Source organism: Schistocerca serialis, chromosome 5, assembly GCF_023864345.2.
Source record: "Schistocerca serialis cubense isolate TAMUIC-IGC-003099 chromosome 5, iqSchSeri2.2, whole genome shotgun sequence".
Taxonomy (NCBI): domain Eukaryota; kingdom Metazoa; phylum Arthropoda; class Insecta; order Orthoptera; family Acrididae; genus Schistocerca; species Schistocerca serialis.
The window spans coordinates 222,113,034-222,185,122 of record NC_064642.1 but is presented as its reverse complement, the minus strand read 5'-3'; positions in this window follow the sequence as shown (position 1 = coordinate 222,185,122).

Here is a 72,089-nt window from a genome sequence, read left to right as displayed (position 1 = left end):
CCGCGATGTACAGATTGAAGAGTAGGGGCGAAAGGCTACAGCCTTGTCTTACACCCTTGTTAATACGAGCACTTCGTTCTTGATCGTCCACTCTTATTATTCCCTCTTGGTTGTTGTACATTTAGTATATGACCCGTCTCTCCCTATAGAGCTTACCGCTACTTTTTTCAGAATCTCGAACAGCTTGCACCATTTTATATTGTCAAACGCTTTTTCCAGGTCGACAAATCCTATGAAAGTGCCTTCATTTTTCTTTAGCCTTGCTTCCACTATTAGCCGTAACGTCAGAATTGCATCTCTCGTCCCTTTACTTTTCCTAATGCCAAACTGATCGTTACCTAGCGCATTCTCAATTTTCTTTTCCATTCTTCTGTATATTATTCTTGTAAGTAGCTTCGATGCATGAGCTGTTAAACTGATTGTGCGATAATTCTCGCACTTGTCAGCTCTTGCCGTCTTCGGAATTGTGTGGATGATGCTTTTCCGAAAGTCAGATGGTATATCGCCAGACTCATATATTCTACACACCAACGTGAATAGTCGTTTTGTTGACACTTCCCCCAATGATTTTAGAAATTCTGATGGAATGTTATATATCCCGTCTGCCTTATTTGACCGTAAGTCCTCCAAAGCTCTTTTAAATTCCGATTCTAATACTGGATCCCCTATCTCTTCTAAATCGACTCCTGTTTCTTCTTCTATCACATCAGACAAATCTTCACCCTCATAGAAGCTTTCAATGTATTATTTCCACCTATCTGCTCTCTCATTTGCATTTAACAGTGGAATTCCCGTTGCACTCTTATTGTTACCACCGTTGCTTGTAATGTCACCAAAGGTTGTTTTACTTTCCTGTATGCTGAGTCTGTCCTTCCGACAATCATATCTTTTTCGATGTCTTCACATTTTTCCTGCAGCCATTTCGTCTTAGCTTCCCTGCACATCCTATTTATTTCATTCCTCAGCGACTTCTATTTCTGTATTCCTGATATTCCCGGAACATGTTTGTACTTCCTCGTTTCATCAATCAACTGAAGTATTTCTTCTGTTACCCATGGTTTCTTCGCAGCTACCTTCTTTGTACCTATGTTTTCCTTCCCAACTTCTGTGATGGCTCTTTTTAGAGATGTCCATTCCTCTTCAACTGTACTGCCTACTGCGCTATTCCTTATTGCTGTATCTATAGCGTTAGAGAACTTCAAACGTATCTCGTCATTCCTTAGTACGTCCGTATCCCACTTCTTTGCGTATTGATTCTTCCTGACTAATGTCTTGAACTTCAGCCTACTCTTCATCACTACTATATTGTGACCTGAGTCTATATCTGCTCCTGGGTACGCCTTACAATCCAGTATCTGATTTCGGAATCTCTGTCTGACCATGATGTAATCTAATAGAAATCTTCCCGTATCTCCCGGCCTTTTCCAAGTATACCTCCTCCTCTTGTGATTCTTGAACAGGGTATTCGTTATTACTAGCTGAAACTTGTTACAGAACTCAGTCTTTCCCCTCTTTCATTCCTTGTCCCAAGCCCATATTCTCCTGTAACCTTTTCTTCTACTCCTTCCCCTACAACTGCATTCCAGTCGCCCATGACTATTAGATTTTCGTCCCCGTTTACATGCTGCATTACCCTTTCAATATCCTCATACACTTTCTCTATCTGTTCAGCTTCAGCTTGCGACGTCAGCATGTATACCTGAACTATCTTTGTCGGTGTTGGTCTGCTGTCGATTCTGATTAGAACAACCCGGTCACTGATCTGTTCACAATAACACACGCTCTGCCATACCTTCCTACTCATAACGAATCCTACACCTGTTATACCATTTTCTGCTGCTGTTGATATTACCCGATACTCATCTGACAAGAAATCCTTGTATTCCTTCCACTTCACTTCAGTGACCCCTACTATATCTAGATTGAGCCTTTGCATTTCCCTTTTCAGATTTTCTAGTTTCGCTACCACGTTCAAGCTTTTGACATTCCACGCCCCGACTCGTAGAACGTTATCCTTTCGTTGATTATTGGGTTCAAAAACTGACAATTGTGGGGAGGTCCATGTCAAACAGTTTAAATTTTTTCCATGTTTTCATCTTGATAAGACATGTAAAAAATTTAAACTGTTTGCCATGGACCTTCCCACAATTGTCAGTTTTTGAACCCAAGAATTTGCTGATTTTTGTCGGAAACAGCCCATGAAAAATTGATTAATTTGTAAGCCGCCTAAGACCCATCCTAGACGATACCTGCTGAAACAGAACCGATTTGTTCATTTTACCTCAGCTGGTGGAAGTGTGATATACACTCCTGGAAATTTAAATAAGAACACCGTGAATTCATTGTCCCAGGAAGGGGAAACTTTATTGACACATTCCTGGGGTCTGAATCATCACATGATCACACTGACAGAACCACAGGCACATAGACACAGGCAACAGAGCATGCACAATGTCGGCACTAGTACAGTGTATTTCCAGCTTTCGCAGCAATGCAGGCTGCTATTCTCCCATGGAGACGATCGTAGAGATGCTGGATGTAGTCCTGTGGAACGGCTTGCCATGCCATTTCCACCTGGCGCCTCAGTTGGACCAGCGTTCGTGCTGGACGTGCAGACCGCGTGAGACGACGCTTCATCCAGTCCCAAACATGCTCAATGGGGGACAGATCCGGAGATCTCGCTGGCCAGGGTGGTTAACTTACACCTTCTAGAGCACGTTGGGTGGCACGGGATACATGCGGACGTGCATTGTCCTGTTGGAAAAGCAAGTTCCCTTGCCGGTCTAGGAATGGTAGAACGATGGGTTCGATGACGGTTTGGATGTACCGTGCACTATTCAGTGTCCCCTCGACGATCACCAGTGGTGTACGGCCAGTGTAGGAGATCGCTCCCCACACCATGATGCCGGGTGTTGGCCCTGTGTGCCTCGGTCGTATGCAGTCCTGATTGTGGCGCTCACCTGCACGGCGCCAAACACGCATACGACCATCATTGGCACCAAGGCAGAAGCGACTCTCATCGCTGAAGACGACACGTCTCCATTCGTCCCTCCATTCACGCCTGTCGCGACACCACTGGAGGCGGGCTGCACGATGTTGGAGCGTGAGTGGAAGACGGCCTAACGGTGTGCGGGACCGTAGCCCAGCTTCATGGAGACGGTTGCGAATGGTCCTCGCCGATACCCCAGGAGCAACAGTGTCCCTAATTTGCTGGGAAGTGGCGGTGCGGTCCCCTACGGCACTGCGTAGGATCCTACGGTCTTGGCGTGCATCCGTGCGTCGCTGCGGTCCGGTCCCAGGTCGACGGGCACGTGCACCTTCCGCCGACCACTGGCGACAACATCGATGTACTGTGGAGACCTCACGCCCCACGTGTTGAGCAATTCGGCGGTACGTCCACCCGGCCTCCCGCATGCCCACTATACGCCCTCGCTCAAAGTCCGTCAACTGCACATACGGTTCACGTCCACGCTGTCGCGGCATGCTACCAGTGTTAAAGACTGCGATGGAGCTCCGTATACCACGGCAAACTGGCTGACACTGACGGCGGCGGTGCACAAATGCTGCGCAGCTAGCGCCACTCGACGGCCAACACCGCGGTTCCTGGTGTGTCCGCTGTGCCGTGCGTGTGATCATTGCTTGTACAGCCCTCTCGCAGTGTCCGGAGCAAGTATGGTGGGTCTGACACACCGGTGTCAATGTGTTCTTTTTTCCATTTCCAGGAGTGTATTCAAAACTTGTTATTGTGCTATGACCCCCCAAGCAATTGAACCGAAGACAAGAGGCCCCGAAAAATTGACATATTGGTGCGCGACTTATTGGAGCACGATGACACAATGTACTATCGCGCACGGTCTGAAAATGAGCTCATCTTTCAGAAGAAGTCAGTCAGAATTTTCGAACAACTGCTTATGAATCAGTATCACACAGGCCGATGGAGGAAGGTAGTGGAAGATAAAGAGATTATAATACCCAGTTATCGCTCTGTATGTGCACTAATTCCCCAGAGAAAATACCCCATACCAAAGTATAAATTTTATTTGTTATTCCAACTGCGAGAAAGCAAACTCGTTTTTTTTGTATTTGTGTATACAGGGTGGTCCATTGCTAGTGACCGGGCCTAATATCTCACGAAATAAGCATCAAACGAAAAAGCTACAAAGAACGAAACTCGCTTAGCTTGAAGGGGGAAATCAGATGGCGCTATGGTTGGCCCGGTAGATGGCGCTTCCATAGGTCAAACGGTTATCAACTGTGTTTTGTACAATAGGAACCGCCATTTTTATTACATATCCATGTAGTACGTAAAGAAATATGAATGTTTTAGTTGGACCACTTTTTTCTCTCTGTGATGGATGGCGCTGTAATAGTCACAAACATATGGCTCACAATTTTAGACAAACAGCTGGTAACAGGTAGGTTTTTTAAATTAAAATACGAAACGTAGCCACGTTTGAACATTTTATTTCGGTTGTTCCAATGTAATACACGTACCTTCGTGAACTTATCATTTCTGATAACGCATGCTGTTACAGCGTGATTACCTGTAAATACCACATTAATGCAATAAATGCTCAAAATGATGTTGAAAGGTGTCTGTTGGATTATTTTCACGTTAATTTCTTAAAACTGTTGTCATTTATGGCATACATTCCACTTCTTAATTTACTGTGGTGTTTCTGACTATCTTGGAGTAGACTGAGCAGTGTAACGTGTTACTTTTACACATAATCAAGAACGATCTGTCAAACTACTACACTTTAAAACATGGCTTATATGTAATTCATGTCACACAGTCTCATACGGAACCTACATCCGCTTTCTTTTATATACTATATATGATAAGATACTGTCATCCCCCTTCCCTTCTGTGTGAAAGGAAGAATGAGCGAATGTATTTCTAGTTGCATGCTTGATGGTAGCAGACAAGCCTGTCTGCTAGAGAACAGTACGACCAACGTTGAAACAGGTAGATACGCTTTCTAAAAGCAAAGAGGTCTCTATTCTTGGTATGGTCTTGTCGGTCCTTTGTCATGTTGGTATAGCAAGCTGCCTCTCTGGTCACTTCCGTTTGTATCTGTGAAGTACCCTCGGTAGGGGTCCAGGCCAGTCTGTCCCCGGCGAGCGTCTGAAGTGGTAAGATCTCGGGCTAAGCGCGTCCCTGCTAAGTCTGCAGGACAATGGATTTCTTAAGTTCAGCCTAACTGAAAATTTAATAGAAAACAAACAATTTTTTTCAGCCTTCAGTTGCAAGGTAATTGTTACTCGTTTACCTAGGTTTCGATTCCAGTAATGGAATCTTCTTCAGAACAAAAAATTAAATTAATTTGAGAGCCAAACACTGGCCGGCGTAGCTCTGTCTACGTTCGCCTTAATTGTTTTAATCTTGACAGACATAATCTTATGATTATTCGTCTTTATTGTTTTAATTTTTAATCTGTGACATGGCCAGTGTTTGGCTCTCAAAATAATTTAGTTTTTTGTTCTGAAGAAGATTTCATTACTGGAATCGAAACCATAGGTAAACGAGTAAAAATTACCTTGCAACTGAAGGCTGAAAAAAATAGTTTATTTTCTATACATATACGGTTGCTGACGCGCTGCATTATGTTAAAGATTTGTGAAAATTTAATCACCTTTATTTCAGGTTTAGATCTGAAATATGTAATGTTGTCTTAAATTGCAACGCAGTGTAATTCGAGTGTGAAGTTCAGTGTATCTTCCGGTAGTTGCTTTGTCACTACTTTGTGAGTAAAGTGGAACCACGTGTTAATCAGTAACTCTAACTGGCTTCCATTAGTCTGATAATCATATAATCATGGAGCGAAAGAAGTATTTCCTGAAATGCGATCATACCATAGTTTATAGTCGACTATGTGGCGCAACGTCAAGTACATTTCACCAGGTGTACGATGGTGGCGCTACAACGGTCGCACAATAGGAATACGGAATCCACTTGTTCACCTACTTAACTTGTTTGCAAAATGCTGTGTACGACTAACATAAGCTGCGTTTGACTCGAGCTGCTTTTCGTATATCAGTGTTAATTCTTTGATTGCAGTTTGTCTTCCTCTGCTAACGTCATAATAACTGAGCTGAGAATATGTTCTAGGCCAGTGCAACAGACGTACGTCAGCACCGTTGATCTGTAAATCTGTGTATCTGATCCATTATACACTTTTTGTGCAGGAGAGACGGGTGCTCGTCCCCAGACACCCGTCACTACCCGCTGCGCAGTTCATTCTCGATAAATGTGTTCTAGGAAAGGGGCTATTTCCGTTGAGTATTCATTTCAAGATACAAGTGGAAGTCCTTCAGGGAATGGCCGTGTATTCTCTTTGAAGAGTTAATTGTGTCTGATTATCAGGACAGTTATGTCGATATCTCTCGTTTGTGAACTTGTGCCACGGTACGCCTATTAGGTTACACTGACAGGCGCAGCAGCGGAGGTGTCGGAATCACCGCAGGTAGAGACAGTGGTGTGGGAGGCCCTGCCGGCTGCTCTCTCCGCTTTACGAGCAGAGCGGCGCAGAGGCAGCTGTTTTTATAGCGGCAGCCGGCAGACACTTTACTTTACGGGGACAAAGCGGGCACCCGGTGCAAGTGGCCGGCACATTCTGCCGTCTCCCACCCCGCCTGCCGTCACCCCTCTAACCCTCTGGTCTCCACGGAGCGCTGTCTGAAAGGTGACTCCCACACCGCCTGCTCGACATTCCGCCACGCCTGCACAAGCACGCGGTTGTTGAACCAGTTCATGAGACACCAAAGTTGCGGTGGACTTACTGCATTAGAGAAGTTAAGAGACATTTTGTATACCTAAAATCGAGATTAATAGTTGTCCTTTTAGTTTCAGAGTTGTCTTACTGGTGCAGACATACACTATGTGATCAAAGGTATGCGTACACCTGGCTAAAAAAGACTTACAAGTTCGCGGCACCCTCCATCGGCAATGCCAGAATTAATATGGTGTTGGGACACCCTTAGACTTGAAGACAGCTTCCAATCCCTGAGGCATACTTTTAGACAGGTGCTGGAAGGTTTCCTGGGGAATGGCAGCCCATTCTTCACGGAGTGCTGCACTGAGAAGAGGTATCGTTGCCAGTCGGTGAGGCCTGGCACGACGTCGGTGTCCCAAAATATTCCAAAGGTGCAGGACTCAGGTCAGGACTCTGTGCAGGGCAGTCCATTACAGGGATGTTATTGTAGTGTAACCACTCCGCCACAGGCCTGCATTATGAACAGGTGCTCGACCGTGATGCAATCGCCATCCCTGAATTGCTCTTCAACAGTTGGAAAACAAGGTGCTTAAAACATCAATGTAGGCCAGTGCTGTGATAGTACCACGAAAAGCAACAAGGGGTGCAAGCCCCCTCCATGAAAAGCACGACCTCACCGTAACACCACGGTACACTCGCTGGCAGATCACGATCACCGGGCGTTCGCCATACCCACACCCTGCCATCGGATCGCCTCATTGTGTACCGTGATTTGTCACTCCACACAACTTTTTTCCACTGTTCAATCGTCCAGTATTTACGCTCCTTGCACGAAGCAAGGCGTCGTTCGGTATTTACCAGCGTGATGTGTGGCTCATAAGCAGTGGCTCGACCATGGAATCCAAGTTTCCTCACCTCCCGCCTAACTATCATAGTACTTGCAGTGGATCCTGAGCAGTTTGGAATTCCTGTGTGATCTGGATAGATATCTGCCAATTACAGATTACGATCCTCTTCAACTGTCGGCGGTCTCTGTCAGTCAACAAACGACGTCGATTTTGTGCTGTATGTGTCCCTTCACATTTCCACTTCAAAATAACATCAGAAACAGTTAACCTAGGGATGTTTAGGAGTGTGGAAATCTCGCGTACAGACGCATTACAAAAGTGACACCCAATCACCTGATTATGTTCGAAGTTCGCGAGTTCCACGGAGCGCCACTTCTGTTGTCTCACGATGTCCAATAACTACTGAGGTCGCTGATATGGAGTACTTGGCCGTAGGTGGCAGCACAATGCACCTAATATGATAAACGTATGTTTTTGGGGGTGTCCGGATACTTTTGATCATATAGTGTACAAGTACATTTATTGTAATATGTATACCGCGTTTTGCGATCCTAATGAAGCTCTTGTTCATTGTTCTATCTTAAGACACCTTCTGCGGTTCGTTTTCTTTTCCCATCTACTTCATTCCTACCAAAGGTCTACTACAGACAAGTATTTGATTTTTGTGCAGTGCACACTATATGAAAATGAAAATACAGTGTGTTTTAACTCGAGACAACTAAATATATCGAAAACGATGCACCTTTTACGCCCTAGGATAGTATCCCCAGCAGATACTAAAACTTCGTGCGGATTCTACCGTGGCAACTTACGGAAACCGAACTGCCTGTGTCAGTCAACAGTAGACGGCCAGCTAGGGAAAATGCTGAGCGAGTTACAGCAAACATGGAAGGCATCACAACATAGGGCAATGACTGATCGTGAAGTCAGCGGGAAATGCATAATGACATCACGGAACCCGACAGATACTGTTATACCAGTTACAAAGCAGAGCTTCCTACGGAAGGCTAGGTACAAAGCAACTTTCAGTATTCACGTGTCGAACCAGAAGGAAAGAGCCTCCGGAATGTGAGGCCGCGAAAGTCTGAAGTCACTAGGAGAGCTGACAGCGAGGAAACATGTCATTGCCATCCCCATCGCTGCTGAGCAAATGGGAAGCAACAAAGTAAATACCCCACCTTTCGTACAAATGTCTGATGCCGAGAGCGGATTGGTGACTGCCAATTGCATAATCTTACCCCTTGTGTCAGCTGCAGCTATCCAGCAGGAGGGGAGGCTATGGAGGTCGACCCTCAATACGCATAGCACTGTCCGATTGGCTATGGAACCACGAGTCCGGCTGGAAGGACGTTGCCCCTGCCAGCTGTGCTGTCACCTTCCGAGGCCACAATGATAGGGTGCAGAGACCATCATCACATTGTGGGTCTACAGGAGGCTTGACCTGAGTAACCTATATGCAGTCCATCATCTACCTTGGAGTGTGTGCACACTGTAGTTGTTCATTCCATTCCTGTGGTAGACACCACTGGTGCTGGCTCCTGTCTCCTACACGGAGCTGAGAGAGCGGCCTCCAGCGAGCCAGCTAATACTTTAGTTACACCTGCGGTGAGACTCATGAGTGGAAATCTTCCACGTCCATGAGAGCACTATGGAGATCGATATGCAGAGCTGGGGGCTGCTAGGTTCTGCGGTCGACGACCACCCGTGATGCAGACCCCACCAGGTGCTTCTCTGCGCCGGCAATACTGCAAGACAAGCGCAAGCCGATCTCCCGCCGCTAACGAGGTGCTATGCAGCCAGCCCAGCTGAGATACAGCGCTTTGAAAGACAATCGTGTATTACTGCCTAATAAATGTGTTCTTGAAATTATGTTTTCTTGATACTCTCGAGCGTAACTAGGACCTCACCACCGCATGCTGTCCGTCTCTCTCCTGACGACAGTTGGTCTGGGACCGGACCCCCGTATCTGGTGTCAGCAAGTGGTTGAGAGTGGTAGAGATGTCTACACCTCGTGCCCCACACACTAGCAGGACAGCAGCAGCTGACTGTCTACACAACTCAAGGCCGACAGCTATGAGATGAAATGTGTAACAATTCAGCATGGTGAGTGACTAATATTTGTATGCTTTCTTGTTCTGTAGTTTTATAGGACCATGTTGAGTCACAGGGATCTTCATAGTATGTTAAAATGTCGTTTTTTCGACCGCAGAAACCTACAGCCTTGTCTCAGTTCCGTGGGAACACTACAGAAGTTTACGTGCAGCCGGTGAGGTGTTTTACTGTAATTTATCTGTGCAGTACTTGCCATATGTTTAAGCTGTGTAGGTTACCAGTAGTACACGTGTTGATCACGAAGTGCAGCAGTGCACAGAATCTCGTTGGGCTATGATACGGCGTAAAGATTAAGTATACATTAATTTCTATCTTTTGCCTATTGTGTGTGTAATTTCATTCTTTCCTGGTATAACAGCAGATGGAATTTACAGAAACGCCAGAAACATTAGCTTCAACAATGGACATTGCATAGGAGAACAGAGCAATGGGAAGCCGATGAGGACAAGGACTCCTTGGTCCAGGAGAAAGAAAACTGTATTGATTGCACCTGCCCATTCTATCGACCCCGCAGCAGCTAACCTCATAGCGCAGTTTTCCGGGAAAGCAACCGACGATGTGTATATTTTTATTAGTGACATAAAGGGTCCATCCAAATTGGGAAAACTGTCGGAAGAAACGTCCTTGAAAATGGTTCCATTAAGGTTAGTGGGTGACGTGAAAACGTGCGTTATTTTCCACGAGCCCCTCAGTAAGGCCCAAACGTTTACTGAACTGGTTACGCCGGCCGAAGTGGCCGTGCGGTTAAAGGCGCTGCAGTCTGGAACCGCAAGACCGCTACGGTCGCAGGTTCGAATCCTGCCTCGGGCATGGATGTTTGTGATGTCCTTAGGTTAGTTAGGTTTAACTAGTTCTAAGTTCTAGGGGACTAATGACCTCAGCAGTTGAGTCCCATAGTGCTCAGAGCCATTTTTTGAACTGGTTACGGGTCCAACACAGCGCTATCGGAAGCAGACCAGCGCGAGATATTTTAGAGAGAAACTCAATGGAGTATCGCAAAATCACAGCGAATCAGTGGAAACCTCCTCTGACAGGATTAGGAAACTCGACGGGCAAACACATGAACTAACACAGTCTGAGAACGCCGATGGAGTGATTCTGTCCGATGCAGATAAGGGCTCTGGATGTGATTCTGATAGGTTTTTTTTTTCTTTTTTTGCTGATATTTCAAGGATGGTCAGGATGCAAGTGACATACCCTTTGCATTTAGGATTGCCTCGCAATTGGCACACGAAGACAGAGTGATCGCAGTGTTTATTTCTTCTGAAGCTGTTTTAGATGTGGTTGCCTGGGCCACATTAGGAAACAATGATGTCAGTCTAAATGTTATGTACGTAGAGAGGTGGGCCATAAAGCCCCCGATTGTCGGTAGAAAGCATGGGATAAGCAGCGACCTAATAATCGGTCGTTAAACTGGAACGGAGGTGCCTCATCCGTAGGACGACATTCCATTAGAACATGATACTGAAGAAAAATATGCAGAGACGGAGTGTTGTTTGCTTGGCAAAGTAACTGGCACGGAACATAAATTACGTGGTCGACACAGAGGCTCATTTGTCAACAGTCCGTATGGATCTCTTGGACAGAAAGAGACTGCGTTCTCGTCGGTATAGTTTACGTGGAGTATGTGATAATAGTGTGAGGTCATTGAGAACATCGCTGTTCAGTTTTAACGTGGGCAATAAGTGTCTTCAATAGCATGTAGAAGTATTGCTACGTGTCAATGAGGGATATTGAAGTAACCTGGGACTCGACTTTCTTGCTAAACATCATACAAAAGGTAACCTTTTGGAGCGTATGACTGAACTTCCGTGAGAAAGTGAAACATTTACAGTGAAAGACACGGAAGCAATGGAAGCTTTGTTACTGCAGTTCATGGATTTGTTTAATCCGAGTGGTCCGTTACCAGCAACCCCACTCAAGCAACACAGAATACCAACAGGTAACAATGCTCCAACGTACTGGAACGTAACTCGAGTTCTGAAGTGTATGCACTTGATAATGGAAGAACGAAATTTCTCTCAGCAGCGAACTGGACGGAGACTCGAACTCAGTAAATTTGCCTTTTGTGGGAAAGTACTCTACAAACTGAGCTACCCGGAAATGACTCACGATCAATCCTCACAGCTTTACTTCAGACAGTACCTCGTCTTGTACCTTCCTAACTTCACAGAAGTTCTCCTGAGAAACTTGGATGACTAGTAGTCCTGGAAGAAAGGATTTAGCAGAGACATGGCTTGGCCACAGCTGGGGTAATGTTTCTGGAATGAATTTTCAGTCTACAGCAAAGAGTGTGCTAATATGAAACATTCTGGCAGATTAAAACTGTGTGCCGCAGCGAAACTGGAGATCGGTAACTTTGCCTTTCGTGGGCAAGTGCTCTACTCACTGAGGTACCCAAACACAACTCATGACAGGTCGTGAATCGTGCTTGGGTAGCATAGTTCGTAGAGCACTTGCCTGTGGAAGGCAAAGGCCCAGATTTCGAGTCTCGGTCTGACACAGTTTGAATGTGCCAGGAGGTTTTATAAAACAAGAATTTATCTACTAGCAGGTAGCTGGGAGTTTTGTTGTTCCTGTGGGGGGAGGGAGGACCTGTAACTTTGGCCCAAAAAATGGCAGCAAACGGTTCTAAAATTAAAGATTTTCTGTGTCTACCAATATGTCAATGCATGAAAGAACACTGATGTATATCCAGCGCTAAACATCACATAGGCTCTTGACAACTTAGATCGTTGTTGTTGTTGTTGTTGTGGTATTCAGTCCTGAGACTGGTCTGATGCAGCTCTCCATGCTACAGTAAAGCTGCATGCCCTCGGGAAAAATTACGGCTGTAGTTTCCCCTTGCTTTCAGCCGTTCGCAAAACCAGCACAGGAAGGCCGTTTTGGTTAGTGTTACAGGGCCAGATCAGCCAATCATCCAGACTGTTGCCCCTGCAACTATTGAAAAGGCTGTTGCCCCTCTTCAGGAACCCCACGTTTGTCTGGCCTCTCAACAGATACCCCTCCGTTGTGGTTGCACCTGCGGTACGGCCATCTGTATCGTTGAGGCACGCAAGCCTCCCCACCAACGGCAAGGTCCAAGGTACCTTAGATCAGTGTAACTATTTCTCCACAATGGATTTAGAGAAAAATTAACATCAAATAGGAGCAGCGACAGAGGCTCGACCAAAGACAGCGTTTTTCGATCCGGGAGGTCATTTCCGATAACGTCGAATGCCACTCAGACTCAGGAATGCATCCGCCACCTTTCAGAAACAATTAGATGGTATACTTGGAGGATTGAAACCAAAACAATATCAATCTATATGTTTTCAGAAGACATGGAGGAGCATGCAAGGCAGTTGCCAAATGTGTTCGAAAGACTGAGAACAGCATGATTAACACTAAGCATCCGTAATTGTCACATGGCAGCAACGGAAATAAATTATCTTGAGCATAAAAGTAGCAAGGAAGGTAACAGAACAGATCCACATTTGGTCTCAGCAGTTCAGAATTTTCCACTGTCGAAGACAGTTAAACGGTTGCAACTGCAATTATTATCATCATTTAATAAAGGACTTTGCTGACCTTGAATCCATTTGTTATGGAAAGGAAATAAATTTGAATGGTTTATCGAATGTCACACAGTGTTCGATGCCTTAAAATGAGCATTGACATCAAATTCATTTTTACATTCACAGATTTTGTAAAAGAATTTACCCTGTTTTGTGATGCAAGTTACATTACTCTTGGATGTTTCAGGACAGAATGTAGATGTTACAAAGTGTCCTGTAGTGTATGCATCCCAACTATTGAACAAAGTAGAGAAAAATTATACTATGACTGAAAAGGAGAAGCTAGCAGTAAACTATGGTTCATATACTTCCTCTGTTATTTAAATGGCACCGAGCGGAGTGGCCGCGCTGTTTGTGGTGTCATGTTGCGGATTGCGCGGCCACTCTCGGCGGAGGTTCGAGTGCTGCCTCTGGCATGGCTGTGTGTGTTGTTCTTAGCATAAATTAGTTTAAGTAGAGTGTAAGTCTAGGGACCGATGACCTAAGCCGTTTGGTCCCTTAGGAATTCACACACATTTGAACATTTTTATTCAAATGGCCAAGAGTTTAAGGTAGTGACAGATCACGTTGCTCTTAAATTGTAATAGGATTGAAGAAACCTTGCAGCAGATTAATGGGGTGGCACTCCGTTTGTGTGCATTTGATCAAGAAGTGACACACGAACAACGAAAAAGCTATGCTGTCTCCGACAGTTTAAGCAGAAAAGTTGCACTTCTGCGAATATTGGGCCTGAGCGTTGCAGAATGACGATAGGCTCAAACTACTGATGCTGTCAAGAATTCTAGGCACCACCTCAGTTCGTGATGCACGATAAACTGCTGTGCAGAACAATAAAGTGCGCCTGACGAGTGGTAGTGCTTGCAGCTATCCAGAATAAAGTCTCGGCACAAGCACGTGATCATATGTTTTCAGGCGATTATAGGCAAAGAGCAGCTGATAGATAAACTGTCAATTTTAGGTGGAGAACGAGAAACGAAATGTTGAGCAGTATATCAGGAAGTGTGTACCTTGTGCGTTTTGAGCTGATCTTAAACACCAAACGATTGCAATACAACGTTTCCTGGAAGCATCTAAATTTTTTGAAACGCTTGGATTGGAATTTTAGGCACATTTCATAAAACACCATCAGGAAATAAACATAGATTAACCATTTCTCGTGATACATCTACATCTACATCTACATGACTACTCAGCAATTCACATTTAAGTGCTTGGCAGAGGGTTCATCGAACCACAATCATACTATCTCTCTACCATTCCACTCTCGAACAGCACGTGGGAAAAACGAACACCTAAACCTTTCTGTTCGAGCTCTGATTTCTCTTATTTTATTTTGATGATCATTCCTACCTATGTAGGTTGGGCTCAACAACATATTTACGCATTCGGAAGAGAAAGTTGGTGACTGAAATTTCGTAAATAGATCTCGCTGCGACGATAAACGTCTTCGCTTTAATGACCTCCATCCCAACTCGCGTATCATATCTGCCACACTCTCTCCCCTATTACGTGATAATACAAAACGAGCTGCCCTTTCTTGCTCCCTTTCGATGTCCTCCGTCAATCCCATCTGGTAAGGATCCCACACCGCGCAGCAATATTCTAACAGAGGATGAACGAGTGTAGTGTAAGCTGTCTCTTTAGTGGACTTGTTGCATTGTCTAAGTGTCCTGCCAATGAAACGCAACCTTTGGCTCGCCTTTCCCACAAGATTATCTATGTGGTCTTTCCAACTGAAATTGTTCGTAATTTTAACACCCAGGTACTTAGTTGAATTGACAGCCTTGAGAATTGTACTATTTATCGAGTAATCGAATTCCAACAGATTTCTTTTGTATCTCATGTGGATCACCTCACACTTTTCGTTATTTAGAGTCAATTGCCACCTGCCACACCATACAGCGATCTTTTCTAAATAGCTTTGCAACTGTTACTGGTCTTCGGATGACCTTACTAGACAGTAAATTACAGCATTATCTGCGAACAACCTAAGAGAACTGCTCAGGCTGTCACAGATTGTGTCAGATTGTACACAGTAACGGTTGCAATTCCTCAACAAAAATTGAGAAGATTACACGTATCATTTCTCTGGCACACTCATATTTCTCCCTCATCACTCAAAGTACTTCTAGTCACTACTGTGGTAACATGCCAACAGAAGGCTATTGCATTCTCTGTTGAATCACATGCAATTCAGCTATGAGTACAATCATGCAGCGTGATTTTCTTCGACAGATCTTTTGTTGCATCATTGTCCACCAAAGTAGCCTGAGCTCTGGGTACATGAGTTTTTCGAAAATGTCCGTGTGTGTGGCTTCATTCCCAGCTGTGGTATCGACAGCAACGAAGCCACGGAATAGTTTCTTCTCCGCGACTGCTTCAGCCCATTTCATCAGGTGCAGCCAGCCAGGACACTTCGCTTCAGCATTGCACCACCTTGCAAGTTATGTAATATGTTTGCATATGTTTATCCACTAGTAAAGGTGCCTTAACTGTATCTGCAGTATCAAGAGATTAGTACCTTTTCCTGTTCCTGTTTCTTACCCACGCGCCGCCTCTCAGGCGGGATACAAAACCAGCAACTGTATGAACTGCAACACTGCATGGAAATAGAGTGAATGCAGTAACTCCAGACACAATCACAAAAGTATTATAGTGGTCCCACATTTAACTTACAATCAAACCCGCATTTCTATCTGCATTCACGTATAAAATAGCTTGTAAAATCGGTTCAGCCTTTCAAAGGGACCGATATTTCAACATCTGGAAGTTGACATTAATCACTTTTTTCATATTTTGAGGTGTTTTCGTAATATTAAAAACTTCGAAGTAATAACTTGATTATTCTTTGTTCGTTTTTTCCTAGAAGGCCATAAAAATCGATAAAATACCAGGAGACTCAATATTGCAATTTAATAATAATATTAGACCAAGTGAATACAGAGACATAAGACACATAATACGCATCGCATGTGGACCTGATGTCTACTCTCTCTGTCACTTGAAGCTCCCTTTACAGTTGAGACAGTAACTTAAAGCACAGTGGCTAGTGACTTTATTGTAAGAGTGTCAACTATGCGAATTGAAAGCCGGCTCCGTTTACTGATAATTCATCCTAAAGGCGAAAGAGTATTAACGGTAAAATTATATTATTTTTCCTGAGGAGGTGACTATAACATGTCTGTTAAATGGCATGAACATTCCACTGAACACAAAGTACCTGTTGAGATTAAACCGAAGAACTATGGAAATAAGGAGCATGAGCAGATATTATCGAAAGACTTGACACTGAAATCTGGTAACTGCAGAAACATCGAAACGAATTACTTCTGCTCCCTTGTAAGCAAAATATAGTTTGAGGACCATGCAATGAGTCTAAATGCAAATTAGCATCGCCAAAGACTATACTTCTTGCGAGAAAGATATCTGTTGCGGTCCAACATAAGAGTTCATTTAAGAAGGAAATTTCTTAGGTGACCCATGTAGAGCATTACATCATATGGATGTGAATCGTCTCGTGTACAGCACTGCTTGGATGTGTATCACTGAGTATGCGAAGATCGGACTTGTAGAAAATCTAAGCGGTCGACATGTGGTACATAAGAATGATTAAAGCTAAGTGCAGTGATAAGACAGCAAAAAAAAGAGGTATTCTGTAGAATCAGTGAGTAAAGGGATATTTGCAAATCACTGAGTAGAAGAAGGTATAGGATGTTAGGATATTATGGAACAATTTATACAATACTACAGGTAGCAATAACGACCATTAATTGTTGCGAAAGACAGAAATTCGAAGATATACAACAAATTGTTACGTGTTTGTGATAACTGGAGATAAAGAATTGGCACTAGAAATGAAATTAGAGGAAATCACAATGTGTCAGAATGAATAGTGTTGGCAATAGAGAGAGAAAACAAAAGAGCTGAAGGCCATTTTGCTACATGGTTCAGCGCACCGGCTTTGGTGCATACAAATTAATATGGTTATGCAACTTGGTTGATTTGAGAATAAACGCACTACAAAAGTAATGAAACCTTGGAGTACCATAATATTAGTAAAGAGAATATTGAATTTAATATACTCTCAGCCATTTCAGTCAATAATAGCTGGTCTTTGAATCAATGAGCTGGGCCCAGATATCGAGTAGGCGTCATACGTGGAGAGTGGGTGATAATTCAATAGAGAAGTTTTAATGATTTCGCGTAAGGAAAGATAGTGTTGTGTGTTAGATATTAGTTGTCTGTATTAACGTATTTTAACTTCTGACTTCACGTAAGATGCCAACGGCCTTGCCGCAGTGATAACACCGGTTACCGTCACATCACCAAAGTTAGTCTGCCGAGCGCTGTTGGTAAGCGGGATGCACTCAGCCCTTGTGAGGCAAACTGAGGAGCTACTTGACTGAGAAGTAGCGGCTCCTATCTCGGAAGCTGACATACGGCCGGGAGAGCGGTATGCTGACCACATGCCCCTCCATATCCACATCCAGCAGTGTGAGGATAACACGGCGGCCGGTCGGTACCGTTGTGCCTTCATGGACTCTTTGGAAGGAGTTCCGTTACTTCGTGTAAGATAACTCAAATGTTTCAAAAGCCGTTTGACAAAACGTCAAAACAAATGTCTCACCGCTCGCATGCTGACAGTAGAGCGTCATGGAAACTGCACTCTGCGAAACCTGTTATTTTGCAGTGAATAAAGCGTGTATCTGACTGCCACTGAATCTTCATAACATTAGACGTAACTGTCGTACAAGAAACTCGGAACCTTTTGAATTTGTGCGTGCTCCATCCCTGTGAAGCCCTTGAAAGATTTGTGGCTTTGCTTCGTCACCACTCGCGACCTGTTTAATAAATGAAAAAGTGGGGTACGATCGTTACATAAAATTATTGAAGTTGATATAGCAATTTTACGGTTCATTACTGACGATGATAAGAAGCGTACTTGAAGCTCTATCACACCTTTCCAAAATTTTACAGATCCGCCACCTTGACAGCATAGCATCGGGGCTCGCAACCTGCAACACGTGTTTCAGAGATAGGGGGAAGGGCTAAAAATGAGTAACATAGATCCTGCAACTGTATCCAAACTCCTTTTACTGACCTGAAACGCATCGAAAATATCGAGGCAGCTTTGGTAATGTGACAACAGCCATGAAGCTGAAATTTAGACTGCTCTACATAGGATAAGAATACATAGGACTCACAAAGAAATTTATGGTGGGAGTTCATTCCGGTCCTTAGGGAATATCATTAAATATATCGGTAGAAAACTGATCGGAGGGAAACAAGAAAACATCTACTGAGCCATAAGAATAACAGATATGAGAACAAGCGTGCGATTGTGTATGCAAGTTGCTGCCTGATGTCTGTGTAACATAGAATAATAACACGGTCGTGCATTAGTTTAATTCGTAACTGTGCATTTCAAACCCACGGAAGAAAACTTTAATTAATTTGATGATCTTATTGAATAATTATTTTAGATTAGTGTGTTGCAGGGGAGGTTGTGCTGGGAAACAACTGACAAGAAAAAATTAGATACGTGGCGCCCTTTCCATGTTATTTAGCATTGAATCGTATGGAGTCGCTGACGGTCTGCAATCATTTACGAAACCAGTAATATGTAGCTCTATATTTACATTACATAAATGTCACGTTATATGACAACATTGCACCCGCAAAAATGCGGTAATGCGCAGGCATCTGTGGGTACGTGAGCTATCACTTGTTTAAATGCACATTACCCACTACAAAATTAAGATTTGCGAGGAAAACCTACGTTTGTACGGGTTTGAGGAGAAAAAACGAAGAACAGTTTTCATCTACATCTACATAGATATTCCGCAAGCCACCTTACGAAGGATCCCTGTCCACTGCTATTCATTTCCTTTCCTGTTCGACTCGCAAACAGAGTGAGGGAAAAACGATTATCTATATGCCTCCGTATGATCGCTAATTTCTCGTATCTAATCTCCGTAGTCCTTATGTGCTGTGTAATTGGCGGCAGTAGAATCGTTCTGCAGTCATTGTCAAATGCCAGTTCTCTACATTTTCTCAAAAGTTTTTCTTGAAAAGAACTTGGCTTCATTTTAAGGGATTCCCACTTAAGTTCCCGAAGCATCTGTGTAACACTCACGTATTGTTAGACCCACTCGTAACAAATCTAGCACCCAGCCTCTGAATTCCTTCGAAGTCTTCCTTCAGTATAGCCTGGTACTGATCCAAAACCCTCGAGCATTACTAAAGAACCGGTCGCACCGGCGTCCTACCTGCGGCCTCCATTACAGGTAAGCCACTATTCTCCCAATAAATTGAAGTTGGCCATTCGCCTTCCCTACTACAGCTCTCACATACTCGTTCCATTTAATATCGATTTCCAACGTTACGCCCAGATTTTTAAACGGCGTGAGTGTGTCAAACAGGATACTAGTAACACTGATCCGAACATTACAGGTTTGGTCTTCCCACTCATTCTCATTAACTTACATATTTCCACATTTAGAGCTAGCTGCCGCTCTTCACACTCTTCGTAACTGCACGACACAAAGCTTTACGCCTCGCCTGGGCCCATCAACACCGACATTGGATTGTTGATAGCTGCAAGCATGTTGCGTGGTCGGGCGAGTCGCGTCTAAACTTGTATCCAGCCGATGGTCCCTGCATGTCACCATCGGACTGCACAAGCTGGTGGAGACTCTGTAATGGTGTGGAGCATGTGCAGTTGGAGTGATACGGGTGGGACCCCTGATACGTCTAGATACGACTCTGACAGGAGACACGTACGTAAGCGTCCTGTCTGATCAGCTGCATCCATTCATGTCCATTGTGCATTCCGACGGACTTGGTCAATTCCGGCAGGACAATGTGACATCCGAAACGTCCAGAATAGCTACAGATTTGCTCCAGGAACACTCTTCTGAGTTTAAACACTTCCGCTCGCCACCAAACTTCACAGACATAAACATTACTGAGCATATCTGGGATGCCTTGCAATTTGCTGTTCAGAAGAGATCTCCACCCTTTCGTACTCTTACGGATTTATGGAAAGCCCTGCAGGATCCATGGTGTCAGTTCCTTCCAGCACTACTTGAGACCTTATTCGAGTCCATGACACATCGTGTCGCGGTACCCTGCGTGCTCGCGTGGGCCTACACGTTATTAGACATGTGTATCAGTTTCTTTGACCCTTCAGTGTACTTCTAAATGTAGAAAAATGTAGGTTAGTATGGATGACACAGTCAGATTGATTAAATATCAAGACATACTGTTATGAAGCCCGGTGAAAGGCAACTAGAATTTAACGGTTGCAGTGCGTGAGGCGAGTGGTGAACTTCGGTTCATTGGGAGAGTTTTAGAAAAGCGTCGTTGATCTGTTAAGGAGACAGCATGTAGAACACTAGTGCGAGCCATTTTGAGTAATCTTTCGAATCCCCGTCAGGTCAGATTTGAAGATATCGAAACAATTCAGGTGCGGACAGCTAGATTAGTTATCGATTCGCTCGATCAAGATGCAAGGATTTCGTAAATTCTTCGGGAATTCAAATTGGAGGGCATAGAAGGGGCATTTCTTTTCGAGGGACGTTGCTGGAAAAATCTGGAGCACTGGAATTGGGAGCTGAAGGTACATTTTGCATCAGTACAACGAACATAAGAGGTGTTAGACCTCGTATGGAGACTTGTAGACAATCGTTTTCCCCTGCTCTATTTACGAGTGGAACAGGAAGGTAAATAGTGGTGCAACATACACTCTGCCTCGCACCATATGTTGGTTCAAAAATGGCTCTGAGCACTATGGGACTTAACATCTGAGGTCATCAGTCCCCTAGAACTTAGAACTAGTTAAACCTAACTAACCTAAGGACATCACAAACATCCATGCCCGAGGCAGGATTCGAACCTGCGACCGTAGCGGTCGCGCGGTTCCAGACTGAAGCGCCTTTAACCGCGTGGCCACACTGGCCGGCCCATATGTTGGCTTCCGAAGTATGTATGTAGATATAATCGTAGGTGTACAGTACGTAAAATCTAAAACAGCGTCTAATAGAAGATAGAAAAGCCTACTGACATTTTTACAGTGTTTATAAAATCATTGTTAATGAGTTTGTTAACATTTGAAACCAAAGTTGTTATGAGATCCATGACTAATGATGCAGATGCACAATTTATGCATGTGAAATTCCGTTGTGACGCTCCTGGTGCCGGATATGAAGTGAGCAAGTCTCTATTATGATAATCAAATAAACAATTAGTTACAAATCATTCAGAGAATATCACGAGAAAAGGGTGCCTAAACCAAGATTTCTTCACATGTACACAACTTTAGAATCCCATCCTATAATCTCATCATTCCATACGTCTATTTTATGATTTATCCGCTACTCTTATCTACAAAATATTGTCATTTCACTGGGAATGCAGCGCTGTTGTGTGTAAAGATGTTTTGACCACCTTTAGCTACAGCTCCGGATATGGCGAAAAAGTAAATAAAGCAGATTTGACTTCTCAGTTCCAACCATTTAGTCGGCACTTGCTACTGTCAGCGAATATTCTGCTTGCACTGCAAATAAATTATTCTGTAGTCTCTTGCATCAGTATTGTGACGAGCTAACAACCAATATACGGCCACTAATCACCGACAAATTTGTGTATGGTTATTTGAATAAACGTATAGTACGTGTGGGGTGCACATGGGACATTTTTAAGTTGGAGAAAAACGATTTGCAACAAAGACGACTTGCCTGATATATTAGTCACCATGTCCCAGAGAATGTTCGTCCTCGCAGATCAGAGATCGAAAAGTTTAATATGGTTTTAGTGAACTGTAGGATATTGAAGGAAAGGTGCCAGAATTAGTATCGCTCACTGAAGTTTGTTATGCACAGATAGTGTTAGGAACAGGGAGTAGATTGAAACCTGACGTTAATAACAAGGAATTCCTAATTTCAGATTGGAATATTTATCTTAAGTATAGGTATTTCGCCAGTGCTGGCGGCGTGTTTATTGCAGCAAGGAATTCGATAAAATCTAGGAAGGTTATCACGAAATCCGATTGTGAATTAATCTGGGTGAAGTTAAGTATCAGAGATCGGTCAAAAGTGGTAATCGGACGCTTTCATAGACCGCCTCGGTCAGGAGCTCTAGTGATACAACACTTCACACACAATTTGCAGAATATAGTTAATAATTTTCCTGATCATGCCACTGTAGTAGGGTATGACTCCAACTTGCCAGGTATAGATTGGGAGTGTCATACCATCAAAACTGGTACCAGAGACAGGAAACCATGTGACATTGTTCTCTATGTCTTGTCCGAGAATTACTTTGAGCAGTTAATTAGAGAACCGACTCTTGAGGGTAACGCCTTGGACCTCCTGGTAACCAACAGACGTGAACCTATCAATCAGTTAGCGTAAAGGAAGGTATCAGTGATCAAAGGGCTCTGACAGCATCATTGACAAGGAATCTTAGAAAGAATGTAAAGGAAGGTATGAAGATATTTTTGCTTGATAAGAGAGACAGGATACAAATTTCAGAGTATCTGAACAGTCACCATAAAATATTCAGTGATGAGGACGAAGAAGTGAAGAACAATTGGAGAAAATTAAAAGCCATCGTGCAATATGCCATAGACAAGTATGTCCCTCGTAAGGTCTTCAGGGATGGGAAAGAGATATTACGGTTTAACATCCATGTTAGAAAACTGCTGCGTAAACTGCTATTTAAACAGAGAACTTCATCGCAGATTCAAGAGAAGTAAAAACCTAGCTGACAAACAAAAGCTGGACGAAGCGAAAATGAGAATAAGGAGAGCAATGGGAGAAGAGTTCAGTGACGTTGAAAGCAAAACTTTGTCAACCGATCTATGTCAAAACCCTAATACGTAGTGGTCGTCTGTAAAATCGGTAAGTGAATGAAAACCATCTATTCATTCACTCAGTGACCATACTGGTACCGAAACTGTTTCACCACGAATCGTAGTAACGGAATCCCTCCTTTCAATCGTCGCAGGAATCTCGAAACGGCGGATATTGAGATTCGCGGATTAGGAAAACGACTTGTGTCGCATAGTCGTGGGAAGGCGTAAGGAAAATGTGAGATACCTACAAGATTCTGCAAATATTATACGAAAGAACTTGCTCCCGTTCTAGCAATAACTTACCGTAGATCGCTTGAGAAACGAAGGGCACCTAGCACCTAGAAGAAAGCGAAATGGCATTGCCGTTTTTAAGAAAGGACGTAGGATATATGCACACAATTGTAGACCCATAAAGTTGAGTTAAATCTGTTGCAGAACTGTGGAACATATTCTACGCCCAAGAATTACGACGTTTTTGGAGAATAAAGATCTCCTCTATAAAAATGAAAGTGAATTCGGCAAAGAGAGACCCTTCGAAACACAGCTCGCTCTGTTCCTCCACGAGATCCACAGCGCCGTAGGCAACGGAGCTCAGGTTCATGCCGTGTTCCTTGACTTCAGGAAGTCATTTGACAACGTCCCTCACCACCGTTTAGGGAAAAAACCACGAGCTTGTTGAGTATCGGAGCAGATTTGCAACTGGGCTCCGGAATTCCTTGAAGACAGAACTCAACACATGGCTCTTAACGGAGCAAGATTGACAGATGTAAAGAAAATTTCCGGAGTACCACGAGGCACTGTGATAGGACTGTTGCTGTTTATAATATGTATAAATGACCTAATAGAAAGGTTGTGGGCTTGTGATGCGGTTGTCTAGAGCAAAGTAGCAACGCCAGAAGATAGTAACCACTTGCAGAACGACCTCCAAAGAATTGATGAATAGTACATTGTCTGGTAGTTGACGCTGAATGTAAATAAATGTAACATAATCCGCATTCGTAGGAAAGGATATGCACTACTTTACAGCTACACTATTGACGAGAAACTGCTGGAAACAGTATACACCGTAAACCATCTAGGCGTAACTATTCAGACAACCTTAAGAGGAATGACGATATAAAACAAACAGTGGGAAAAGCAGATGCCAGACTCAGATTCATGGACAGAATCTCATGGAAATATAATTCATCCATGAAAAAAGCGGCTTACAAAGCACTTTTTCTACCGATTCTTGAGGTTGTTCATCTATCTGGGATCCCTATCAGATAAGAATGATAGAAGAGATAGGGAAGATCCAACGAAGAGCGGCACGTTTCCTCACGGGACCCTTTAGGTGGCGGTAGAGCTTTACAGAGATGATGAACAAACTCCATTGGCAAACGATGAAACAGAGGCATTGTGTCAAGGGGAGATTTACTACTGAAATTTCGAGAGAGCCCTTTCCGCGAAGAATCGGACATCATATTTCTGACCTCCCCTACCCCGCACCCACCCCACATACGTCTCGTGTAATGATCACGAGGAGGAAATTCGAAAAGTTAGAGCCAATACAGAGGCTTACCAACAATCATTCTTTCCACAAGCTATTCGCGAGTGGAACAGGGTTGGAGGGCTCAGTTACAGTACACAAGATATCTTCTGATATCTTGCGTCGAGTTATAAAAGTATCAACATCGTACTGAACAGTTGAGAAACGTGTAGCATATTGTTACAGCAGCTGGTACTGGTAAACACTAGAAGAAATTCCTATACACATCTTCTAGGATAAAAAGCTTGTTGCCTTGCGAGCATTTCTTTTTTATGATAATCGTATCTGCATCTACAATGCATGACTACTCTGCAAATCACACTGAAGTGCCCGGTAGTGGGTTCATCGAACACCTTCACAATATTCCTGTATTGCTCCAGTCTCGAACAGCGCGCGCGGAAACGAACAGCTACATCTCTCCATGTGTGCTCTGATTTCCCTTATTTTATTATGCGTATTGTTTCTCCATGTGTAGGTCGGCTCAACAAAATATTTTCACATTTGGAGAAGAAAGTTGGTGACTGAAATTCCTTGAGAAGATCCCGCTGCAGCGAGAAACACCTTTGTTTTAATGATGTCCACCCCAAATCCTGTATTATGTCCGTGACATTTTCTCCCGTATTTCTTGATAAAACAAAACGTGCTCCACTTCTGTGAACTTTCTCGATGCACTCCGTTAAACCTGTCTGGTAAGGATCCGACACCACGCACCAATACTCCAAAACATAACGGAAAAGCGTAGTGTAGCCAGTTTTAGTAGACCTCTTGCATCTTCTAAAAGTTCTGCTGCTAAAACGTTTTGTTTGGTTGGCATTCCCCTCAAAATTTTCTAAGTGTTCTTTTCAATTTCAGTTGTTAGTGATTGTAGTTCCTAGGTATTTAGTTGAATTTACGGCTTTCAGATTTGACTGATATAACTGAAATTCACGGGTTCCTCTTACAGGAGCATTCATGTGGATGATATCACACTTTTCATTATTTAGGGTCTTTGTCAATTTTTGCACCATATAGATAGATTATGTGAATCGTTCTGCAGTCGGTTTTTATCTTCTCATAACTCTGCTAGACGGTAAACAACAGAATCGTCTCCAACAACCAAAGACGACTGCTGAGATTGTATCCTAAATCGTTTATATCATGAGCAGCAGAGGGCCTACAACACTGAGACGATATTCCACAAGCACACAACTTAATTACAAGCCGCTTGTGAGGTACGGTGACAAAATCCTTCTGTAAGTCTAGAAAGACGGAACCAATTTTAAATCCTTTGCCGATAACACTCAGCACTTCGTGTGATTAAAGAGCTAGTTGTGTTCCACAGGATCTAGGTTTTCTAAATCTGCGTTGACTTTATGTCAGCAGAACGTTGTCTTTGAGGTAATTCATAATTTTCGAATACAATAATGTTACTGAATCCTGTTGCATTTAACATTAATGACCTGGGCGTTTAATTTAGTTAGTTACAGCTGTCGCCTTTCTTGAAGATTTGTGTGACCTGTACAACTCTATAGTCTTTAGGTACGGATATTTCACCGAGCTAGCGGTTGTATATGATTTTTAAGTATGGAGCTATTGCATCAGCTGACTCTGAAAGGAACATAATTGTCGTACAGTCTGGACCAGAAGACTTGTCTTTATTCAGTGATTTAAGTTTCTTCACTACTCCCAGAATATCAGCTCCTAAGTTACTCTTGCTGACAGCTGTACCTTATTCAAATTCTAGAATATTTTCTTAGATTTCTTTGGTGGAGGAGTCAGGGAAGGTTGTGTTTAGTAACTCTGCTTTAGCTGCACTGTCGTCGACAGTAATTGCGTTGAAATAGTACAGAGAAACCACTGACTGTGTCTGTTGATACTACAGGAGGTTCTTCTCTATGTGGTTGCCATTCACTCTTACATATTCTCTGGTCTTACTTTCAAGGAAATTAGTATGAAAAAACCTGGCTGCACTTTAAATTGCTCACATATGAGGAGCACAAAATTCTGTAAGGTGCGCAAGTTGTCAGTACGTACGGAATACAACGATGACGTTAAATATCCCCATTGAAAAATGAAAGTCTCGTAAACGAGGAGGCCAAGCCTGTAGACCACCTGTACCAATCCATCGCTCATTATAAGTTTGTACTACGTACTATGCAACGTGTCACAGAGAATGGGATAGTCCCCATCTCACATACACCACAAGCGTAGTCTTTCTGTCTCGGTAACAATATTCGATAGTGCAAGTAATCTGCGTGCGGGAAATTTGTCTGGTAAAGTGTCTTGCCATGATACGAGTCTGTTACGTACAATTTATATGCACATATTTATACTACAAGACATGTGGAAGTTTTCCACCTCTGCTGTTGTTGACAAGAGTAAAATTTAGGCTATTCTGCACTATTGGCGAATTTCGTCTTCACAGGCCACGTTCATGCGCAGCCTACAGAGAAACAGATCGAACCTAGGAGAGTTATAAATTTGGCTTACTGACACACAAAAACAATATCTTACATTGAACTGTACTTACAGCTTTCAATAAGTTCTGCAATTACCCTACTTTCAAGAGGCGGCTGTAGCCTGTCGGAAAGCTAGCACATAACGGGAAAATGTCAAAATCAAAACCAGAAAGCTTACTGCCTGCACCTGATAGTTATCATAATAATTAATGCTATGTCGTAGTACTGCATGTGCTCGTTTTCGTTGTTGGAAACCAGTTGTCACTTCTGTCCAGGCAGGAAACAATTACAGCAAAGGTACAGCACTTTTAATGAGTGTGTCCATTAAGCCAATGAGGTAACTTGCATGTGCTGTTACAAGTATCAGATAAACGTCGAAATTGCAAAAGACCTAATCCAGAAGGAAGAGGTCGCCAAGGCATTAAAAGAGTCTGCATAATGCAGCGAAATGCTGGAAAAAGGCGGAGGGAAGTCTTCAGTGCAAATTGCATATCAAACGTTACTCTGCCAGACCGCAACCGTTAGAAATATACCCGCCCTGTAAGAGCATATCTACATATACCTGACAAATAATGCTTAATTTAGCTAGGAAGCGAACAGCGACCCTGATGACTAACGGTAGCTTATATTCAGAGACTGAATGCCTGCGGTAATCCACTACTTAAGAATTAGAAAGTGACTTTCGACCAACTTTTCACATAATATCAAATCCATACTAAACTTCTCACTGACAGTCGGCACAATATGTTCAAAGGACGAAAACTTTATTGCTCACTACATTTCCGCTTCATGTTTTACTTGTTTTTGGTATGTATGGGCACCCAATAACGAGATCATCAGTTTCCACATTTTCTTACGGTAAAATTGTCGCACAAGACACAACGTTTCATGTATTCCTTTTCTGCTGCTAACTGTACTCGCGACGCATTTGGCAGACAGTATTCATCTGCAATACTGAATGGACCTTCAAAATTACATTATTGTACAAAATGTGATTGAAGACATGTGGCGTTGTAAACATTGAACAGACAAACAAAAGACTAAGGGTTCAGAAAAATTCGGTAATTTGTTCGAGAGAAAGAAGGTCACAAATTAAACAAGTCAGTGACGTGATGGTCCACCTCTTGCCCTTACGCAAGCAGCTGTTAAGCTTGGAACTGATTCACAGAGTTGTTGGATGTCCTACAGAGTGATATAACGACAAATTCTATTCAGTTTGAGTGTTAGATCGTCGAAATTCCGAGTTGGATGGAGGGTCCTGCTCTTACTGTTCCAAAAGTTCGCAATTTGAGAAAGATATTGCGACCTTGCTGGCCAATGTAGGGTTCACCAAGCATGACGACAAGCAATAGAAACTCTTGCCACACGCGGGCGAGCATTACCTTGCTGAAATCTAAGTCCAGGATGGCTTGCCACGAAGAGCAACAAAACGGGGTGTATGATACGTCAACGCACTGCTGTTATACGAGAGTGTTGCGGGTCACTAACAAAGGGGTCCGGCATTTTTTTTTTTTGGGTAATCAGGCTTCTGAATGGTTTGATGCGGTCCGCCACGAACTCGTCTCCTGTGCCAACCTCTCCATCTCGAAGTAGTACTTGCTACTTGCAACATACGTCCTCAGCTATTTGCTCGATTTATTCCTATCTCTGGTTTCCTCTACAGTCTTTGCCCTCTACATCTCCATTTAGTGCAATGGAAGTCATTCCCTGATGTCTTACCAGAGTCCTATCATCCTGTCCCTTCTACATATCAGTATTTTCCACATATTCGTTTCCTCTCCGATTCTCCTCGTTCCTTACCTTATCAGTTCATCTAATTTTCGACAATCATGTATAGCATCACTGCTCAGTTGCTTCGATTCTTCTCTGTTCCGGTTTTCCAACAGTTCATGTTTCTTTACCATACAATGTTGTGCACCAAACGCACATTGTCAGAAGTTTCTTCCTTCAATTAAGGCCTATGATTGGTACTAGTTGACTTCTCTTCGTCAGGAATGCCCTTTCTGCCACTTTGCTTCTGATGTCCTTCTCGCTCTGTCCGTCATTTGCTGTTTTGCTGCCTAGGTAGCAGAATTCCTTAACTTCTTCTACTTCGTGACCATCAATGCTGACGTAAAATTTCTCGCTGTTCTCAGTTGTGCTACTTCTTCTTCCTTTCGTCTTTCTCCGATTTACTCTCAATGCATGTTAGCTACCCCTTCTGCCTTATTTGATAGTACGTCCTCCTAAGCTCTCTTAAATTCTGGTTCTAATACTGGATCCCCTACCTCTTATGTATTGACTCCTGTTTCTTCTCCCGTCACATCAGACAAAACTTTCCCTTACAGGCTTTCAATGTATTGTTTCCACCCATAAGCTCTTTTCTCTGCATTTGACAGTGTAATTCTCTTTGCACTCTTCATTTTACCACCATTGCTTACAATTTCACAGAAGGTTATTTTAACTTTCCTACATGCTGAGTCAGACCATCCGACAAACATTTATATTTCGACTTCTTCTCATTTTTCATGTAGCCATTTCGTCTTATCTTCCCTGCACTCTTCATTTCATTCCTCTCTATTCCTGAGTTCCCCTGAACAATTTTCTATTTCCTTCTTTCATCGATCAACTGAATCATTTCTTCCGTTACCCGGGGTTTCTTCGCCGCTACCCTCTTTCGACCTATGTTTTTCTTTCCAGCTTCAGTTACCACCCTTTTTAGAGATGTCGATTCCTCTTCACCTGTACTGGCTACTAAGCTATTCCTCATTGCTGTATCTATAGACTTAGAGAACTTCAAGCGTATTTCGTCATTGCTTAGTACTGCTGTATCCCTCTTTCTTGCGTATTGATCCTCCGTGACTAAAATATTAAGCTGGACCCTATTCTTCATCATTACTAGGCTGTGATCTCATTTCTGCCTGACCATGATGTAACCTATCTGAAATCTTTCCGTATTACCCGGTCTTTCCCGATATACCCCCTTCTCTTGTGATTCTTGAAGAGAGTATTCGCTATTACTAGCTGAAATCTGTCACAGAACTCAGTCAGTATTTCTCCTGTCTCATTCCTTTTTCCAAGCTCACAATCTCCTGTAACCGTTTCTTCTACTCCTTCCCCTACAACTGCATTCCAGTCCCCCATGACCATTAGAATTTCATCTCCCCTTACGCACTGTATTATCCTTGCAATAGCCTCGTATGTTTTCGTTGCCTCTTCTTCGTCTCCAGCTTGCGACGTCGGCATGTGTACCTGAGCTATCTTTGTCGGTGTTCGTTTGTTGTCTATTCTGTTAAAAACAACGCTATCACTAAGCCGTTCACAGTAACATACTCTCTCCGGCCTACCTTCCAATACATAACGAATCCTACTCTCGCTATACAATTTTCTGCTACTGTTAATGTTACCCTGTACTCATCTGACCAGAAACTCTTGTATTCTTTCCATTTCCCTTCAATGACCCTTACTATGCATAGATTGAGACTTTGCATTTCCGTTTTCAGGTTTTCTAGCTTCCCCACGACGTTCAGGTTACTGACATTCCACTCCTTGACTCGTAGAACGTTATCCTTTCGTTGATTATTCAGTCTTTTCTCATGGTCACCTCCAGCTTGGCAGTGCCTCCTGTAGATCCGAATGGGGGGACTGTTCCGGAATCATTTGCCAATGGAGAGATCATCGTGACACTATTCCAATGAGAGAATACACGTCCTGTGGATAAACGTTATGTGCCTTTAATGCAGTGATTTCCATTGCTCTCTGCATCCCCATGCAGTTGATTATTACTGGATCCTACACTGTTAGGGGCAGTTTCACACGCCAAGAACAAGAAAGTGCCATGAACCTCTGTCAGATTCTCTGCCCGTTTCGACAAAGCCGTTGGCAGACTGAGAGTGTCTTCTCATAGCAGAAGTTTTCGTCCGCCAACGCTGATTGTTAATCGAAATTTAGGCGGTGGATGGTTTCGAACCCGGCACCAAGGACGTTTCGATTACTAATCAAAGACGCTATCCCTAGACTAAGAGTCTCACTGACAAATGAAATGGCACTTCGAACATTTATTCGCGGATGTGTGGCCGTTTGGCGGGCGAGAGTCAGGTTGGTATCTCATCGTTGTCCACGGCGTCATCGGCCTGGAATCACATTGGCCAGTAGAATTATCTTCAGTGGCGAGTCCCGCTTATAAATGAGCCCCGATGAGGAGCGAACACGTGTCTCGAGACCCCCTGGACGGCGTTGAGGTACCAGCCTGGCTGTCGACGGCAATACGGCCATTTCATTATGTAGCAGGACACCTTTGGTTGTCATCCGTGGCACCCTTACTTCAGAACCGTACGTCGCCGATATTCTACGCCCCTTTTTGTGGTTTTGTTTTCCGTCATGGTAAAGCAAAATGGAAATTTGTGGTAAAGTCTTAAGGCACTAGAATCTAAGGTCATCGGTCCCTAAGCTTACACACTACTTCGTTTAACTTAAACTAACTCACGCTAAGGACGACACACACACCCATGCCCGAGGGAGGACTCGAACCTCCGACGGGGGCAGCTGCGCGGTCCGTGAGAAGACGCCTGTGACCGAGTGGCTACACCGCGTGGCCATGGTAAAGCACCCTGGGCTTTAATGGAGGCAAGATAATGCCCACTCGCATTTGGTGGGAGATCTATTGCTTTTCTTCCTGCTTTCCATACCCCGCATTGGCCATCAAGGTCTCCGGATCTCTCCCCAATTGAAAAAGTTTGAAGCGTTATGGGCAGAGCCATCCAACCAGTTCGAGATTTTGACGATTGAACAGAACTGTGCAGAATATGGCATGATGTTCCTCAGGAGAACATTTAACAACTCTCTCAATCGATACCGAGTAGCTGCTTTCAAAATGGCCAGAGGTAGACAAACGCATTACTGACTTGGGCAATTTGCGAAGCTCTTTCTCTTGAATATGTCACCCAGTTGTTTTTAAATTGTACTCACTAGCTTGTCTGCGCATGTACTTCACATCTACCGATTTCTGTCCCATTCTGATGATTCTCTCATGCTGCTTCCTTTTTTTTTTGTCTTAGGGTGAACGTGTACAAACATATATGAACTATGTTATTTATATGTGAAATATATGTGACCAATGCGTATATGGGAAAAGTAATGGGTAACAAGCTTCTTGTAAGCCTCGGGATCGATTTGATCCAAACTTGGTACACATATTACTTGGAAACAAATACTATGGCGGTAGGAACCAGCAAACTCCAATCGCAGTAGGCATGATAACGTAGAGAGAGAAAGGGAGAGTAAAAGAACGACAGGCAGTGTGTGGGAAGGAGGAGAAATATATGTATATGGGGAAGGAGGAGGTGGGAAGAGAGAGAGTGAAGACAGACAGTGATTGGGAAGAGGAGGAGGTAGACAGATGATGGTTAAGGGGGAGATTGACAGAGAAAGGAAAGAGGAAGGATGGGGCAGAGGGAGGTGAGAGTTTGAGGTAGAGCAGTATAGGAGAGGGAGGGGGGGGGGGGTGAAGTGATCGACAGAGGGAAGGGAGGATGGTCTTAGAGGTAGTAAGGAGGAAATTGACGGAGAAAGAGCAGATGGAGTGACAGAGAGAGAAGGGAGGAGGAGATTAAAAGAGAGGAGAAGATGGACAGAGAGATAGGAGGAGATGGACAGAGAGAGGAGGAACAGGGTGTGTTTGGTCACCGAAATGGGGGAGGGCATATGATCAGAAGGCAGGGCGTAACAGTTGTACAGGGAGAGGGAAGGGGGAGATTGACAGGAAGGGGCAAATGGACTAATAGAATTGGAACAAATAGACACATGGGCAGTGCCAGATACTGAGCTATATCTACGAATTTATGCAATGTGTAACGCATGAAAGGTATTTGGAGAGTTTACTAATTCTTCGGTTTCTGAGTTTCAGCTAATATTCTATGTATTTTCAACACAACATGTGGACGGTTTTCCCTGGATTGAAAATGGAAAGTTATGTTGGTTGCCAGTAGCTTCTATTTCTAACTGTCGGTAACTTAGAATTCATTTTTAATTACATTTCTTCTTAACTGAATTTGACTCAGTGAATATCAGTGAGTAGTAGGTTAATGACGTAAAAATGAACCATTAAATACAGCAATGTTTTATCTATTGCAGTACATTTAAATGTGAAGTGAATATTTGTTCCTAGGTACATAGCCATATGTCACATTTGGAAAAACCAAACATTTTCGTAACGGTATTTGGAAGTTCAAAATAAAATGGCTGTTATCATTTCAAAGTGGAGTAAGAAGATATATTAAACTTGTAGTACAGGTCCGCTAGATGGAAAAATCCTGAATGTGTTCCGTGGTACAATGGTAGATAGTGGGAATCATGTTTCATGCTGGATAACAGTTTCTGCAGCTAAGATCGCGTGTTTGAAGAATTTTTATTTCCTCAATAACCGGTTTCGACAGAGTCGTGCGGTCCTTTTCGGATCTTCTTCAACATGCGATCGTGGCTGCAAAAAGTCTTAATTATTACCAATTATCAGATCGCGCCCAACAACATGTGGAACTTGAATTTTGTGTCATATAAAAGTTGGTGTTGCATTTATTCTAGCTTTCTTCTATCTTTTATCTGTAACTTATTGTTGGTAATCTGTTAGCAAGGACGACATAGAGCCAGTGTTGAATTAGATGAAGTAGTGTCCCGATGCATCGCTCTGCAGGTGGGATTTGCCAGACAGTTTGACGGGACGAGGCGACCACCAAATTGCGTCGTCTGGCGTCGGCTGCGGCGTTTAATTAGTTTACCCCCGGACGACAGGTTGGCCGCCGTGATTAACGGCTAACGCCGGCTGACTGGACAGAACACCCTCCCTCCCTAGCTGCCATTGCCTCCGCTCTTGTCTCGCGACCAGTGGGCTGTGGGTTCCAGTCCTGATGTCGGCAAACACACGTATCGCTTCACTGCCAGCAGAGACATCGAGGCGTAACCGCTCTCACATCCGACAAGGCAATGGAAAATCGTCGAGTCAAATTCTACCAACAGCTGAAGTGGAAGGTACAGCATACTTTTTATTGTATTTCACATACAGCGTTCTCTCCGTCTCTTCAAAAGTTACAGCGAGGTGATAGTGACCCATCGTACTCCTTGCTGCGTGATGTTATTTGTGTGATTTTAGCCACACGATCCCAACAGGATAAAATAACTAAGAGGCTGAAGAGCATTTCTACTTTCTCTTCGGAAAGACGACTCTTGACGTTTCCAAGGCAGGTTCTCGCTAGATGAATGACGTACAACTTTCGTAGAGTATCTGCCAGATCCGATTTTCAACATCTCTTTTACACTCTCCCACTAGTGAAACACGTCTGTGTCCATTGTCAGCACCTTTTTTGTATATTCTCAGTGTCTCCTATTGGTCCAACATGATAAGATTCGCATTCACTCGAGCAGTATTCAAGTATGACTCATACTATGAAACTATTTGTTCTGTAGCTAAACTACAGTTTCACATGATCGATGCCACGAATCGCAGTCAGTCATTTGTCTTCCTTACAATTAAGTCTATCTGTTTCTTCCGTTCCGTATATCTACAAATTCTTTCTGGGAAATATTTGTATGACACTGTTCTCTCTACGTATAAATTATTTTTCTTCTTCTTTAAGCATTTCGTACTTTGCATTTCCTTACGTTAACTGCCAGTTGTCAGGCTCTCTACCAGACGGGTATTTTGCAGAGCTCTAACTGCAGTTTTTGGAGGCTATAAATTCGTCACAGGTGACTGCATCATCCGTGAAAAGCCTCAGACAGCAGCTATTATTATCGATCAGGTCATTAATGTGTAACGGGGCCGGCCGAGGTGGCCGAGCGGTTCGAGGCACTACAGTTTGGAACCGCGCGAGTCCCATAGTGCTCAGAGCCATTTGAACCATTTTTGTGTAAGGGACTATAGTGGTATCTTTACAGTCCTCTGACGCACACCAGATATTATGTGAATGTCTGTACATTTCATCTTGGATATCGTGCTGAGTTCTCCCTGTCGCAGAACTATCTATCAAGTCAGAAACCAGTTTAAGTACTCCTCAGGAACATTTTTGTTTGGATGTTTGGGTGGTATGTAATACAAAGCTTTCGTGAAGTCTTGATATGCTGAATTTACTTGACTTCCTTTATTCATTGGACTAAGAACATTACGTGTGAAGAGTGTGAGTTGAGTTTAGCCTCATATATATTTATGGAACACACTCTGACATCATTGGAGGTGGTCATTTTGTTCCACGTTCGTCATAATATTTGAACGCAGTTGATAATATAGGATGTTTGTTTCCCTCCCTCCACGGGACAAAAATATAGAGATCCCACCCCAGGATAAGTGGGTGAATATCTCAACGATGGATTACAGAAACCGTGTACCAGCAGAAGAGGCATCCCTCGGATCAGGGATAATATAATTGTCAGCAGATCTGAAGGCTGTGGAGAGGCAATCCCTCCATTGTGCTTCCTAGACGATAGTCTAGTGCTGTATTCCATGGAGCCATATAACACTCGAAATCTTCACGGTACGGTAAAAACAGTCGGATGGATCAATGGGCAAACAACCTGACGCGAAATTAAGGATAAACCATTTGGGATTCTGGATCGAGGAAAAAGAGGAACTTGGAATGTAAGAGATGTGGCAATAAGCAATTTGAATTGAACAAAACAATGAAAGAAGCCAAAATTGATGTAGTAGTCTTACAGAAACGAAAAAAGCCTTTCATCGAAACTAGATTACGAGATGAATCACAGCAGTGTTCATCAAAATAGAAGATCCTGCTGTGGCGTAACAATTTTACTAAATAATAAATGGAAAAATAAGATAATATGTTATAGCCGTTTTAATGAAAGTAATGTTCAATGGTACGAGGAAGCAGAGGGTAATGGAAACCACTGCATTAATGACACACAAGACTTGTTGCCTGTAACTGAAAAAATGTCTTGATGATCTCTCCGTTGGAAAAAGATTCCGGAATAATCTAACATCAGATCTCTGGGAGGGGACTGCCAAGAGGGAGATGGCCATGAGCAAAGGACTGAATCACTGACGAAGGATCATCGTTCTACGAGTCGGGGCATGGATTGTCAGAGGTTATAACTTGGTAAGGATGCTAGAAAATATGAACAGGAAACACAGAAGCTAAATCTAGATACAGTGGGATGGTCCGTGAAATGAATTACAAAGAAGACAGTGATTTTTGGTGAGACGAATATAGGGTAACATAAACAGCAGCAGAAAAAGGTATAACGGGAGTAGGATTTGTTATGAATAGGGAGGTAGGTCAGCGAATGTGTTACTGTGAACAGTTCAGTGGTAGGAATGTTCTCATCACAATCGACAGCAAGGCTACAGCGATAACAACAGTACGAGTATACGTTCCGACGTCGTAATCGTAAGATAAAGAGGCAGAGAAAGTATATGAACGGGTAATTTAGTACGCGAAAGGAGAAGAAAATCTAATAGTAACGGGGCATTGAAACTTGGTTGTAGAGGAGGAAATGAAAGAAAGAGTAACGGGACAATACGGGCTAGGTAATAGTTATCAGACGGAAGAAAATCTAACCGCATTCTGAGTTAATTTCAGCTAGTCATAGCTAATAGTCCGTTCAAGAACCACAGGAGAATACCTTATACTAGAAAATACGGGAAGATTCCAGTTTGATTACATTATGGTCAGGCCGAAATTCCGTAATAAGATGTTGGACTGTACGGCATACCCAGGAACAGATATAGACTCAGATCACAAAGTAGTAATGATGAAGGGTAGGCTGAAGTTTAAGAGCCTAGACAATGATGAGTCAATGCGCAAAGAAGTCGGACGTAGAAGTATTAAGGAATAAAGAGATACGCTTGAAGTTCTCTCAGGTGATAGTGGTCAGATCACTAGGCATTCACCGACCGAGGTGGCGCAGTGGTTAGCACACTGGACTCGCATTCGGGAGGACGACGGTTCAATCCCGTCTCCGGCCATCCTGATTTAGGTTTTCCGTGATTTCCCTAAATCGTTTCAGGCAAATGCCGGGAAAGGGCACGGCCGATTTCCTTCCCAATCCTTCCCTAACCCGAGCTTGCGCTCCGTCTCTAATGACCTCGTTGTCGACGGGACGTTAAACACTAGCCACCACCACCACCACCACCACTAGGCATTTAAGTTGAAGAGGAATTCTAAAAACAGCTATGACAGAAGCTCGAAAGAAGAACTTAGATAGATCGACTGCGGCTGCGAAGAAAGAAAGAAGTACGAAAACTTTCAAATAAATTAAGGAATACAGAAACACAAGTCACTTAGGAATACCATACAGCAAGTGAAGAGATGATAAGGCGAAATGGGTACATGAAAAATGTGATGAAATCGAAGAAGAGAAAACTGTTGTAAGGTATGACCCACCATATGGATGTGTCAAACAACCTTAGTTGAAATTAAAAGCCAAGCTGATGACATTAAGAATTCAGTCGTAATTCCACAGTTAAAGAAGAGCAGAGAGCGGATAAGTGAAAAGAGTGGACTGAAGGCATCTATGAAGGGGACGACTTGTCTTATGCCTTGATAGAAAATGAAACAAGAGTCGACAATGAAGGGATATTGGATCCAGTATTAGAATCATGATAAGGAACAGCTTTCGACAACAGAAAATCCAATAAAGCGGTTGGTACCGAAAACATTTTATCAGAATTTCTAAAATAGTTGGGGGATGTGGCAACAAAACGATTATTCATTTTGATGTATCGAATGCATGAGACTGGCGACTTTCGTGTAAACCTCATCCACACAGTTCTGAGAATTATCACACAGCCTCCTTATCAGCTCCTGCGTCCATGTTGCTGACTAGAATAATATGCGGGAGAATAGAAAGAAGTATCAAGATGAAGGAAAGGTAAAGACGCCACATAGGCATTTCAGGCGTTGTGGGTGATAAATGAAGCAAGTCTGAGAAGAAAAAAAAAGGCACTTTCATAGAAATTGCCAACATGAGGAAAGCGTTCTACAACGTCAAATGGTGCAAGTAGTTGGACATTTTAGGAAAAATGTCGTAAGCTATAGAAAAAGAATGCTAATCTACAACTTGTTGAAAAACAAACAGAGCACAATAAGAGTGGGAAACCAAGATCGAGGTGCTCGCGTTAAAAAGTATGTACGACAGGGACGCAGCCTTCACCCCTGGTGTTCAGTCTATACATTGAAGAAGCAATGACGGAAACAAAAATAAAGTTCAAGATTGGAATTAAAATTCAAGGCGAAAAGATGTCGGTGATAAGATTGGCGGATGACATTGAATCCTTAACGAAAGTGAAGAAGAATTACATTATCTGCTGTATGGAATGAACGGCCTCATGAGTATAGTACTTGGATTGAGAGTAAATCGAAGAAAGATGAATCTAGCAGAAATGAGAACAGTGAGAAACCTAACATCAGAGCTGGTGATGAAAAAGTAGATGAAGTTACGGAACTGTGTTACCTAGGCAGCAAAACAACCCATGATGGAAGGAGAAAGGAGAACGTAGGAAGCCGACTAGCTCTAGCAGAAAGGGCATTCCTGGCCAAGGGAAGTCTACTATACTGGCCTCAGTTTGAGGAAGGAATTTTTGAGAATGTTTGTTGGAGCACAGAATTGTACGAAAGTGGAACATGAACTGTGGGAAAATCGGAACAGAAGAGGATCGAAGCATGTTGTGATACAGATGAATGTTGAGAATTAGGTGGAATGATATGTAAAATTTAGGATGATCCCTGCACAATCGGCGAGAAAAGGAATATGTATGAAACCTTGACATGAAAAACGATCAGGCTGATAGGATATCCGCTAAGACATCAGGGGATAACTACCGTGGTATGAAAGGGCGCTGTAGCGAGTAAAAACAGTAGAGAAAACCAGATATGAGAATAATTACAGCAAATAATAGAGGACGTATGTTGCAATTTTTGCTCTGACACGGAAAGATAGGCTCAGGAGAGGAATTCGTGGCAAGCCTGCGACAAACCAATCAGCAGACTGATGACAAGAAAGAGTGATGAACAACTGCCACATGCAAATTTAAAATAGAGGGAGGATACCTGTCGGTCTTAGGTGGAAGTAGAGAGACATTGTACGTTTTCCTGTGGAAAGAAGTTAGAAAAAGAAATATCGTGTTAAGATATTTGAGGGTCTAAATGAAAGCTTTGGTAGCCGATCTATGCCGGCTATAGGTATCACTTTTGGGCAACACAAGATGATAATAAAGGACAATCACTAAGGGAGTTTGTGATGTATGATCGATTAAAAGTATGCAACTCATTTGTCAGGAAATAGTTTATACGTAACTACACGTGGTCGTTTGGAGGCTTAAAATTCAAAATATAGTGCATGACTGTAAATCCAGGACCGAGAAATCAACAACATGATAGAAGAGACTACAGTGAAATATATATATATATATATATATATATATATATATATATATATATATTCAGATAAATTCCTCGTAGAAGGATCAACAACACTGAAAACTAAACGGAAGAAATTCGGTTAAACGGAACCCACTTCTTCAGATGATGCAGTCAAAGTACACTTATTACAGGACGAAAGTATCAGATAACTTTACTAATATAGACTACAATAGTATCTATTAAAAACTCCGATACATGATAATATAAGGACTGAGTGGGATAACATGAAGCAGCACTCGAAGCAGTCGGAAGCAGGGCTTGAGGATATGGAACTCTGGGAAACAGGAGGCAGTGAAAGAAAAACTATAGTCATATGTGCTTCTGCTGCAAAACTGAAAAGAAGAAGCGAAGCAGCAGTACATAAATAAGCGAAATCACGCTAATCAAGTAATAAGGAAATCAAACCAAGACTCTTGTCATATATTGATTACAAACACTGAATATGACAAACATGGAAGGCAGACTTTTTAATATGAAATACTGAAAACTTAAATGAATCGGAAAGAGACCACACTAGAATTAATGTAATCAATAAACATGAATGGATGAAACACAACAAATAATTGTGGTATAATGGAACTACTGCATCAAATATTAATACATTAAGTTAATTGACTCAGTAACATTAGATGACATCCAACAGGTTTTGAAAAGCCTAAAATATCGTAAAACGGGCGGGTCAGACGGAGTAATTATGTAACTTACGGAGGAACGACGTGTGAATTAAATCTTTTACGCTTTCAGTTAATACTGCCGAAGATTTGAAGTCCCAGTTGAGGAAGGCTGCAGAGGTGATTTTCATTTTTAAAAGTGGATTAAGAAGCATATGTGGCAGCTATACAGCTATGACTCTTTTTAATGCTGTTTATAAAATAGACTCAAAAACATCTGACACTCGCTCGAGAGCAACAGAAGGTATTTTCCTTGGGAAAGAAGAAAGAGGAATTAAGAAGCATATTTTAAACATTAAAAGACCTTGTAGAATATGACGCGAAGTCAGTACAGAAACACGTATTGGTTTTATTTCCTTCGAGAAACGTTTTGATTCGATCATTAGAGACAGATAGCGAACAATTACGGGACAAAGAGTTTATGCCATACAACTTATACCGAAAATCAAGGACTTCTATCGAACTTGGAAAATAATCATAAACAGAAGCAGCTCGATGGCAGAAGAGATAAATAGTAAACCAAGGAGTCAGGCAAGGGTGCAACTTGTAACCAACATCTATATCAAGTACTTGATATGAAAACAGAAGATTGAAGTACATGAAGGTATACAACGGAAAAGAAAGTATGATCAGAACGCTATGCTATATGCAGACGATCTACCGTAATAAAGAATAACGTAGCAAAATTACAATATTCGTTTTGTAGAATATATGAACTACTAAGAGAATGCTGCTCTCTGGAAATATCTCCCATTAAAACTAAGAATATGGCACAGTACGGGACACACCCAAACAGTCAAAAATTGTTACTGAAGACAAGATGCTGGAACAAGTCTCCTGTTTTAGATACTAGAGCGAGCTATCAATTTAAATAGCGAAAATGATGTACAGAATGAAATCAACAAATTTGAAATAAAACCTTAGGGAACAGGATGAGGATACCCTTAAAACAAAGTCTGATGGAACAATGGGCGTGTCTTTCTCGCTCTATGGTAGCGAATCTTGGATAGAAAAAAGTGAAGACGAAATCAGCATCCAACCGGCTAAAATTAAATTTTTTAGAGTGGTCAAAGATTGCTCAATGAACAATGCTTCAAGTAAAGGGAATACGAAAAGATATATGAATGTTTGTGTTAAACGATAAACAGGACGAATATACGGAGAAATTGACCAACATCTTCATGTATTGACGGAAACAGAATTATAGTCACAGTAAACATGTACAAGACATCAAGGCATTACAAAAAGAGACGGACCATGGAGAAAAATGTGGTCTTGGAAGTGTGAAGTCGGAGCAGGCATATTTCTTAAACCTGGAATCGAAGAAGAAGAAGAAGAAGATGAAGGAGAAGAAGTTCTGTTAGACCATTTGCAGTTTCCATTTCCATAAATGGGTATGACATGTATTCATTTGCAATCGTAAGGTGTTCATGGCTCTCCAAGGGCTATAAAGTAAATTTTGGGGATAGTCGAACTCTGGGGCTTTACTGAGTCACACACGTCCGCTCACACATCAACCGAGACATGTTGCATTTTCGCAAATTGTGCTTCTGTGTTGGTTAGAGAACTTTTGCGTTGTGTCTTTTACTTTTCTGTATCGAGCTCTGGGACTCGTAAGTACTGGAGTACTGGCAGTGCTGGGGCACTTTTGATATCAAACTGATATGAAAATTAATTTCATTGATCAATTAATAACCCCAACAAAGCCCACTCCTACCACGGATAACTTCATGTGTTTTTTTCAGCTTACACATGGATCCGAGTCCCATCCCCCAATCGAAGCCAATACGTACTAATACAAGTGGTGTGAAATATAGTCAATGTTCTAATTACACTTCGAAATTGTTGTGGAAAAGCCAACACTTGTAATAAGTAGGTCATAATGCAACACATGAACTTGGGAAAATCGTCGTCCCGAAAGACTGCAGACGGGGCAGTAATTGAACGTGTGTTCTCCTCAATGGGCACTCATGAACCAACCAACTTGGAGGCAGTTTTACCTTCCTTCCACTCTCCAGCCGTACCTCCCTCTCTCCATCCCTCTCCTCAACATAGACAGGGGTAGAGGCCTGTTCTATCTTGCAGCTGGTTATCCACAAAGAGATCTTCCTGGTGGCACTGGTATCCTGTCTGTAGTCTGTGGAAATCAGTCACAGATAGACAGATGGTAAGAAGAGAATGCCCTTCACAATCTGTTAAACATATTTCTCTGAAAGACAGCGCCCCTCTGGTATAACAACGAAATTCTGGTAAACGTTCCAGATTGCTTTTTCAGATGGCCAGCTCCTGCCACCTCACCCTTCTTTGCAGGCTACCACCCTTCCAGTGTGGCATGAGCTCGCCATGGTAGCTGACCATCTTGAGGCAGTGGTTCCTTCGCCAACACAAATGCATATATAGTCAACTAAACAATAGGAGTTAAGTGGATGGACACCCTAAGGCAAGTGCTTTACCTAAAATATAGGGACACAGTTCCACCAGCAGACACTTCTGATGAAGTAGTTGGCTATATTTTGGATTAGATGGTTGGTGGACCGCTGTACAGAGAGGTTAGCAGAGACATCAAAGCCATTTCAATTGCTTGGGCTAGACATTTGCAGACCATATAACAGAATACCTTGAGAGAGGACAAGTTATTCTCTCACCTATTTTCCGCATACAGGAAATTATTAAAGATTTTATTAGTCTGCAGCACCTTGAGCGAGTCTCTAGAAAGTTAATGACCTGAGAAGATGATGGAGGCTGGTAGGGCGCTAAAAGCATGAACTATTTTTATGGTTGTTAGCTCCTATAAATTGCATGTTGTGAGTTGGAAGCAATTGGCAGCGATCCCATCCCTCAGCAAATCTTACCGAATGGACACAAAGCCGTACAGGGCAGACAGGGCAGCCCCTCGTCGAGACAGGTCTCCAGCAAAACAATGCTGAGCTATGTGCAGCGTCACCAGCGGAGGGCAGAGCTGGGAGCGATGAACTGCAGGATCGTGTCTCCACAGTGGAGTCATTAACCTGGAATCGTTTACAAAGCCACACATAGTAACAATTCAGTTTTCGTGTTCGCTGATACTGCAAATAGGCCTGTTAACCACTTTCATCAGCCGCCTCTGTTGTATAAGAAACTCCGGCCTCTGAGAATTGTTTACGGATATCATTTTTATTACACCTCATACCTAGGACTCACAAGCTCCAAGGGACAGGCAATTTACATAAAAATCTTTAAGATTGTCTCTGTTTGGTTGTTGGTGTGGAAAGTTACACCAATTCGGACAAAATCCCACTCCTCGAAATCTTTAAAAAAGTCAGTAATTTGCGGTTTCTTTTTTTTCCAGAGACTCAAGTTTCTTAACTCTTGCCCTGGTTTGATAAGGGTTTGTGGTATCATGTGGGATGGGAGAGCCCTATGATTGGCTCAAGATGTGGTGGAGGTAGTGTTGACCTAACATTTTACGGAAATACGGAATTTTTTTTCTGGAATGGTACGAGGCAGTCGGGTGCTCGAGGTTGGTCTGGAAGGAGTCTTCTGGTTGATGTTCTGACATGTGTGGTTGCTGCTTGGGACATATCCTGACACTGACTTCACTTGCAAGTAGTATAGACTGATGAGCCTGTGAGCCTGAGGTGAAGTTCTCGCTGTACCAACAGTGTGAGTTCAAATGTTGTCAGGCTATTTCTTATCCGTTTTCGGTTTACCAGTGGTGACGTTTGATATCCTTGTGCGCTTTGTCGTGTCTGTGAGTGTAAATGGTCCTTGGTATGACCAGTAAATGGATGTGTCACACACTTAAATCAACTGTGACTTCAGCTCTCTGGTTGAGAGTAAATTGCGATCCGTTTGTTTAATCACTAGACCGTGAGATTTTTGTATTTCATTCATAGCCGCGATCGATTCAGTGGTGCTGCCTCAGATCTCATCTCCACCGCACCCATCTCACCAGTTGCAAGTTACATCACCGCACAAAGCAAACAGGGTAATGTACTGCCGCACGGGCGCTGTCATGACATACAGAACTTAATCGACACTTGCTCTCAGCTGCACCAACGTAGTGAAAATACAACAGATTTAACCAATATAAGTCTGCTCAGCGTCAGATCAAATAAGGTTGCGTTATTCACATTTTTAGGTCCAGAGAATGTGACTGATTTCTGCCACCCAGGATCCTTATCCATTATACTCTTAGAATTAACAAATGATGTTAGAACACCTAAAATTTGCATGCAATCACAATTCCTTTAGAAAGTCCCAACAGTGTTAACTTTCATCGAGGCGACCCTGCCCGGATCTCGGACTGATGACACCTTCTGTGACCATCAGATCGTACTGCCTAGCGTAGTCATTCAATTTGACTTTCCTTCCACCGAATTTTTGATTGGTGACAAGTTCTGTGACCGTCAGATAGTATACTATATTGCCTACTGAAGTCTCTTTTTCCCATGTTTAATGCGGTGCACAGGGTATAGTAGATTCGCATTTCTTGCATCTAGAAATAATTGTCACATTTAATTATTGTATATTGTAAGATGGCAAGAACCATACCCCTTACATGAAGTCATTAAAGATCACCTAACTCACGTTGAGCGAACAGTAGGGCTGAACAAAATGACTGACAAGGCACAATGCATCTTCTAGAAAGTATAGTATGTACATATTGGAGTAATTAATGTCGGGTGATGGTTTTAAAGTAGTTCACATGGCATGAAAACTTTGTGGAAATGAGTCGATTTACTGGACGCTAGTTTACCCCAGGGAAGTATTTAGAGATGACTGTGGCCGGCTGGGGAACAGTGAAGGGAAGCGACAATAGGCAGCTTAGGGCGGCTCAAGCTCTGAGAAAGCGGTAACGTGGCGTGGCGTCCAGCCACCTTAAGATGAGTGACAGCATGGGTGATTGACCCTGACCCCATGCTGGTGTACCAGGAAGCAGACGGAGAACTTGTATGCCTGTTGATAAATGTCCGTCATCCCGTTTTCAGGGAAACATGCGAGAAAGCCATGCAAAGCTATGGTGGAGTGGTCAACAGAGGTCAAAATATTCGTGTTCGGGACTACAGCAAATTCACGCTGAATTCACAGTCCACAGAGTCTGAAGTAAATCAGGTGAAGAGCAACAGAATGAAATACGCCAGCCTCCGATGGGAACGTAGGGCTGAGGAATTTGAAGTACTCTCCTGGGAGTCAGAATTCCGGAAAAATTGGTGTTTGTGCAGACGCTAACCTTGATGGGTGGCCTGGGAGGAGCTAAATAGAAGTTGAGACGAACGGAAATTTTGTTGGAATTTGTTCACTTTCCAGAGCAGGCATTGGTCGGCGCTGGGTAGTGACGCATAATTAATGCGACTTGTGCTGCAATTGGCGTAAGCGATTTTGCTTGAGGGGAAACCGAGGTGAAGAGCAGACTGGGGGAAGTCCCCATAGAGGTCTTCTGTTCCCAGCTTGCCTAGAGTGTGGACGTGGTGTTCTTTACTCAGCTTGCCTGAGAAAGAGTGAGCATCTCTGCAGTTTAGGACTTAACAAATGGAACGATTGAGCTTGGAGCCAGAAAGTTTAAGGTTCAGCTATGGACTGAGCAAGATAGCTAGGAGTGAATAGATGTGCGCAGCCTTGCAGCACCATGAGGTCGGCCGAAGTGCACACTACGACGCCGCTCCACCACGCTGTATTCGGTGATATTGTGCCCGCTCTGGCAACTGATTAATTTGTTGGATCACGTCAGCAACGTTTGCATTAGGGTTTCATGGGCCATGTATTGTAGAATTCTTCTCGCACTTCGCATTACGCCTGGGTCAGTCGATAGGAATTAATTCTGAGTTACCGCGCTTTACTCCACGCAAACGCAATTTATTACCACTGCCTGCTAGGAGAGTCTTGTAATCTGATGATTGAAGGTCGGAAGTTAAAATAAATTTGTACTAATCGACTGCATCTGTTTTCAATCAAGTAGTTGATATCCCAAGTCACTTTCTTAATTAATTTGGTGTTCAACGTTTGCATCTGGTGTTCAATAGCTGAATATAGCATCAATTTGCTCCCCCTTTTTAATTAGAAGTGATTAATTCTGAATAAATTAATGTCAACACTGCCACATCAGTTTAATCAGGAGTCACAGGGCCATATTACTTTTTTGCGTTATCCGATATTGCAGCAGTTTTGCACTCTCTGTTGATGCGTTAGTCAATTAGTTGGTGTGAACACACGCCAATACCAGCCAAGTGACGGGTGGGGTGTTACATATGGCTGACCCAAGCCAGGATACGATACTTCAGGATTTGCTAGGAAGTAGTCTTAAAAAAGGGAAATTTTTCCTTGTGATCCATTGCTTAGCCATTTTTAATTGAAAAAACGGGTAGCATTAGATACAATAAGTTACATTGTCTTCTTCATGTGCTGCCCTTACAAAATGACATTTATAGGTGCCTCTGCATTGTATTTGTGAGTTGTTGGAGTACTTATGATGTGCAGTGCCGTAATCAGCCGATCCTGAGCACACAGAACACAATCATTGGTAGTAGCCTTTTTGGGGGAATTCTTTATGAACTGTTTGTCGGGTCATTGCTCACACCCAGTGTATCAATTTGTGTCCTGATATATGTTTTGTGTTATCTAATTATTGAGTGTAGGGGGTGCCTGGGTTTTGAGTTTTCGTGTAACATAAAAGTGCAAATGATAACGAGGGGAAAAGCCAAGACAACGGCAGAAAATAATCAGAACATGGTTGATAGTAGGGAAAGCTCTACCGATGAGCGTGACGAACGCGAGCTGCAACTTACTGAAACAGCGTCTCACGACTGGTTTAGTCCGCTGAATAGCAAAGACGTTGATTCAGGCAGTGATACTGAGGGCTCGGGGGACGCAGGGAGTACAGGAGTAATCCATAAGTATGGAAGGTCCAGCCTAAGAAGCCAGAGTGTGTTTGAACAAAACGGTGTCCGACCATTATCAAACGATTCATTGAGAAGTGATCCGACGGGGGCGCAGAGACGGTACTTGTCTCGATATCGAAGGGTTCCTCAGAACAGAGGAGAAGAGTCGCAATTTCAACCACAAAAGAACGAGGATCAAAATACGGATACTCTCAAAAATATTATGGACGTGTTGCAACAGATGCAAACGGTGAACTTAGAGCAGAGCGCCAACCTTACTGCCGAAATTAAAAAGGCGAATTCGGAGTTGAAAGAGCAAGTAAAAGAGGAGGTAAAGAATCTCGGGGTCAAAATAGAGAAAGAGATTGCCATCATCAAACGAACGGCAACTGAAGCCAAATTAATTGCGAAATGTGCAAGGAAAATAGCGAGAGAAACTCGGAACTCCACGCAAAGCACGGCAAAAGTAGGAAAGGTCATGTTATCAATGCTACAAAGTCGGATAAAATGTGTTGAAGAAAAGCAACAAGAGCAACCGGACATAGGGCCTAACGAGATGTTGAAAGAGGAGGCGGCGATATTAAAAAGAAATTTAGAGGACGAGATAAAACGTCTCATTACAGAGACATTAGGAAAGAAGAAGGGTGTAATTACTGCGTCGACTGAACCGTCACTTGCCGGAACACAGATAACCGCTTCACGGTGTGACAAAGTTGACACTGTAAGCGACGGGAGCCACGCCTTGATTCACAGCTCTGAGGCAACGACCGAGGTAAACACGGACAGCGCGCAGCTGTCCAGTGAGCACAATTGCTGTCGGCTGATTTGATGTACCGAACATCTGTCGAACATACAGAAGGGGAGAGATGACGATAGCGTGTCGGAACGAATTAGTCCACGTCCCGAAGTTCATACGAATCGTAAGAACGGGCGAAATAACTGGAATGATGACCGGTTTGACTACAAGCATTTTGTATCAGTCCGAAAGTTCCATCACTACATGGGCGAAGGTAATAGCATGCATCCAAAAACGTTTATGGGACAATTCGAGTTATCTTTGCCCCCACACTGGTCATTGATGTACCAGCTGGATTTTGTGTGCTCCCATGTGGAGGGGCGACCGCTGAGTACATGAGAAATGTAGCGAAGACGAGCGTCTCGTTTGAAGAATACAGAAGTACCTTCTTGGGCAAGTATTGGTCTAAAGAAACCCAAGAAAAGATCAAATAAGAAATTATGATCTCCAGAGATATGGAAGGGGCAGGGTACCGGAGTCCGGTCAAATTTTTTGAAAATAAGACATAAAGGAACCAGCACCTAGACAACCCATGTAGCGGTGCGGAAATCATCAGGTTATGCTACATGAAACTTCCCATCTCGTACCAACAATTACTTGCCGGGCGTTGTGGCAGTGATACTGAGGTATTTAAGGGCATTTTGCGCGAAGTGGAATTCGCATTTCAAGAGGAACAGGCGCGGGAGAAACACCGACAGCGTGAACAAAATTACAACCGTCGCAATAATGTACCTCAGTGGGATAGTAGGCCAGTGCCGAACTACAACGGCCACAATCAAGATAAGAGTAATGGAAACTCGAAAAGAAGGTACACGGAAGAAGGGCAACACTCTCCGGTGCAACATAATAAATTACAAAGGACTTGGGGCGGTAACCAGCAATCGGGAAGGAACAGTAATAATGGTTACCAAAATAACAACCAGGAAGAGGTCGAAGTCCTCCCTCCGAAGCCTGGTCCATCCCACATTAACGGGCAGGATTATGAATTACTAGACCATAGCGCGGACGTAGTAAATACGGGTTTAGAATAAGGATTTTTTTCTAAAGTGCCTTGTTTGTTTGTGTATGTACTGATTTTACCGGTAGAATGTGTGGTTTATATGTGCTGATATTTTGCGTTTTTTATTATTAATAATGATATCTCGCCTCTCGAGGTTGTGAACGTGAAGTGCACTAGATTATTTTGTAAAAACACACGATTAAGGAATAGAAAACAAATATTTCTGGGCGTACCCCTAGAAAAAGAAAGATTAGAAACTCTGTAAATTACAGAAAAGTTCCCCGTAATTGTATCTCCGTCATTGGAGAACATATTTATGGTGGCCAGTCCCGTAGGCCGTTACGAGGACGCACCGACGCATCTCGTATGACCCTGAATACGTAAGAGGTGGACAGCTATGCGCAGTTGCGTGAATTAGCGCACCCAGTGCATGTTAAAAAGAACCGGATGTAATCATCTACAGAGCAAACAGCAGCATTAATACGCCATAAATACTTGTTGATACCAATATAGTGTAACAACTGCGAGTGTGAGCAGTGAGGTATATTTGTGTTGTGCCATTATGACATTGCTAACCGAAACATGTTCACAAGCCTTATAAAACCATTCGTGACAAAAGGAGAAAACGGGAAGAAAATAGAGGAGAGAAGAAGTGTCGCAATAGAACACGATAAAGGACGCTATCCAAACTTCCATCAAAAATCTTGGTAAGACTGATACATGTCTAAGTTTGTTGTGTTTTATACATGTTCGCAGGCACAATAAGAGGGACGTCTGCCACATAGGGAATCCAGAAGAAAAAACAAGATTAGAGATAATAAGTAATAAATAGTAGATATGTAGTCGGGTTGGCCAACACCTTGTTAGTCGTAGGAATTTGTAGTTAGAAATGGTGATGGGATCCTGTCCAGATAATACTGCCTCCCTATCCCTTGATTGTATGTGTGTGTGAACGACTGTGAAGGAAGTTGTCTTGTACATTTTTATGTTTATGTATAAAAAAAGTTGTGTTACATTTCTATTTTAATTGATCATGAAGTTCATTTACGAACAAGTAAAATTATTCCTTTTGTAATGAAACCAGTTCATTGTCTTAAAAAAATGTATGGTACTGATGGTTAAACATGAGCACTTTCCATGTACTAAAATTAGTTGTCTTAGTGTGTTAAGGTGGCGTAACTGAGCAAGAGGGAGTTAAAGCTACGACGAGCTGACAAGGAACGAGGACGACAGCAATGAGGGGAGCACACAGCTGATGATGGTGAAGGCAGGCGGACCACGCCCTGAATCGACGGGGACGGTGGTCAGTTCAGCAGCCAAGGAGAGGTAACATCCAGCACCTCTGTGTACGACAAAGAGGTCGGTCCTGGTCTCTGTAAACGGTACGGATATGGGGCAGCAATGAAGAGGTCCAAGCAGGTTTCTATATTTGTTGCTCGCCACGTCAGATGGAGCGACAGCCCAGATAACGTTTTGTGCCTAATGACACCAACTTTGAAGGCCTGAGCTAAAAATAGGCTCTTGTCTGATCACGGTCCCTCCCTTGCCCTAAAACGTGTATAGAACGAGCAATGGCCTGTGGCTGAGCCGCGAGAGGTCACCGATCATAGATGCACCGATGGGATCTTGTGCCTGTCGGACAAGATGTCAACAACGAACTCTTAAGTGAGAGCCATCCTCCCTGAAGAAGATGCGGGTGCCTGTGGCGCCATCTCGGTAATCGACATTGCTCTCTTCTCAGCCGTTAACCATCCCTCAACTTCCTAGTCAGACATAATGTCACTTCCGTTCCTGCAAGAAACTTGTGCCGTGTTTGTGAGTGTGGCAGTATGGATTCAAATGAATAACATGCACCTCAAAAAACGTAAAGTACTCATTTGTTCTGTTTATGAATTATGTTATAAGAAGGTTATGATGTTATAAATGTGCCATTCGTTAAAACGTCATACATTTCTCATGCCACGTCTCTTTGTGTTAGAATAAGATTTCATACTTATACCTTGTTACAAATACACAACAGTGGTTGCTCAATGCGCAGTGATTCTTGTTATTTTGGTTGTGTTTTATAAATATGTATAAAAAAAAGGTACATGTGTGTACAAAATCCCAGACACTGGACTGGGCCAGACATTGTTGAATTGTGTAAAGATGGCACACCATGCACAATATGAACGTCCAGAGCCAGTGAGACACAAAAAAACCTTTATTTATAAAATATCAAATGGGCGTTCACATATAATTGAATGAGAGCAACCACTATCAACTTCACAAAATGATACACGAATATTGTTCATGTATGTTATTAGTAATTTAAGTCGAGTAGGGATGGATAACTGAGAGTGAATAGACCTTAAACTATAATTGCGGGTCTTGCCATTCAAATGACAAGCACAGAGGTGCTTAACCATGTGTATTTGCCCTTTGCGACGTGTGTCCTTCTAATATAATTGTAGTTTTCTTTCGAGTACTCTCACCAATAATTGTCTCAGGAATCGGCAGAGACAAAAGTAAATTAGACTAAATAATGACCACGTCTTTAACAGTAAATCCAGTCACTGAAGGCAGGTACCCTAGGAATGAGTGGGATTCTGCATCAGAGAGGAGGCAGTGGTAATAAGTCGCCCGTAACTACGCATGCGAACGGATTAAAAATACCAGTTATGGAGATATTAATTTTGGACCACAGGTGGTAACACCATATGAGTCATCTCCTGTACTACAAAACTGATTTGAAGAGAGGGGCTATGTAAGATGGCAAGAACCATGCCCCTTACATGAAGTCATTTAAGATCACCTAACTCACGTTGAGCGAACAGTAGGGCTGAACAAAATGACTGACAAGGCACAATGCATCTTCTAGAGCGTACAGTATTATAGTATGGACGTATTGGAATAATTAATATTGGGTGATGATTTTAAAGTAATTCACACGACATGAAAACTTTGTGGAAATGAGTCAATTTACAGGACGCTAGTTTACCCCAGGGATGTATTTAAAGTTGACCGTGGCCAGCTGGGGAACAGCGAAGGGAAGCGACAATAGGCAGTTTAGGGCGGCTCAAGCTCTGAGAAAGCAGTAATGTGGCGCGGCGTCCAGCCGCCTTAAGATGAGTGACAGCATGGGTGATTGACCCTGACCCCAAGCTGGTGTACCAGGAAGCAGACGAAGAACTTGTACGCCTGTTGATAAATGTCCGTCGTCCCGTTTTCAGGGAAACATGCGAGAAAGCCATGCAAAGCTATGGTGGAGTGGTCAACAGAGGTCAAAATATTCGTGTTCGTGACTATAGCAAATTCACGCTGAATTCACAGTCCACAGAGTCTGAAGTAAATCAGGTGAAGAGCGACAGAATGAAATACGCTGGCCTCCAATTGGAACGTAGGAGCGAGGAAGTTGAAGTACTCTCCTGGGAGTCAGAATTCCGGAAAAATTGGTGTTTGTGCAGACGCTAACCTTGATGGGTGGCCTGGGAGGAGCTAAATAGGAGAAGTTGAGAGGAAGGGAAATTTTGTTGGAATTTGTTCACTTCCCAGAGCAGGCATTGGTCGGCGCTGGCTAGCGACACATAATTAATGTGACTTGTGCTGCAATTGGCGTAAGTGATTTTGCTTGACGGGAAACCGAGGCGAAGAGCAGACTGGGAGAAGTCCCCGTAGAGGTCTCCCGTTCCCAGCTTGCCTAGAGTGTGGACGTGGTGTTCTTTACTCAGCTTGCCTGAGAAAGAGTGTGCATCTTTGCAGTTTAGGACTCAGCAAATGGAACGATTGAGTTTGGAGACAGAAAGTTTTTGGTTCAGCTATGGACTGAGCAAGATAGCTAGGAGTGAATAGACGAGCGCAGCCTTGCAGCACCATGAGGTCAGCCGACGTCCACACCACGACGCCGCTCCGCCACGCTGTATTCGGTGATATTGTGCCCGCTCCGGCCACTGATGAATTTGTTGGATCACGTCGGCAACGTTTGGATGATGGTTTCATGGGCCATGTATTGTAGAATTCTTCTCGCACTTCGCATTGCGCCTGGGTCAGTCGATAGGAATTACTTTTGAGTTATCGCGCTTTACTTCACGCAAACGCAATTTATTATCACTGCCTGATAGGAGAGTCTTGTAATGTGATGAATGGAGGTCGAGAGTTAAAATAAATTTGTACTAATCGACTGCATCTGTTTTCAATCAAGTAGTTGAAATCACAAGTCACTTTCTTAATTAATTTGATGTTCAACATTTGCATCTGGCGTTCAATAGCTGAATATAACATCAGTGTGTACCCCTTTTTAATTAAAAGTGATCAATTCTGAATAAATTAATGTCAATACTGCCACATCAGTTTAATCAGGAGTCACAGGGCCATATTACTTTTTTGCGTTATCCGATATTGTGGCAGTTTTGCACTCTCTGTTGATGTGTTAGTCAATTAGTTGGTGTGAACACACGCCAATACCAGCTAAGAGACGGGTGGGGTGTTACAATATGTGCATTTCCATGTTATTGTTGTGACCTCAGTGTCACTTCATTGTTTAATTCTGATGGCGAGTGGTGTTGATATTACGTAATGACATTACAGAAAGGTAGGCTATCGCTCTCTCCACGAGGGTCATGAGAAGACAAATTTACGGTTGAAATTGTTACACGAATTGAGAACATGACACTAATTCACACAAACAAACTGTGGCTGGTAGCACTGAGGAACAGATATTTTCACCAGAGTAGAATGGCCTCTCACTCAGCGCATGATGTGGCAGAACTGGTGGCAGATGTCTCTGGCGTTCCCTCTCGCCTCAAGGCAGCATCTCACAACCGGGCAGCAACCGGCATCTTGGTCAGCCTCTAGACGGCAGCTGGACCCTTGCCGTCATGCTGGCCAGGCGGCAGTTGGCCATCATCGACTGGTATGACAATTTTGCATTTGACGTGCAATCCACCTGCTTGCGTAGAAATCCATTCATTGTTAGTGGGACGCGGGACAGCCCTGTTCTTCCCGTTCATCTGTGCATTTGAAAGCACAGCCGCCCGCGCGGGACATCAGATTAGCTCGCCTCTTGTTGATGTGACACGTTACCCTCGTCACCCTGCTGAGTCGGTTATGCTCATCAGGCGTGTAGACTGTGGTGCCACACGACTCTATTGCCCCTTGATTAGCAGCCTTGCAGATCATCGGCTGCGATGGTGTTGCGGCAGGTGCGATTTGATGTCCTGCTGTCTTTGCTGGCATGTGATTTTTCGCTTCCACTAGTAGACGACCGGGTTGCATGACGTATGTGCGTTAGCTGGCAGACCGGTTCAGTCCAGTCCCCCACACCTAGGCTGCCACAGCTCACTCATTACAGTTCTCCCTCGGTGGCTGGCGTGAGCTGTGACATCAAGTGTGACGTGTTGATTCTGAAGTATGCACAGTCTTCAAGTGTGGTCAAGTGCTATTTTCTCCCACATATGTCATTATATCGATATTATCGATTTCCAGAAATAAATACTGAAGAGTGAAAAGTTTATTCTTAGTATTTATTTTTCTCCTTTTTGTATGAATACTAAGGATGCAAATCGAAAAATAAATTTAATGACTGCAGGGCCATGTTAACGTTGTATGGACGTAAATTATGTGGTGTCTCTGTTTGAGTGTGCACATGTCTTTGTTAGTTTTTTGTCAGTTGAACTCAAGTCATGCACTCTAATTTTGCGCTGCCGCTACTCTTGTACCTGCACCAGCCGCGCAGATTACTCCCAATAATAAATACTAGCTTATTGTATTACCCTATGCTTTTGCTAATACCACCGAAGCGAAATTTCATGCATTTTATTTCTTGTATACTCCTCTTTTATTTTTCGATGTCTGGCATATAATTTAAGTCTCTTCCATGGTCCATCGTTTCTGCTTATTATTTTTGGGTCTGGGGTTCGCCACTCTACCGTGACTTGGACTTGTCCGCGCTAATTCCCTAGACACAATGTTTCGCCCATGGCGCTGGTAAAATTCCATCACGAGACAGGCTACATCGCACGACAGGCGATAGCTTAACGACACGCACTCAAAGCGAGGACCGCTAACGCCATACGAAACACATCCGAAAATCGAGACGCACATGCTCTATTGCACGAATTACCGTCTCGACACCACGAAACAGCATAAAGTGATGTACATGCTTCCCTTTAGCAGTTTACAAGAAACCAAGGAAAGTAAAGAGAAACAATTTCATCGACCATGATGATAGTTGTGAATTCTTTTCTACGAGAATGCTAGGACGGAGTATGATGCTCAGTTGCAGAAACTGGACAATTGTGAGGTCCACAGAAATAATAGCAGTAGTCAGTTGTTTTAGGGTACTCAGTATTGAAACGTGCCTGGTTCGGGGTGCTACATAGTTCCAACTGGTGATGACATAACATGCAACGAAATTTTAATTGCAGCTCGTGGTCGTGCGGTAGCGTTCTCGCTTCCCACGCCCAGGTTCCCGGGTTCGATTCCCGGCGGGGTCAGGGATTTTCTCTGCCTCGTGATGACTGGGTGTTAAGTGCTGTCCTTAGGTTAGTTAGGTTTAAGTACTCGTAGTTCTAAGTTCTAGGGGACTGATGACCACAGATGTTAAGTCCCATAGTGCTCAGAGCCATTTGAACCAATTTTAATTCAATGTGCCACCTGCCAGTGAATGTTGAAGTCAAGGTGTCACAAACACACAACTCATTTGACCACGTTCTATAAGGACTAATGCTGAAGACTAATGGAAATAACACACAAACAAAATCACACCGACCGAAATAGAAGAAATAAAAAATACACTAAGAAATACAACATAAACATCAAATTATATAAAACAGTGCATCCATGGAGACTATTTACATACTGCACCTTCTCTTCCGGTTGCAGTTCTCTCGTACCTTAGTACTCTAACAGGTTAACATCGGCCGATCCGATAGTTTCTGCGGCTTTGTTTTGAGCTGAGACCACAGCGGCGGTGTGTCAATTCCTGCCTGAATCTTCTCTGCATGACCCCTGTAATTGGTTAGGTGGCATCATATTCACATATTCGCTACGTTGGTTATTCCATTGACCTTGACCACTGTTTGAACTGCTATTGCTTTGCTGTTGTGGCCTGGAATTCCGTTGAGCCTGGTTCGAGTTCTGTTGCATTCTCCAGTTTCCGTTTCGTCTCTAGTTGTTGTTGTTATAATTAAAATTTCCTTGTCTTCTATTTTCCCATGATGGCTGTTTATTCCAATTCAAGTTTGAATTATGGTTTCAATTTGATCGATTTGTCCCCAGTTTCGTCTATCTTCATTCCTCTCCTGATAATCTAGCCAGTTACGGTCATTATTTCTGCTTCTTTCCCGCAGTTTGTGAATTTCATTCACGTACTCAAGTTCGCACAATGCTCTCCTGAAAGCTTCATTGAATCTCTGCATCTACCGATGAGCAGTTGCTGGTAAAGTAAAGGTAGTTTAATGTATCAGACTTATAATTTCATTGGGGCTGTACGATTGATGCAATAATCGGTTCTTCTTGACCAGAGATTCGGAGAATTTTACAGGACTGCGGAATCCTGACGCTTCTAAGTCGTTTCCTGACATGATCTTCTGTTTTATCATCTCTTATGCGTTTTGCGACCAATATGTACTAAGGAATGCGTCCTTAAATTCTAGGTAGGAGCGACAACTCTCCACAACTCCGCACATATGTTCTGCAATCGACTCTTCTCAGAAACCGCAGATAAACTGGAGGTTTTACTTCAGTGGCCAAGATACTGGTAGCACGTGACCGTACTGTGCCATCGAGGTCTTTGGGTGTAATGAGTTGTTTGCCTCCTGATTGACATGAAAATTTTGGATGGTCAAGAAAAGTTTGTTGTAGAAAGGTTCGATATATCCGACGTACGAATTTGTAGTCTCGTCTGCAGTGCGTGATTCCATCTATCCGTCCCCCAACGATCCTCGTGCACTGTTATAGTATCCCCTTATGTTGTCATATTCACGTAATAACATTTCTGACCTCCGTAGACGTGTGCAATTGTTTTCAGGCTCGGTCTCTGACATGCTGCCTCTTACCAACGGAGCCATTATTATTACACGTTCCGCCGCGGCAGGAGCATATTCTTGTTGCATTCGCCCATGAGCGGGGGGTGTGTCCTCATACAGCGGTTCGGAGAGTCGCTAAACATTTTCTTCGCTTCTCTGATGCTTTCGATTGCCCGCCACCTGACGAGACTGTGTATGGAATTGCGCCCCCCCCCCCCCTCGCTCCTGTGAATGTTGAACGTCCTTAGCCAACTCCATTTCTTGGACGGTGGTTCGGGTCTGCTGATCTTTAACCGCACAGATTTCGGCCTGTTTGATTTCTGTCTGTTCGTTTCGCTTCGCAGCCTCACTCATTTCTTCTAGCGTTCTTGAACCATTTTTTGCCTTGCTTTTGAAGAGTTGCTAGTACCTTGTTTGACTTACACATCTCTCTTGCCAGTTTAAGTTGCTCTTTGCCCACTGATGCATTCTATCGTGCCACTTGCGCTATCAATCGCGCTGTTTTGCCATTGTACTTCGCCTGGTCCGCGACCTCACGCGTATCTGCCGTCATTTTCTTGACATTCTCTACCTTTTCTTGAATTCCTGCGACCTCTTTCCTTGTACCATCCATAGCGTCGGTGACTGTTGTTATGACTAATTTGTGTCTTTCTTCCTCTTCCTCTCATTTCTTTTTCTCTCCTTCTGGCCTCTTCCTTTCTGTCTCTTGCCTCATCCTTTCTGCCTCTTATATGTTCTTCTCTGCCTCCTGCATGACTTGTATGAGAGTCTCAGACTGAGATCCACCGCTAACACTTTCCAGATTAGATGAACGGGATTCCATCATTCTGTGACGTTTCGTTCGTGATTCTGGTGCGCCAATATCACCGATGATGCGTCTCGTACCAGCAGCGCCTTCATTTCGTTCTGCCACAGTCTCCCGTTGACTTACGTCACCTGACTGAGACATGCCGTCATACTCTGCAAGTTTTACGATTGACATTTCTGCCCAGTCCGCAACCACATTTGCCTGAGAATACCTTGTAATTTCAGCCTTGTCACCGCTAATAATTTGACGTGGATCCATGGTTAACAAAACTCAGTTTCATCCATCACACTGCAGCAAGCATTCCTTTCTTCTTGTAATTCTGACCCAGACGAGTTTAAACACTACACATTCCTATGCCACAGAGATTCTACTCTAAATTTCGTTCCCTTGAGCTACTAATTTCTAGTTCCTGACAACGAATTGAAGTCACTGTACACTTGTCTCATTTGTGTTGGCAGAAGAGCCAACGCCGTGTTACTAGTGGAGGCCGAAATGCACGCGTTTTAGCTGAAGCAGGCTGGCGTGAGGAGGGAAGCACTGTATGGACGTGAGGTCTGGAACATGACAAGGAATTATAATTCAGAAAGTGGACGTAATTAGTTTGATACTTAACTTTAATCCATTAATGATGAACGTCGCTCTTGACGGTACATGATTCACAATATTATCTGTTCAGAATACATCCATGAAGTAATTATAGTAACTGAATATGGCGCCTTGCTAGATCGTAGCAAATGACGTAGCTGAAGGCTATGCTGAACTGTCGTCTCTGCAAATGTGAGCGTATGTAGACAGTGAACCATCGCTAGCAAAGTCGTCTGTACAACTGGGGCGAGTGCTAGGGAGTCTCTCTAGACTAGACCTGCCGTGTGGCGGCGCTCGGTCTGCAATCACCGATAGTGGCGACCCGCGGGTCCGACGTATACTACTAGACCGCGGCCGATTTAAAGGCTACCACCTAGCAAGTGTGATGTCTGGCGGTGACACAACATTTCTCCCCCGCAAATCGGCGTACGGTTCTGGTATAAGGCCCCGTCCGCCGTGGGGAGGACCCCATGTTGGCGTATGCGACGAGATGGGGAGCCCGAAAACAGGCGAGGCTGTGCCACCCGCACCCAGCCATTCGGACCGCGGGGAGCTAGGGAACGCCTGAAAACCTACTCCAGGGTGCACGTCAACATGCGGTGTATGCGCTCTTAGAGAGACAGGAGGGGACGAAGGGTCGACCTCCATCGGACCGGGGCACCTGACGGGCGAAGACGACATATGGTCTGGAGCGGACAAGAGTTCCATGTTGGAGGACAACTGGTCCCGGGAAGCGATCGGCGGCGCGGGACTCAGGGAGGCGCCCGACGACTGCAGCGACGCGTCCGCTGCGGGCGTCGCCGGCGGGAGAACAGGCGGCGGCGGCGGCGCGTCGCCATGGGGCTAAATGGAAGGCAGCGTCAGTAACACCTGGAGCTGAGGCGAGCCAGTAGATGGGTCCCCAGGGTGCTGACCGGACGACGCCGTCGCTGAAAGCAGACGGGGAGCGGCAGATCCCGTGCGACGACAGAGGCGCAGCTGATTGAGATGCCGGCGGATCTCACCAGAGGCCCCCGAAACCAGATACATAGCGCGGCCGAGGCAGCGAAGAATGTGCCCTGCGAGCCAACGCCGTGAACCTCGATAGTGGCGGTAGTAGACAACGTCCCCTGGGGCAAAAGCAGGTGTCTGCCGCTGCACAGGAACCTGATGCGGCGGATGTAGCAAAGACATCAAGGTTCGACGATGGCGACCGTGGAGCAACTCAGCTGGCGAGCGACCATCTCGGGGCTGATAGCGATACGAGGACAAAAAGAACAACAACGCGTCCTCCCGAGAATGCGACACCTTCAACTTCAACATCTGTGACTTGAAAGTCCAGACCAATCGTTCAGCGGCACCGTTTGACTGCGGCGAAAATGGAGCGGACGTCAGATGTTGAATACCACTGACCTTGCAGAATGACTGAAATCCTGCTGACATGAATTGTGCGCCATTGTCGGAAACTATTGTCTGTGGAAGACCTTCAATGCAAGAGATAGCAGATAATGCGTGGATGGTGGCAGATGATGTCGTGGAAGACAGCCGGACAACAAAAGGAAGCCCGCATCTCGTGGTCGTGTGGTAGCGTTCTCGCTTCCCACACCCGGGTTCCCAGGTTCGATTCCTGGCGGGGTCAGGAGTTTTCTCTGCCTCGTGATGGCTGGGTGTTGTGTGCTGTCCTTAGGTTAGTTAGGTTTAAGTAGTTCTAAGTTCTAGGGGACTGATGACCATAGATGTTAAGTCCCATAGTGCTCAGAGCCATTTGAACCATTTGAACAAAAGGAAAATTACTGAATGAATCTATCACAACCAATCATCGAGCATTCCAGATTGGACCAGCAAAATCGATGTGTAAGAGTTGCCAAGAGAAAGTGGCTTTTGGCCATGAACAGAATTTCCGCGGTGGTGCTGATTGTTGTTCGGCACACACCATCCAAGAAGAGCACATATTCGTAATCGCGGCATCGATTCCGAACCAAGTACAGTGCTGACGAGCAAGTTGTTTCGTTCGCACTATACCCCAATGTCCTTGATGGAGAAGCTTTAAGACAGAGGACTGTAACGAACGCGGAACCACGACCCTGGACTGATCATTATCAGAACGCAACAGCAAAACACCACGTTGAACAAAAAGTCTCTCCTTGTGAGCAATAAATCGGCGAACCGACTGGTCCCCTATCAGTGACTTTGACAAGGGCCATTGCGTAGCAATAAAACGCAGAACGGTTGCAAGGGCAGGGTCGGCAGTTGTGGCTGTAGCTACACGACGAAAATCAATCGGAAACGATTCGACCACGTCTTCGGTTTCCGAATCAATGAACATGCAAGCAAGTTCGGAGGAATCGAATGCCCTATCCTCAGCAACAGGCAAACGGGACAACGCATCGGCGTTTCCGTGCATAGCAGTGGACCGATACAAGATATCGTGGGGGTACTGCGAGAGGAAAATAGACCAGCGAATGAATTACTGCACTGTACGTGGAGGGTTCGGATGAAAAAGCGATGTCAAAGGTTTGTGGTCTGTGATTATGCTAAGGTGACGACCCTACAAGAAGTCATGAAACTGTGTAACACCAAATACGAGAGCCAATGCTTCTTTCTCGATCCGTGAATAATTTCTTTGCGCCGACGAGAGCAATTTGGACGCAAAGGCAATAGGGTGATCGTGCGAGCCATCTTTGTGTGCAAGCACAGCATCGATCCCGAAATCCGATGCATCCACCATCAACAAAAGAGGCTTCTGGGGATCGAAGAGCGTAAGGCAAGTACTGGAAAGCAATGCCGATATCAGCCGGCGAAAGACGCGTTCGCATTCCGTCGTCCAGACGAACGGAACACCTTTACGGCGTAAGCGATGAAGCGGAGCTGACATGGAAGTGGCATGCAGCGCATATCTGTTATAATAATTGATTTTTCCCAGCACACTCTGTAGCGGCTTCAAATTCTGCGGTGAAGGCAAGACTTGTATGGCACGGAGGTGTGTGGGGCTGGGATGTATGCCTTGGGCATTGAGTACATGTCCTGGGTATGGCAAGTCACCAGCAAAAAACACACATTTGTCCTTCCGTAAGCGAAGACCATTTATGTCGCAAGACCTGAAATAATGTTCTGAGATTGGCTAAATGTTCTTCTTCCGTCTTTCCGGAGATCACAATATCGTCCAGAGAGTTTGCTGCAGTAGAGACTGATACAGATATTGCTGAAACAATGCAGGGGCGGATGCACATCAGAATGGCAATCGTTTGAATTGATACAAACCAAGATGCGTGTTAACCATCAAAATGCGCTGGGATTCTTCGTCCACCGGTATTTGCAAGTACCCATCTGCTAAGTCCAACTTCGAAAAGTATTTGCCCGGGCACAGTTTGTCAAAAAGATCTTCCGGGGGGGGGGGGGGGGGGGTAAAGGAAAAGAAGCAATCACTAGTTCTGGATTCACTGTTGCCTTGAAGTCACCACAAAGTCTCAATTTTCCCGAAGGTTTTGGCCAAATTACAAAGGGTGATGCCCAGAGAGAAGCCTGCACACGTTCAATTACACCTTGTGATTCCAAATTGTGTAATGTTTTTGCGATCTCATCACGCAATGCGTGGGGAACGTTGCACTCTCTGAAAAATTTCGGTTGCGTGTTTGCTTTCAGTTCCTAATGTGCTTTATAGTTCTTAGCGCAACCAAGGTCCAGTGCAAAAATGTCTGTAAATTACTCACATAGACGAGAAAAACTGTCTGAAGGCACAGTCTGGTTCACTGATAGGACCTGATTTACTGTAGACAAGTTAAACAACTGAAATGAATTGAAACCAAACAAGTTCACTTCAGAAGAAGACCGAAGGACGTAAAATGACACAAGTTTTGTTTGTCCATTGTATGGTGCAAGAAGGCTGCACTGTCCTAACACAGGGATCTCTTGACCTGAATAGCTAGTTAACTTAACATTTGCGGCAATCAACGGAGGTGTGCCCCTGATTGATCAGTGTTAACTGCAGCTTCAGTATCGAGCTGGAATGGTATCACTTTGCCATTAATGTCCAAGTCTGCAAAAAGTTTATTGTCCTGCTGATGACAAGAGCGACTATCTAATGCAACGTGAACTGACACTGGTACAAAATCACTTGCGACTTGACGGGAGTTCCGGCGATGTCGACGCACACTATTTCTGGAACGACCACAGTCACTGTTAGAGAGAGTGGCACTGGGCGGAGTGCAATGAACGACATGAAGTTCCATGGACGAAGTTTCGCGAGCCTGAGTACCCTGGGATCGTTTCTGATTCCGGTGTGAAGCAAAGGGCCTGGAATGGTTCTGAGTTTCCGACCTGAGCTTTTTCTGGCAAACACTCTGAACATGTCCTTTTTTATTACAGTAAAAGCAAATAGGCTGGCCTGACGGGCAATTCTAACGTGAATGTTTAGTAGCGCACCGCGGGAATGACTTGAGCACTGCATTTGCTTCCCGGAGCGGCACACGTGGTGGAGAGTCTGATGCCAGCGGCGCGGCTGGGCGTGAGGGCTGTTTACTGCTCCGTGCAGCTCGCCCGGCGGGCCTGTCAACCTGACACATGGCTGGCGAAGTTTCAAATGATTCCTGAGCAAAGTCAAGTGTGTCCTGCCGATCCAATAAGTCCATCACTTGTAGAAGGGAAGGATTGACTAGTTTCAAAATCTGTTCCCTTCTACAAACATCAGAAACGTTCTGTGCAATTGCATCACGTACCATAGTATCTGAATATGGGAGTCCACATTGACACTCAAAAGCACAATCCCTAGTAAGGCCTTGCAAGGTTGCAACCCACTCCCGATTAGTCTGACCTGACGAACGTTTTGTACAAATGAAGGTATACTGTTTCGCAACTACATTGACTGATTGTAAGAAATATGCATCTAATGCAGATAAAATTTCTTCGTAGGACAGAGTTGCTACGTCATGTAGGGAAATTTTTTGACTATCACATGGTAGGTTTGCACACTGACGGACGACAAAAGAAAAGGTTGCCGATCGTTACCTTGAATTCTGTAGGCGGCGAGATGGAATCCAAATTGGCGTGACCACTCCGTCTGCTTTGCAGTGCAGCATCAAAAGGTCTGATGGTCGGTGCAACTGCGTGTTGTGGCTGTGTTAGTGGTGAGGCAGCAGCTGCGGCATCGTTTTGCGTTGCACGTTGACCCTGGATGAGCTGTCCCAGGGCATCCAGTAATGCCTGCATCTGCTGATTCTGTAAGTGATAAAATTCAGACAGTACATCTGGAGGTTGTGGCGAAGGCATTACACAACGAAATTAGGGCAGTCTCAAAGACATATGTGAGTATAGTTAAGAACACCGTTTTTACTCCTCGTCGCCAATTTTGCGTTGGCAGAAGAGCCAACACCGTGTTACTAGTGGAGGCCGAAATGCACGCGTTTTAGCTCAAGCAGGTTGGAGTGATGGGGGAAGAACTACACTGACGTGATGTCTGGAGCATGACAAGGAATTAGAATTCAGAATGTGGACGTAATTAGTTTGATACTTAACTTCAATCCATTAATGATGATCGTCGCTCTTGACGGTACATAATTCACAATACTATCTGTTCAGAATACATCCTTGAAGTAATTATAGTAACTGAATAAGGCGCCCTGCTAGGTTGTAGCAAATGACATAGCTGAAGGCTATGCTAAACTGCAAATGAGAGCGTATGTAGACAGTGAACCATCATTGGCAAAGTCGGCTGCACAACTGGGGCGAGTGCTAGGGAGTCTCTCTATACTAGACCTGCCGTGTGGCGGCGCTCGGCCTGCAATCACTGATAGTGGCGACACGCGGATGCGGCGTATACTAACGGACCGCGGCCGATATAAAGGCTACAGGCTACCACCTAGCAAGTGTGGTGGCTGGCGGTGACACTACAGTCTCTATTGAAAACCGAATATCTCACTCTATCATAACACCAAGAACAACAAAAAGCAATAAGGAATGGGGTCACAAGCGAAAACCTCACGAAATCAACAACATCCACAAGTACACGGAAGTAAGCAAACTAAACACGATGTGAGTATGCGAGATATTGAGAGAGTCGCGTGAATAGGAAACAGCATCGCTGGCACTTAAATACATAACATGGTATGTCCCTATTGGCTGCTTGGACCACATGCTCCACATGAACCCTCACATCACACGTGGGCCAGGAGCGACGGCTGCAGAAACCTATAGTGGTAATCGAGGTCCATGCCATCTGACACGGATTCGAAATCTGTGGCTCTCAGTACCGGATACCTCCCCCATGAACCTTTCATGTAGGGATGGAAACACCCTGGACTGTGCTGCAGTGGTTGGCAGCTGGGAAAAACCCGGGCATGTCAATAGCTGTTGGAAGGGAGAAAGTGATGTCCAAGGTGTCCATGACAGCTGACCTAGAGGCCAGGGCGGTGGAGGTAGCCACCGATCTTGCCGGGGACAAGGAGGGCTAGTGGCAGGCTCTTGGGTGGGCAGCAACTGGGGGGGGGGGGCAGTGGCGGCGATTTGAGGACCACGTCGGTACCCGAAGGACACACTGGAGGAGGAGTAGTCCTGAGAGATATGTGGGTGGAACTGGTTATGATGGCGGTGCTCCAACCCTTTTGATCTGCGCACTGACGTCACATGCCACCCATTGGCTGCGACGACCGTGGCAGGTGTGTAACCCACTTTGCTACCTCACACACGGGCCCACACGGCCGTGCCACACGCGTAATGGGGTGAGGGCTGGGAGTTTGGATGGGAGGGGGATGGCATCAGCAAATGGTTCAGAGTCTGCTGCTGTCACCCATGGAGGAGCACCGTCAGACTGCATCCATCAATATTGCTACAGGTGCTCAAACAGGTTGAGGGCCAATGTGGTCAGAGATGTTTAGACCTCCTTAGCCAACTGTTGTTTAAATGTGCAGACAAGCCTCTCTGCCACGCCATTGCAGGAAAGGTGGGCTATGGATATGTTTGATACTGTTGGCCTGACAGGATGGAGGATGCAATGTATTAGGGGCCATTATCAGAGAACAATGTGTGAGGCAGGCCCTCAATGGTGACAACCTGGACCAGGGCCGTGAGTGTGGTCTCCTTGGTGGTGGACGCCATGCGGACGACGTATGAGTATTTAGAGTAGGCATCAACGATAAATAACCATATAGATCCCAAAAAACGGGTCTGCAAAATCGAGATGGATGCGGTCCCAGGGCTAGTGAGGCACAGGCCAATGTGTGAAAGACTGAGGAGGCTTGCCTGGTGACACACACACATACACACACACACACACACACACACACACACACACACACAGAGTGCACCTGCGGACCAGGCGGTCAATATCGCCATTGATGCTGGGCTAATACACGTGCTGGCGGGCCGAAACTTTAATGCAGAACATACCTCAGTGTAAGAAACTGAGCACTTGATGCCACAAATCCTGAGGGATGACCACCCGATGGGTATCCGAGTCCATGGCCAACATAAGGACATCATCGACCATGTAGAGCCTGTGGGACAGGTGACGCCAGGGGCTGAAGTAGGTCCACATCTGACGCGTAATATAGGAGGGCCACTTGTGGATCATGTAGCGGAGAACCTGCTGCAAGATAGGGTCTCATCGTGTAGCCGTGTCAATTTGAGCAGCCATAAGAGGCAGACTGTCCAGCGCATCCTGCCAGGTGGGTCACTGTGAAAGGAAAGGACCTCCTGTTGGTCAAATGCAGGATCAGAGCCTGCTGGGAGGTGTGACAAAGTGTCCGCATTAGCATGGTGGGCTTATACCGAATGGTGTAAGCGTAATTCCATAAAAATAACGCCCAGCGCTGGAGACGTTGAGCTGTCCGCTCTGGAAGGTGAGAGTGGGGTCAAAAAAAGGGCAGCTAAGAGTTTATGATCCTTCAGGAGGGTGAACTTTGCCCCAAAAAGATGTGTGAAATTTTTGGACGGCGAACAATATCGCCAGGGCCGCCTTTTCAATCTGGAAGTAGTTGCGTTGCACTGGGGTTATCGTCTTAGATGCATAAGTGATGGGCTGTCCTCAGTCATCGGCATTCTGATGCGCGAGGACGGCCCCAATTCTGTATGCCTACGCATCAGCCACAACAACCAAGGGGCGGTCTGAAGAGCAGGGAGTAAGGCAAGGGGCAGACTTCAGCATCACCTTTAAACAGAGAAAAGCCTGGTCACAGGCAGGAGTCCAATCAAAAGTAACCAATTTGCGACGCAAGTGATTGAGGGGTTGAGCAATGGAGGCAACCTGGAGTAAGAAATTTAAGTAATAAGTAACCTCGCCCAAAACCCTGGAGTTCAGTTAAGTCCTTGGGACGAGGAAGGGCCTCAATGTCCGCGACATTGCAACCCGAAGGGCGAATACCATCCTTGCCAAGCCATTGGCCTAAGTATTCCAGTTCCGTGTGAAAAAAAACAATACTTGTCCAGCTGACAGCGTAAACCTGCACATTGCAGAGCATGAAATAAGGCGCTAACGATTTGCAAATGTTCCTGACGGGAACGCCCAGTGACCAGGATGTCATCCAGATAATTCATGCAGGCGGGGATAGGCTGCATAAGCTGCTCTAGGAACCGATGGAAAATGGCCGGCGCCAAATAGACACCAAGTGGAAGGTGCTTGTACTTGTATAATCCAAAAGGTATGTAGATAACTGTGATGTTCTCGGAATCGGCATCCAAGGGTAACTGATGGTATGCCTCAGGCAGGTCGATCTTTCGATCTTTGAAATGTACTCTCCCCCAGCAGGCTTGGCGAGAATGTTTCCTGTCGGGGAATGGGGTTAGTGTCTACTAGGGACTGAGTATTGACAGTAGCGCCAAAGTCCCTATACAGCCGAAGCGACCCATTCGGCTTCTGTATGACCACCAATTGTGTTGCCCAGGCACTGTATGTCACAGGCTCCAGAACCCCAGCAGCCTGGAGCCATCAAGTTCCTGCTTGACTGCTGGCCATAAGGCCACCAGAATGGTCATGCCTGGAAAAAGCGAAGCTGCACATCTGGCTGAAGTGTGATGTGTGCTTGAAAATCTGAAGCACATCAGAGGTCCTTTGCAACCAACGATGGGAGAGCAGAGCACAGATCATCCTAGTCCTGAAAACGAACAGCCATGGAAAAGACTATAACTTCATCAGAAATTGAAAAGCAAACCAGTTGAAAAACATCCAGGCCAAAAATTTTCGAAACCGACGGATGGTCGACGACAAAATAGTGTAAGGAGCCATGGAACATGTTTGTACGTCGCCTGGACGACGAACTGCCCATGAAGAGGAATTGAACCGTCGTCGTAGGCGACCAAACGCCGAGAGGGAGGTGACATCTCAGGAGAGACCAGGCGGGTATATGTAGCCCAATTAATAAGACAGTGGCCCTAGTGTCGACCTGAACACTGACATCCTCAGTGAAAAGGTGGAGAGTGAGGAAGAGCTTCCGCACTGATGGATCATCCAGTGGGACGTCCGATTGCAGACCATGTACGATATCTTGAGGCCCAGGAGGGGCAGAACTGGAACATGCGGAGGGACTACGTCAAACTGATTGGATGTGGCCCTCTTTGTCACACAGTGTGCACGTTTTCCAGCAGTGGGGATAATCAGCCTGAGAGTGTGCGGTAAAGCACTGTGGGCAAGATAGTAGTGGGCCATGCGACCGGCTACGACGGACGACCGGAGGCACCGATGCCATAGAGACGTCGGACAAAGAGGAGTCCCGACAGCGCTGGCCCCTGTTGGCTGGGCCACGACGACGCCTCAAGGCCGGAACCCGCTGAGACGCATCGATCGCCGCCACTTCCGGAAGCGCCATGAGACGCTCATGCATGGGACATGTTCTGAGATTGAGTTCACCTGTGAGTAGACTGATGAGCCTGTGGCGAAGCTCTTACATTACCGACAGTGTGACTGCAAATGTCTCAGATTACTCGTTTGCCGTGGGCACACTTATTCGTTTTTGGATCTCCAGCCTTGAATTTTTGCATCCTTGTGCACTCTGTCGTGTAAGTGAGCCAAGTTGGTCCTTGGTACGACCAGCGAATGGGTGTGTCACACACTGAAATCTACCCGTTATTTCAGGGATCTGGTAGAGAGTAAATTGCGATCTGTCTGCCTGATCCCTAGACCCTGAGAATTTTGCATATCTTTCGTGGCCGCGAACGATTCACAGGTGCCGCCTCACTTCTTACCTCTGCTGCACCCATCTTGGCAGCTCCAAATTAGTCTACAACATTGCACGAAGCAAATGGGATAACGTACTGTCGCTCTGGCATTGTCAGGGCGTACAGATCTCCATCACTACTTCCTCTCAGTTGCACCTTAGTAGTATAACTACAATAGATTTGATCAATCGAAGTCTGCTCAGCGTCGGATCAATTCAGATTGCGTTCTCCACATTTTTAGGGCCAGGGTATTTGACTCACATTTGTCACCCAGGATCCTTGTCTTTTGTACTTTACACCAAATGTTAGTTGTTTATGGTATTCAATCAATAACTTATTTAGCATACTTTATGTCTGGGTTCTTTAGAATAAATAAATGTTTTTAGAACACCTAAAATTTGCATACAGTCTCAATCGTTTTAAACAGTCCCACTGGGTTAACTTTCAACCTGTAGTGAATAAGTGCATACTTATGATCATCGATTGTTTTTAAAGGTTTCTAGTAAGATCAGCAGGCCATTACTGTGGCACAGGCATTAGTTGACAGATGGATATTTAAGTCTGGAGTATCTCATACCTTCATCATCAAGGGGGGGGGGGGGGGGGGGGTACGAACTTCGTTTTGGAACTTACGAAACTGAGATGTTTTTCTGGAATAGTGTAAAGAGGCACAGGAAGCTCATTTGTTTGTGTCATCAGTGGATTTGGTGCAGTGCACTCAAGGGCGTATTATTGTCTGTCCAGACATACTGGTACATATTTATATGCACACGTGAGGCATATATGTATTTAGGGGGAATGAGTGAGACCAGTTGGGAAAAGGAAATCTTGCCCACACAGTGTTACTTCCGGAAGGTAGGGAGGCATTGACCAAACTTGGTCTGCTCGCCAGACACTGTGTTGGCAAAGTGCTATAGAAGTGAGAAACCTGAGGGGCTTAGAAAATTATAGTTTCAGGGTACCAGTACTAACGTTAACGGTACGGCCTGTGAGGTAGCCGGAAAGGATTTCCACCTTCTGACTGCACTCTCTGCTATAACTGTCATGACACTGAAGACGAATATATAATATTGGCCAGAAAGGTCACCAAGTGCATTACCCACAACAGTTTAGCTTAACTTAATGCCACCTTTAACCATGAACTTATGCGTTCACTAGACAAATTTATGGTATCGCAGCAGGGGAAAATTTCAATCAAGCAGATGTTAGAATAACTCCTAAATTTTGAAGAAAATCGTCAACACAAGATTATATCGATAAGCATTTCGGCTATCACTAGTGGTATATGTATCTCCATATTTTATTTGTCTAATAAATGCTGACGTACACAGTCTACAAATCCACTGATGCATCAGTTGCCAGTAAGGTGGTTAGCTGACACGGGCAGAGGGAACATTTCATGAAAGTAAGACTTCTGTATTAAGTAGTACAAACATATATTAAGGACTGTGTAGTAATAAGGTCGTGGGGATCGCACTTTGAGAGGAATCTCATGTTAATAGTGCATAAGAGAGGAAACCATGTGGGACAGCTCATAGTAGGACATTGGTTGCGCCATTTGCACAGTATGGAACTTTTTGGGGTTAAGAGTAACTCCTACTCTGGCCAGGCAGTAGAGGCCAGCTTGGTTGATGTGCTAATCAGGTAAGCTACTGGACTGATTAGTTGGCATTATGACAGAACATTCCAGGCAGATGCGAATTTGCAACACCAGTCATTGGTGAAGCACATGGAACGACTAACACGGTGTGTGGTAATATTGTGTAACTTGAGCAAATTTAAATCAGCCTGTGTTCAGGGTATAGAAAGCTAGGGAAAGCTGACTGGATAAGTAACAGGAAGTAAACTTGCTTGTCCGCCTCCAGTAGGACTACGTCAAAAGCATAGCTAGAGTATGAATAATCGAACTAACGATCTCAAACCAATCAGTCATGCACCTATTCTGCTGGCATCTTAAAACTGAAAAAACAGTATGCTTTCGAGTTCCAGGAAAACCGCAAGCTATCCTTGGTGATGGGGATCGGATTACCACTTGCCACTCATAGACCCATCGAGTTCTGGGGATGCTTGCTTACCTGTAGTGTAGCGGTCGCGGGATCTTGGAAATCTAAACCGATGTTGGGATCTGGTATGTGGCAAGCATCCGCCCTTTCAGGGAGTTTAGCTGACCAGCTGCCAGTGTTCCGCGTGCTTGACCAATGAAAGGTGTGGCAAACGTCTGCCTGGACTGTTCTCACGGCTTACGGGGAAAACAACTTTAATTTAAAATCGGCTAGAAGCCATACATAAACAAACAACAAGGACAAATAAGAAAAGGCAGTACATCAAGCGGCACTCAAAAGTTTCCAAGATCGGCCTGGAATTCTAACATTAACGCCCGCTTAGGTGAGACAAGCAGTCGGCCAACAATTCCCAATCCGACGGCAACCCAACCGACAGACAGTCAACGGACCAAGCGACAGGATAACTTCCACTCCACTCGACCAGCACACAACAGGGAGTTCAATGGAACAACGGAGAAGGTACCGGCGCCCACAACGAATTACACATTCGGCTGTCAAACTACATGCCGTGCTGGACACCCACAACACAACGAGGAAAATAAGCTGCCTGAATTACGTCAACGGCCATGGCAGGTAACTAGAACGTTAACGGCCACAAGGCAGAAGATTCTGCTGGTGCACTTCAATACCAAAACAATCAAGTTAAGTTAAACTCCACAGGAGGCCAGCTAGAATATCGCCAACTTTAAAATACACATTCCTGCTCGCGGGAAATTTGCGCAAGTTACACAAAATTACAACACACCGTGTTAGTTGTTCCGTGTGCTTGACCAATGAAAGGTGTTGCAAACGTCTGCCTGGACTGTTCTCACGCCTTAAGGGGAAAACAACTTTAATTTAAAATCGTCTAGAAGCCATACATAAACAAATAAGCCATACATAAACAAACAACAACAGCCCACAGCGAAATTAAAACGACACAATGTGAACAGTTTGGGCTGGCTGGTAGATTAAGTACAGACTCAACTTTCGTGTCCGGGATCGGTGAGCCATGAACCCCGTAGCAATGGGAACAGCCCCTCACACTCCGACCGCGCATGGACCCCGCCAGCGTTCCTGGCCAGACACGTGCTGCGGGGACTTCTTCGCTGCTCCACGCCAACCGACCACCTGCCCGCACACGACACAGCCGGAAACTCTTAGCGCGAGGCCAAAGATAGTGCAGGGAGCGAATATCAATACACGCTACTGCTGCCACCCTCGGAGAGAGAGGATAACAGCATAATCTCGATAACCGCGGGAGACTAATCACAGAATAGCAACCAAGGCTTATAGCAACGCATAACACGAGCCAGCCACGGCTCAGTTACCCTGTTTGCTTCGTGCAGCGATGCAACTTGCAGCTGGGGAGATGTGCGTGGGGGAGACGAGGCCTGTGAATCGATCGCAGCCATGAAAGAAATGCAAAAATCTTACGGTCTAGCGATCAGGCAGACGGATCGCAATTTACTCTCTACCAGAACCCTGCAATCGCGGTAGATTTCAGTGAGTGACACACATTTTCGCTGGTTGTAACAAGGACCAATTTGGCTCACTTATATGACAGAACGCACAAAGATACCAAACGTCAAGACTGGTAAAACAAAAACGAATAACCGTGCCCTCAGCAAACGAGTAGTCCGAGACATTTGAAGTCACACTGTCGACACAGTAAGAACTTCACCACGGGCTATACAGGCTAAACTACTCACAAGCGAGGTCAGTCATAGGACAGGACCCAAG